Raw genomic sequence first — 72,089 nt, forward strand, 5'->3', positions numbered from 1 at the left:
GAAAATCTATTTCTGGAAATAATACGTCAATATGTATTAAATTTATTTATTATATTTCTCGTTGTTTGATGGACGCGCGTTGCTGTTGCAAAAACATAATAACATATTTATTTTCAATATTTTTTACATTTTTCTTAAAAGTTTATTAATAAATAATATAAGAGACCAATATCTTGACACAGACGAAGGAAATAATTATAATCAAATTTTAGAACCTAGGTTAAGGATTTATTTGGTAATGTGGAAATCTAGGCATTTACAAGGCTTTTAAACAGTCATTGGCTCATGACTGATGACAGAGTACTCTAGCGATCGACAATATAATAAGAAATAACGGTCAATTGCATAAATAATAAGGAATATTTATTTATACTTAACTCGAATTTTAACCTGGCTCTGTCCGGAATCGAGTTGAAATTTATATTCAATGTTTATATAAAAAAAAAGCGATGTACTGATTTTGCAATTTTGTAAACTTCGTTATTTGGTTAGTTTTTAAATTTCTCGTAGCTACAATTTACCGTTAGTAGGTTTTATTTTATACCAAATGTTTCTGAAAAAAAATTAAGTGAAATCTTCAATGTTGTAGGTTGCGTCCAAATTGTGGGTCGTCCATAGCTACATTTAACTTGCCGTTAGGGAGCATATTTTTTTTATCAACGAAGGCCAAGATAAGTTTGAGTTTGAAATAGCTCAGCAGATACAGTTAATGATATTTTAAATATTGCTTCTAAATTTTACGTCGCAATAACTTTGTAATGAGTTGATGAATTTGATTTTATACCAAAGAAGGCTTACTGTTTTTTTTATATTTTTTTAAATAAAAATAAATATTTGCTTTCTTATGATTTACCCAAATATTTCATTTTGAGCGCCATTTTCAACGAGTTGTAAATATCTCACTATTAGAAAATGGGAATCAAGATGGGGTAGAGTGGGATTCGAACCACAGACCCTTGATCTGTGAGTCCGATACACTAGCCACAGGACCATAACCCGACTCAACTTTGTTGCCCGCATTTTATTTATTTATTTAAACGCCTTGTAGGCTTTTACATGTTTTACATATATTTATATATAAAGAACAGACATATATTTTACACAAAAGTTGCAAAAAATTGAAAATGAAGTAATAATAAAAGGAAAAATAAATATATAAAAACTAATCTTACATAAAGTACATACATATATTCCAGTAGAGAGAACAAAAGTTATGGATGTTAAAGTGTAAAATCGCATATTAAATCTTAAATTAATAGTTTAAATTGTATATCTTAATTTCGCGTCACTGCGGTTTACCGTTTAAAAGAAGCTTGCGATCACTAATTAATGCTGCTTAGTACAAAAGTAGAAAATAGCATAGTTGAAAATAGAATTTTAAAAGAAGAGTCTAAATTTTCATCATTATGTCATACCATTGGGGAGAAGGTCATGATCGCCGAGCAACATCAGGTATTGTTCAAGTGTAAAATAGCATACCTTAAATTAAAATGGAGTTTCCAAAAATTGTTTGTCTTAATTTCGTATCGCTACGTCATACTGTTGGGTAGATAGATGGTCGCGATCACAAAGCAACTTTGAGTAGTGTTCAAGTGTAAAATAGCATGTTTAATCTTGAAATAGCATTTTAAACTATGTCTTAATTTTGCATCACTAAGGTTTACCGTTATGGAAAAGGTTATGACCACCAAGTGGTCATGTTGAAAATAGCATAGTTGACGAACAATAGCATTTTAAAGGAGGCGCCCAAATTTTCCATAGGTACGTTATGACGTATAGTATCCTATTGGGGAGAAATTCACGATCACCGGGCAACGCCACGTAAGGTTCAGGTTGAAAATATATATTTAAGAACTAAAATTCATTTACAAGAAATTCAAATAGATCAAGTCAAAGAAGGAATCGTGTGTTAGAAATACCACATTGTAAAACGAGGCTTGCACAGAGACATGCATATTTTATAGGCCCAAATTTTTTTAATTCTTCTTCAAAATTTTCCTTCTTTTAAAAAACATGCACTATCCTGGATTCAAACTAAATATTTAAACTCTTTTGTTTATGATATATTTTGTTGCCCTTAATAATAAGGAATATTTTTGTGTTTTTTTTTAATTACTATAAAAAAAATACCATATAATCTTTCACATAATATTTTATTTTTTCTTTCTTATGTTACACAAAAATATTATAACTGTCCATTATTTATTATAGAAGCGAAAATTCATTAACATTTTCTTGTATACCCACGAACAGGCCATGCCTTTGTGGAATTTTTTTGTTTACTATTTTTCTATGAATATGTATTTCATTGATATGTAATTTTGCTTTATTTTTTAATGCTCTGTTTTATTATTATGTTGATTGTAAAAAAACTAAAAATTAAAAAAAAAACATATTAGTTAATGCAGAAATGTCACTAAAATGGTGTGACTAAATTTTGCGTCACAACGGCTAACCGTTAGGTAAATTCTCAAGATTACCAAAAAAACGCTATATAAATAGTATTATCGACATAAAAAATAGATTTTACTGACGCGTTTCAATTTAACTTGACTATTTCTTGCTGTTAAATACATCGTCAAATTTAAAAGGGTAACGTCGGAAAAAAAAAGTTTTATTGCAAGGCATCCTAAGCCCCAGTTAGCAAGAGGGGTTACTGTCTCGGCGGTGGCGTCTGGTGGCAACCGGCCGTAAAACAGAAACACAACAACAAATCTCCTAGTCCCGCATGAAAACTGAGGACTAAGAGAGCTGATCCCAAGTAAATGGGACATTCGTCCAGAAAAAAATAGTATTACGATGATTGTGAAACAGAAAAGTCTTGTTGGTCAATGTGGGACGAGAAATTTTCTGAAACTTTATGGAAACAACGCGTAGAGGTATAATTATTATTTTTTATTTTTTTTTACAATAAACATAAGAGGTAAAACAGAGTATTAAAAAAAATAAAGCATAATTACATAGCAATGAAATACATATTAATAGTAAAAATAGTAAACAAAAAAATCCCACAAAGGCATGGCCTGTTCGTGGGTATACAAGAAATTTCTAATGAATTTTTGTTTCTATAATAAATAATGGATAGCTATAATATTTTTGTGTAACATAAGAAAGAGAAAATAAAATATTCTTTAAAAGATTATATGGTATTTTTATAGTAATGAAAAAAGGAACTAAAAAATGTTTTAAAAAAACGTAAAAATATTCCTTATTATTAAAGGGTAACAAAATATATTATAGAAAAAAACAGTTCATATCTTAAGTTTGAATGCAGGATAATGCATGTTTTTTAAAAGAGGGAAAATTTTGAAAGTTTGGAATCAATGAAATATTATCAGTAAAAAAGGAATTAAAAATTTTTGGACCTATAAAATATGCATGTCTCTGTGCGAGCCCCGTTTTACAATGTGGTATTTTTAACACACGATTCCTTCTTTGCTTGATCTATTTGAATTACTTATTATTATAATTATACTCTATTAGATAGATAAGATATGTAAATTCATGTAAAACATATGATTGAATGGATTTAATGGATTTAACGGATTTAACCACAAGGAATAAATAAATAAAATAATTGAAGTTACTTATAATTTTTGGTTTATTACACACAAAAATACAGAGATTAAACAAACAATACTTTAAAGTGAATTTGAATACTGGTAAAGACAAAGAAGGGCGAGTGACGTGTTACGTCCATTGGTCACTGCAGCCATAGACAACAACACATCTTTGTCTCTCTCTCTCTCTGGTCCCCACAAATGTAATAATTTGATAAGGAATATGAAAACATTAATTTATCGTTCTGCTTCATTTTAGTTATTCATCGAGAATCTATATCTTATTTTACACGCAGGAAGACTTAATTTGGTATAAAGAACGATTATTTTACCCAGTTAATACAATAATGTATGACCTGAAATCAATATAAAGGTGAAGTAAATATTAAGTAAACAATCCAGACCCCAGTTACATAACATGTCTCTGACTACACTCACTGACCCTAAAGAACCTTATAAACTTTACTTACAATTCACAGTATGTTCATACTGGAAACTAGAAAGCGTATGCACACTTACGTTTATATTTTTATATAAAAACTACAAAAAAATTTCATTTAAATTGAAATTTTTAAAAATTACATTTGAAGTAAATTTATTTAAGTTTGAAGATTTTTCTTTAACATTAAAATTTAATTGTTTTATGTTATTTGTTTTTCTAGTTTAGCTCGTTCTACTGAATTTAATGTTGTAAAAACAACAACATTTTGAGTTTGTCTAAATTTTTGTAGACAAGGACTGGATTCAACTCCTTGGGGAACTGTTTATATTAACATATTACAACAGATATGAAGAACATTTAAGAGAAGGTAATATAGTATGTAGGTGAAATAATTCAATTAGATGAATCTCACCCGCATACTTAAAGGTTTCAGCTCTTTAACCTCACAAACATCAACAGATGAAAGAATTGAAAGAATATAGATATTCAAATATGGGCAGAATGGTGAATGTTACACAGTGTGTAAAGTGGCCACTTAAACCAGCCATTTACATGTCATAAGCCCTGTAGATGCCTAGACTTCTATATTAACTTCTCTTAAATGTTATGAATCTCTGTTGTAATATGTTAATTGTAAAAATAGTTAATTAAATAATTATTTTATACGTAAAATTTAAAATGTTGACTGTTACTTAAACAAAGCAGCAATATAGGTAGAAAGGTGAATGATAATCATAAGTTTTCCAAAATTCAGTAAGACTAAACAAAAATCTTATTGAAAAGAACCTCTGGAGTATTATGTTTTTTGTATATAAGTGATTTTTTTTAGAACCAGATATTGGGGTTCATTTAACTTTTTGTTATTATCTTCTCTGCAAGATGTGTTTTTAACTAGGTTTAACGTTAAAGATATTATTGTGCGACTTGTATTATGCTAACACATGCATATTTGTATTTTCTGTATGTTTTATTCTCAAAGAAGTTTCAAAGTCCATTGAAATCTTCAATAACTTTTGCTTTATGTGTGCGTAACAATATTTTCATATATAAATCATTAAGTATGCCGACTAACACAAACAAAATGTGTATGTTTACTTGATTGAGCGACAGGCAGTAACACGGAGGGTTATTAAATATTCGAAAGCACTTTGCTTGGTTACGCTTAATATGCAATCTAGAATAAATAAGAAAATAAAATAAAAACACTTTGCATTTATTTATTTAATAATTTATTAGTTTCGGAGCTAGTCGGCCTTGTGGTGTAATATTTAGCGCGTTTGCCTACCATGAAAGAGGTCTCGGGTTCGATTCTCGACATTCTCGATATGAAATATAAAAGGGTGTTTTTACACAAGAAAACTACATAGTCCCTGGTACCTGAAGTGTAAGACTTATCAACTAACTTTTATGTCACAAAAATGATCAGGAATCGCTGCAATTGGTGTAGCAATGCACTGCCCTATGAACCATTAGGTGCGGAAAGGGAGTGATGATGATGGGTTTTGGAGCTATACAACTCTTCAATAAATTTATCAACTTGATAAGCGAAATTGTACAGCTCCGAAACCCGTTAGTAATTAAGTCTATTATAAGTGGAGGAAAGGTGTTTTTATTTTAATGATATACTGATCGAACACAGAGTTGGTGCCCTTAATTCACATTTTTTCTTTATATATATATATATATAATTCCTATGTTCGTGTGATCTCACCGAACTCCTCTTAAACGACTTAACCGATTTACGTGCGGTTTTCAGAGAAATATAGATCTTTGCGCTGTGCGTGTTCGTATACATTAAAATCTTCAATCTAATATGTAAAAAAAAAGTTAGTAGCATTAACGTTTTATTCATCGATCTACCAGGGTTGCATTCGAGAAGAATGCATTTACAAAAAAATTTAAATTTTTATTTTTTTTTGATTTAAAAATTATTTTTTTTATGTTTACAAACAGCATTTGTTTTTTGTGGATCTTAATCAGATGCTTTCATAAAATTCCTCGTTATTTCTACTCATTTATTTCTTTTTACTGGATTTTTGTTAATACTAAAATAATATTAAATAAAAAATCGTCTTCCTACATAAGTACACCCTTCTGTTGGTGAGAAGACCGGAGTTTAATGTTTGCAAAAAGAATGCCATATTTGAAAAAAATATTCATTTTATGTTTTGGAATTCAACCATAAACAAGTACCTAGGTACCTACTTACCAATGAAAAGTCTTATTCCAAGCTAATAGCAGGCAAGCTAACGTTCGGGTAGGATAACGTCTGTCGGGTCCGCTAGTTGTAAAATATAAACTTGATGGATGAAAACTTTTTTTTTTTTAAATATGATTTACTTAACACCTTTAACGCAGAGTCGGCCTCGTGGTGTAATGGTCAGTGGTGCGTTTTCTTACCATGCAAGAGGTCTCGGGCTCGATTCCCGACATGGTTGATATGAAATATTTATTTAAAAGGGTGTTTTCACACTTACACAAATATTTCATGGACTGGTACCTGAAGCGTAAGACTGATCACATTACCTTCATGTAACAAAATTGATCGAGATATGCTGCAATTGGTGCAACAATCCAGTGCCTTATGCACCATTATGTGCGTAAAGGGAATGATAATGATAATGATTACCGCAGGGTTAACTAATTGAGATATTGAAATAAAAGCTTCAAATGATTTCTTATTTGTAATGACAAGAAAGTAAAAAAATTCACGTTATTTATTTATATATTTATTTATGGGAAAGCCATCGCCAAAAACAAAATACCGCTGAAAAGCAAAATATAATCGATCTAGCTGAGCGTTTATATTCTGAATTAATAAATACAGATAACAGTACGTCAAAACGATCAAATTCAATTATTATTGTGATTTTTGGCTCGTCGAGTCGTGATACGGGATTAATGATGATCATTAGCTGTCGGCGAGTATTCCCAGGGCCGTCGGAGAGAGGGAAGAAGAATACCACTTGCGTAACGTCACTTCCCCCGAACTCACTTTTGGATAAAGTGCGTTTATCGATGCCTCAGCTAAATCTGTGTGCGTAGAGGTCGGGCGGCGTAGTGGTGTGCGTGGGGAGTAACCTTTAGGTTCTGACACGGAGACGTACCAGTATGCGGTACGCGGTATGTGGCGGGACCGATGGAGCCTGAGGACTGTATAAATAGCAAAGATGACACCGGACGGTATCACAAGTTCAGTAGTTCTCCCAGTGTTAACGTCCTGAGTAACGAGTAACGAGTAACCAGTGATTACGACCTAAAATACAAAATGAAATTCATCGTAAGTTCCCCTGTTTCTTCAAACCGACGTCGACGCCGCATTTCTTTTAAGGGCGGTGGTTTTGCAGAAACCAGATATTAGTTTGTGTTATTTTACCGAAAATAAAGTGCGTCATTATCAATAATTCGTTAAACTCATTTCGTTTTCAATTCCTGAAAAACTGAAAGTGATAGTGTATCCTGAAAAAGAGTCAAATGATGTGTTGTAAAAGTTGACTGTGGATCTTACATATTTTTAGCGGAAATTAAATTATATCTTTCATTACCAAAAAAACACATTTTTTGGTTACTCCTTTATCTCATATAAAACCCTGTTACAATTATAGTAAATGTTCGTTAATACAATTTGTTCTTAAAAATATGTATAAAACAATGGTTTGTGCAAACGGGTTCACATAGGTAAGACGACCCTTTCAAAAATCACACACATTTTGGTACCCATTTTTTTTATAGGTACTATGTTTTGCCGTGGTAGCTGTGACTTGCGCTGCTCCCCAAGGATCTTCGACAGAACCCATCCCCATCCTGAAACAGGAACAAGAAATCAACCCTGATGGATCTTACAAGTGGAGGTAAGAAGCACTCAATGCCAAAAATAATGTAAAGTGTTATTTAAAATTAATTTATAAGTCATTATTGTTTATTTTACTCGTACATTAGATTTTATATCAACAGAAGTGGATTTCAAATTTCGTGTTTTATAATATTAAGACGATTTTTAATTTTAATTTTTAATTTATTTAGAAAATCAACAGCAATACAAAAAAATAAATACAACATTAAAAAAAAAAGATAAAATAAATCCAAATCAGTTTTCCACATACATACAATTATAAAAATCGAGTTCGGTCAATTTTTGTGTGTGAGGATGCGGGGGTAAGTGAGTGGAGTGTGGTTTTGGTAGGTATGTGAATATGTGTGTAAGTGTATATGGGTGTGAGGATGGGTTTATGGACAGGGTAAGTGTGTGTTTGATATGAGTGAATAGAATCAGCTTAAATTAAAAATGTTAAAATATTATTTGTTTTATTATTAAACAGAAAAGGTAAAATTTATTAGACGGAAATATAGATACGTAATTAACTTCATATACACATTTTTCTTCTAAAAAACATTAAATCAATTTGTAAATACTGATTTCAATGTTAAAAGTTCTACGAATAATGAGAATTTGAAAAACGAAAAATTTCAATGCCTACACATTTAAACGCTGAAAATTCACCTTAAAGTCGTGCCCTACAGGAAAATTTCAAGATGAAAAAATACAGTAAAATTGTGTTGTGAGAATATAAAAACAAAACTGGTGGATATTTTCTACACGAATTTATGAAACGGTTATTTAAATGACTGTTTTCATAGGTAAAAAATTGAATTCGAAAAATTACTGTTTCAGTCGATTTAGCATTCGAGAGTAAAAATTTCTTTGTTTAGTTTTCGTCATTTTCTATTTAAAGCTTTTGATAAAATAGTTCTATGACATATTTTGTTACGTTTTGCTGGTAATCATTTTTTACTCCACAATGTGCAAGAATGCCCAATAATTACGATGGGGAAACGTATTTTTTCTGTTCTAATCGTTAATCGAACATATTCTTATGTTGTGCTCTAATTGTACATATTAACATATTATTTATAGACTGTTTAGCAAATATGTTTGAGCCTTAAGTTCAAATAATGTTTTTTTTCATTATAAACGTTTTTTAATGAAGGTACTTCTTTGCTTGTAGTTTTTACATGATTATGCAAATTATTTCGCATTTCCAATGTTAGACTAAAAAAACTATAAATAAATATCGTTTTGGGGTAGTAATGTATAAAGGTTCATAAAATTCATATTTACCTGAAAAACTCTGAAAAAAATATTACAAATATTCAGAAAACATGTTATTGTTTTCTTTTTTCCAAATTAAAGATAAAGTCGTCGTTATATAAGAGTCCCTACGCTAGCGTATTTTTTACACTGCAGTCACTATGAGAACGTAGACATTTTTACCTGTCGGGCAGTTTACTCAAAGATAGTTAAAATAAGTTTTTAAAAGTCTTCAACAATGTTTGATTATGTCCGAATGCTTGCAGACTGGCTGGATTTCCTCCCTAGGGAGTTGTTCATATTTAAATGTTTTCCCTCTCTGTTGAAATAAATTTAAATATAAAAGTCTTGTTTTAAAAAAACAACATTGAAACAATGCATCAGTGCTTTTGACATCATCATCATCATTCCATGTCCGCTTCCTAGTTAGAGCACATGGAATCTACAGAGATCCTTCAAGTATCTCTGTTCGCTGCCAGCTCCTGTCCATCCTTCTCAGTCAGGTTTGCGTCCTGTAGTTCTGAAACGAACTGCTGACGAACAGTCAACAGTAGACGTCCAGGGCGTCGATAACCCGATGCCTTGTAAAGTAGGCAAGCAGAGTTAAGGCTCTCAAGAGGCATCCGCGGCACATGGCCAAGCCAACGGTATTGCCTCCGCTTGATGACAATTGTCACCGGAGTTTGTTGCACCGGTTCTCTTTTTACTTAATTTCTTTCAAGGTCAAACCACCGTACATTCAAGACTCTTCCGAAACATCTATTCTCGAAATTCAGAATTTTGTTGTTTTGGACCATAGTGAGGAGCTACGATTTGCACCCGTAGAGGAGATTGGGTGTTATGCGGGCGTTATATAGGTGGCATTTGGTTTTCACTTAGCAAATATCCGATCTCCAAACAGCCTTCATACAGCTGAATGTGGCACCTGCTGTTCCTACCCCCTCTCCGAGTTATTTTTAAAAGCTGCCATTTTTGTAACATACAAGTATACTCCCAGGTATTTTTGACCCTTCTGATGACTGGGTTCGACAGAGTCGGGGGATTTTGGACATCAAGGCATGAATGTTACACAGTAAATGGGTTTTTGCTATATTGATTTTCAAATACATGCCTCTGGAGTACCTATTTAGGCTCCCCACAGTGGCCTGAAGACTCCTGTCGTCAATTATAACCGCATCATCGGCATCGGTCGCAGAGTTTTTGGGAGGAAGAGATTGATATTACTCGATCTAATTAAAGTCATAGTTTTTAATTGCTTGAATTTTCGGGAATCAATAATAACTTTAAGCTCAATTAAATATCATGGCATAACATTTTCTGGGTCGTAATAGTCTTACATTAACTTTGCGATTTGTAGATACACACATAAAATAAATTACAAGTATATGCAAATGCAAGTCTATTTATCGTGATTTGACATTTCTGACCTACCTTGTGATACATCAATCGTAACATTAAATAATATAATACGCTTTTTTAGAAAAACAACAATAAATTGTTCTCTCATTCATTCAGCATGGGTCGGTTCAATGTCAGATTAGTCTGCGATGTGTTAATTTGATTTCTGAGATTTACTATGTTCACTTAGTAATTAAATAAATTAAAGAGTCACGACGTTATGCTAATGTGTGGTCAAAAGAAACAAATGTTAAAATATGCGTAGCTTAAAGTTTACAAAATAAAAAATCTGCCAAAACAAGGTCATTAAAAGAAAAATCCCTTCACAACAAGGACCTCAAATAAATTAAATTCCTTTAATTTAACAAATTACAACAGGGATGGAGAATACCTTAAATAAGGGAATATGGAAGTCAAGGCATTTACAGGGCTTATGACCTGTCATTGGCTGGTTTAAGTGGCCACTTTACACACTGTGTAACATTCACCATTTTGCCTATGTTTGAATATCCTTCAATTTAACTACCGCGAAACCATCCGATTTTGCCCTGGATGGATATTTTGCCCAAACAGTCTTATCTATGATCAACCTTTAAAAAAACATATTTCCATTTGACTTCGGTAAATTTGGTACCAAATCCAGGACAAAATTGGACGGTTTTGCGGTATTTAATTTATATTTAGTATTTCCTATGTGTTATCTTGTAGGCGTAAACATAAAAAAATGAAACTTTTTGAAATAAATTACTATTAATAAAAAAAAAACTATCAATTCCCCTCAATAAAAATAAGTTTTATGTACTGAAGAAAAATTATGTTTATTAAAAAAATAAATACTTCTACCTTAGCTCAACAAATTAAAATTATAAGACATTACGCGGAAGTAATATATTTCATTTTAATAACTCGCTAATTACAATACAATACAAACGTATTCTCTACAATTGACATAAAAACCTTCCCATAAGTTTTCAAGGTACGGGTATAAGTGTTGACTTTTGTTTATATTTTTTAAAATGTCCATGTGATTACAAAGGTACCTACTTAATATTTGACCATATTTGATTGGTTCAAAAGTATAAGTACATTTAATTATAGGTCAAAGTTTTGTAACTGTACGTTTGTGTATAAGTACTACTATGAAATATCTACATAATATGCATTGATTGCATTCACATTTTACGGCAGCCGAAGATCATTATTATCTCGCCAAGAATCAAAGTCTATTCATTAATGAAACACCGCTGTCAAGACAAACATTAGTGAAATTTCAGTCATACCGCTGGCTGTGCTGACCCGCAGACAACATGAGTCCGATTACTTATTCTGAAATATGACTGCTGTGAAGTCGTGACGGTTTAGATTTAGATCTAATTATGTAAGAGACTTCGTTTGTTTCCGGTTTGCTTCGTCGGGCGATCTTTGAAATGCAAACGTAATGTTGATGATGCATCTCCCCATATAGAATATTTCGCAAGTTCTTTTCGACGTACTGTTAGTTGAAAGGCTACACTGCGGAATTTGAACACGATTCGTATACCTTGGTTATGTGTGTAATAATGCAAGTTCATCACACAGAGCTTTCTTTTTTGTACGAATGCCAACTTACAGGCATTGAGTTAAATAATACAATTTTGAATACTTAAAAACAAAAATATTTTTGTTCTTATAGTTAAGCGAAAGAAATCTGTTTTGGAATCGTAAATCACTGTGCTAGAACGGTTCGTGACGCAACCACGAGATTACAACTGAATTCGAATAGAGAGTCCAATAATAACAGGCTCTTAATTATTACAAACGTATCATTGTCAAATATAAATATGTGCGGACATTACTATCAATCAGCCGAACACGTCCTGTGGCAGTGTGTGCTATTGGGTGACGCCAGAAATGAGATGCTGTGGACTATATGGCCAACAGTACGAATTTTGCACTTTTCCGTCGGTTGGTCCAGACCTGGACGTCCCGTTGGGAGCTCCTCGGGTGCGCGGCCGCTTAAGTGGTCAATCTGCATATATTGTACTTTGGAGGACAGGCAACTGTTTTTGTGGGATGCAGATATCGTCGGGATCCGAGTTCATTTATTCATTTATTTATTTGATCATTGTAGTCTCCATTACTTTAAAGTAAGTACTTTAAAGTAAGCCTTTAAAGGCTGTTTAATCTATTACATAATGCAGACTGTAAATATAAGTTAGAAGTTAATAAATAGAAAGCAGGTAGCTGCTAAGCTACCGATATGTACAGAAAAATAGATTCACATTAACCGCGGTATTCAACAAGCGAATTGCCCTATTGATGGGCAAGTTCTGACTTGCATTAATCCAGCTTTTGGGTGTGTAAAACAGTGCATGAAATTTTGCTCTAGTATAATTATTGAGATCATACAAACTAATATCTTTCAGTTTACTCCAATTCACAAAAAGAGCAGCAAATCAGCTATTGAAAATTACAGACTGGTATTTTCAGCTCCAGCAAAAGTTTTTTAGATAATTTTACACTTCCATATCTATAATCAAGTCAATAATATCATATCGGATTACCAACACGGATTTAGACGAATTAGATATCTTGCAACAAATCTCTTAAATTTGTTTAATACAATGTTCGAATCGCAGTAGTATTATTAATATCGCGCATCTAGAGTTTCAAAGTACTAATCCAAGGATCTTACTAGATTTATCTACAATACTATTAATTTGGGGCTTAAACATGAAATTCGCTTGATAAATAATACCAAGATCTTTAATTTGGTAATTACGTGGTAAAACTACATTATTCATGTTGTAAGAAAATAGAGATGTTTCTTTAGAGCGAGTATACGAGATAATGCAGCATTTTGGTATGCTAAAAGGTAATTAGTTAAATGCACCACAATGCCATAAATTACTCAAATAACTTTAGAGGCAAAATGAGCCCTCAGCACTTTTAATAGATTTGGAAATCTTGACATCGTCAGCAAAGAAAAAGTAGTCGGAGTTTTTGATCGAGTCACCGATATCATTTATAAATAGAAGGAAAAGAAGAAGGCCCAGGTTGGATCCTTGGGGAATTCCAGAATTTGTGTTATATTCACAAAATATGTGGTTATCTACTCACGGGGAGGACCTTCAGGTTTTCTTTTTCTGTTCGCTTAGGGAGATCTTGTTTATTCTAGATCCTTATTTTATTGTAAATATTCCTTTTTTCATTTTACTCCTTGTTATGTGCATGTATCTAGTTTCATCGTTTTTTTTTATGAACATCAAATGTATTTTTGCACAATGATTTTTTATTTTTTAAAATTTATAATTCTTTATTTTGGCTTTTTATAAATGACACAAATACACCATCAAATAAATATAAAAGAAAACCCCTCAATAGGTATGGCTTGTGTGTGCATATACGTACGAGAATATTTAAAATAAAAAACATTAAAGGCCAAACATATTTTGAATATTTGTTAATGAAAATGATAAGTTGATAAAAAAAATGGGGTTAGACATTAAAAAAATAAGCTGTTCGTCTCCATATATGTTTTTTCTACCCATAATTTAAAAAAAGAACTCTTTTGTAACAAATTCAAATAATTCATCTCTATCGTATTTTCATTATTGAATAGTTTTAGAGCCATGAAAAATGAATATTAATTTCTAGTTAACTATTCAGTTTTTAGCTAAATATATATTTATAAATTTAGGAAATAAACGTTGGGTCATAAGTAAATATTTTAGTTCTATTGGCTACATATTTATCTTAGCTCCAAAAGTTCAGATCCTGGAACAGTCTGTTGTAGGGAATTATTCAATAGTCATTATCATTAGCAAATGAGGTCAGGTGAGCTAATACTTTTTATAAATTCAAATTAAACACTCTCCTTGTCCTGAATTTTGCGATTTCAAAATTAAAAACACTTCATGAAGTAATATTTACTATTATTTTACATTAAGCTACTTTTTGCACCAAAAACGAATTACTATTAATAATAATTTAAAAATCTGCTCTATTATTCCAACTGCCCCGTTATCCGTGGTAAGAATCGTAGCAGGTTATCTGTTCATATTGTTATAATATATATGTAATTACTTTTACTACAAATAACTAGAATAACCGCCAATGAAATGTATTACTTCGATCATTCAAATGAGCAATAAAAAGGGCTTTGGTTCTTATTCGAGGAAAGCGTGTCAAACAAAAGCACTGTCAAAAATTAGTTCTCATTGAAACAAAAATTGGAACACAAATGTAACAAAATATGTGTTTCGATTCTGGAACAGTAACGCATCTCTCTGTCTGACCTACTGAGCAAAATGGCCTTTAATTCGATGGATTTTGATGAGTAAGCTTTTATTTCTTTTTGCCCTGAAGTTATTCTTGCCTCACCTGACCTTACATTGTTTTTTTTTAGTTTACAACATTTGTGTAGCTTTATTATTTTTTAACTTTGAGGGGATCTGAGGGGTGGGGACGACGTGTTGACCTCGGTCCATAGATCCTCTTTCCCCCTTAATCAAAGGGTTTGTATTCCTTGGAAATAATTTAGTTATCTTTCCCCTTTTCGCAACTGAGAGTCCCCCACAACAGCTGCGTGTGGATAGTGGATTTTTTAATCTTCTCAATGCCAAAAAGAGATGTTTTGTTAATGCTCTATAAAAAAACCTTACACGGAGGAAAGTTTAAGGGTGAATGCAATTTAAACTATCATATTATTTGGCTATCGCCGACATGCTAGAAAATTTAGCTTTCCCGGCTTTGTCTAACATACCACATGTAGTTTTTTCACACTTCATTGAGATTTTTATGTCATTTTGGTAGTTTATTATATTTTTGGTACCCTTTGTATTACAATTGTGTAGTTGTGATAATTTTTTTACCAATTCTAGTAATACGTTAATTCAATCTCTCATTCTTTTGAAGTATCATTAATCCCGTTATTCCGGAAACATCGACTCTTTTTTGAGACAGCTAATAAAATCGACGACACTTGTATTAAACATCTCCAATTAATCACGTTTTTAAATAAATAAATAAAACATTCTTGTGTAGCAAAACGGACTTTTTATCTAATCCCCGTTAAATTTACTTGTAGGGATATTGGCTTATGTGGAGTCAATTAAATTCAAATTTATTTTCGTACACACACAATGATGATTCAACAGGTTGTTTGACTTTTGATTCTCAGTTACGAGACTGGCAATGGAATAGCTGCAGAGGAGCAAGGATATCTGAAGAATGCTGGAGACCCTGAGAAGGAAGCTCAAGTCGCTCAAGGACAATACCAGTACACTGATCCTGAAGGAAACGTAAGACTTTATATTTCACTTATTATTTCCAAATGCTTTTTTTAAAATCTAGATATTACAATTAAGACAAACTTTTTATAAAATATTTTTTTGTTCTGGTAGAGAAATAAACAATACATAAACAAATATTAATATTTATAGCATTCACTTTGTGGTCAAACATTTAACTAAATGTTATTAAATATTTGCTTTTAACCACTTATCGACTTTTCTATGTCTGCTGATTTTTTTAGAAAGTTTTTACTCATCTAACTTATCCTTAGCCACTATGGAAATTATGTGCTATCCATTATCACCATGGATAGCACATAATTCCCATGCATGCGAAAAACTCACTTAATATATTTTAAAAACTGAAGTATTGGAATTTATAGCGAAACTGCCATGCGTCGGGAGAATTATTATACGGTTTGGAAAATTGGCCAGAAAATTCATTAACAGAGAATGCTCTACCGTGTTATACAATAATGGTTTGAAATTTCGACTTTAATTTAAGAACACATTTTGATTTTGATCCAATGATTTTGTTTAGTGGTTTTTTTATTTTTTATTAGATTACCAAACTAAGCCTATATTTTTTTTTGTGTATTTTGTATCGTATTATCTGTTGTCTTGATTGAGGTGTTGGCTTTCTAGTAACTGGAACCGATCACAATACTCTATCTTTGGTTGATTTCGGAGAACTAGTGACGTTGTTTAAAGTAGTTCATTTGTTTCAAAATATATTTTTTTTTTAAATATTTTCGAAAAACTTTTTGTACAATTTATTGATATTTTTTATTTTATCTTATTTTGTTTCCACGCATATTCAATACGTATACATAAGTTTTAAAAAACACAATTAGATCAACACAAAAAAAAAACCCACAAAGGTATGGCCTCTGGATGAGTATACGAGTACATTTTATTAAAATTTTTATAAAGGATACCGGAAGAATACGATAGTAATACAAAAAATAAGTGCTGATATTATAACATAATTAGATGCTCTATTTTTTACCACGCGTAAGAAAATATTCTTGTATGCAATTTCCTATTGCACTGAACTTCCTCATTTTTCTCTCAGATTCTGCGCGCATAGAAAAATACTAAGTGAAAATCAGAAAAGGTTTACAAAAATATTTTTGCAATGGTGGAGTCTTACATGAATAACTATTTTCTTTAAAAGATTTATGCTTTTTTGTTTAGGATTCGCGAGTTTGAATGCCTCAGAACCAATGAAAGGCTTACATAAACTATACAATGCAAAGTATTAATAAAGAATAATAGAATAAAAAAATGTCGCAAGAGTTCCCATGTACATTTTAGAATGAAAATATTTACTATCGCGAATTTAGTCACAAACATTCTACATATTTTTGTTTTAAATTCTTAACGTCGTCAATCTTTCGACAGAATTTCCTAATGATATATTACCGAGACATTTTTTGGAATTTAATTATAATAAATGGCACGCTCACGTGTGAGGTTTTTATAACAAAAGTACAAGATTGCATATTGGAAGTTGGGAAACGTGTTCTGCCTCTGACGAAATACTCCTGAGGTATTTTCAATTTGAAGTTCAATAGGTCATGCCACGAAACAAACGTAACAATTAGTTGTTAAGATGTAAGTTATACTCTATGTACTACGCTGTGGTAGCGGCGAAGGCTTTTGTGGGAGATAAAAGCTTAACCTAAATTAATTTTACAATGGCGTTAATTATTGTTGGTAATACTTACCTGATGACATTTAAATAAACTTTTTACTTGTTTATTTACTGCCCTGCACACGCATAATAAATGGGTCATGCAGCAAGCATATAAATGAAATTATTAATTCTACCTACACACCTTGCATTACACAATTTAATGCTTTTTTTTAGATCTCATCTCTTATTCTAACCTCTCTCTTATTAAACCATTAGAAACTGTTCAAAAATTTATATTAAAAATAATGCTTCACAAAAATTGCACTTTTCCCTCTTTCCAATTGTTCCAAGAAGCTAAACTTTTAGACCTGAGACAAATTTATTGTTTTTAATGTTTAAAATATATATTTAAAAACCAAAATTTATTTACAAGCCATTCAAATAGATCAAGTCAAAGAAGGAATCGTATGTTAGAAATACCACATTGTAAAACGAGGCTCGCAAAGAGACATGCATATTTTATTGGCCCAAATTTTTTTAATTCTTTTGTTACTGATAATATTTCATTGATTCCATACTTTCAAAATTTTCCTTATTTTGAAAAACATGAAGTATCTTGGATTTAAACTAGAGATATAAACTATTTTTTTCTAAGATATGTTTTGTTGCCCTTTAATAATAAGGAATATTTTTGTGTTTTTTTTTTTTTTTAATATTTTCTTTTTTAATTACTGTATAAAAAAAAAAACATGTAATCTTTAACAGAATATTTTTTTTTTCCTTCTGTTGTTAAACAAAAATATTATATCTGTCTATTATTTATTATAGGAGCAAAAATTCATTAATATTTTCTTGTATCCACGAACAAGAACACATGTTCTCCTATTTATTTTTCAAATAGGTTCTCGGATTTCATTTTCTACTACCTAAACTCTTTTCTATTTACTTTTTTTTTAATTGTCTTTTTTTTATTACAATTCATTTCTTAGATTACTGATACAAAAATCATCTCAGAAAATTAAACAAATCGTAAGAATGTATGCATAAATATCGGTAGATGGCAGTAGAGAGCGTGTATTTATCAATATTTCTTTATCTCAAACAATTTCAAATTAAACATTGAAATGCTTATTTTGGAGGCAGGACGTTAAGAAAAAACAAAAAAAGGCGTAGATATTACGTGATTTGGAAATGAAGATCCTTTAGAATGATCTGTTATTACTGAAAATCATTCCACTTAAAACAATGTATTAAAATTAATTGGTAATTTTTGTTCAAGTCTTGGGTAATAATTGTTTTTACTTAACAATATAATAATATTCTCGTACTTATCTGAAGAGTCCTTGCATCAGAAAATATTCACTCTTTAATTATATACCTACATAATCGTTAGTTTGACCTAAAATAAATCCATTAGAACTTCATTCATTATCTCCCAACGAAAACAAAACAAAACTCTGTATTGATAGTTTAAAAAAAAATTCCATGGTTTTTTCTGCATATTTTCTTTAAACTGCATTGTTTTTGCTTACGAAATCAATATTAATTTCATCAGTCATAAAATTGTTCGTATGCTTTAATATCGGCATTTTTAATGAATAAAAGAATGGAATAGAAATACTTCATATTATGTTAAATAGATTACTTAATCTATTTAACATAATATGAACTTATTAATTACTTAATTGGTGGACTATTTCAGTGTCCGACAAAAAAATACGAACCAAATTACTATAATAGCACCGAATCGTTATATCTTCGAATAAAAAAAAAAAAGTAATCGTCTTGTGGTCCCGTGGTTAGAGTCGTAGACTTACGGATCAAAAGTCCGAGGATCACATCCCACCATACCGCAACTCGATTCCCGTTTTCTTAAAGTGAGTTATTTGTTAGCCTTGTGGTGTAGTGGTCAGAAGGTTTGACTACCATGGAAGAGGTCTTGAGTTCGATTACCGGCATGGCTGATATTAAATATATATTTAAAAATGTATTTTTACATAGTAGTAATGATGATGACGATGGTGAGTTATTTACAACTCGTTAAAAATGGCCACTAAAATTCAAATATTCGGGTATATTTAAAAAACCAATTTTTTTTTGAGCAAGAAAAAAAAATAACTTGAAAATTGGCATAACATTAAATAATGTAATTTTCACAATTTATTAGTTGTCAAAAAAATGTACGTTAAATTTAATATGTCAGAAGCAGGAAGTACGGGTACAAACCTAAAAATATATAAAAGTAGAAGTCCCTTAATTTTTATTAAATATAAATATAATATAATCAAATAATTAGTAGGCAGATATTTTTTGCCACTTTAAGACATCATAACAGCGAAACTAAGATTTTTGTTTATTTTGTTTTGTGTTTCAGGTCATTCGTGTGACTTACATCGCCGATGAAAACGGTTTCCAGCCCCAAGGGGACCACCTTCCGACCCCACCCCCGATCCCCGAAGCCATCCAGCGAGCACTCGCCTATCTGGCCACGGCACCCCCGCAACCAGAAGACCAGCAATGAACTCGTTCCGACCAGCCAACCAGCAATCAAATCATAAATAATAATTAAAACCCCTTCGAATGACCTGAACATCGACTTTACACCTAAAATTACGTTCCCATTTCATCATACGAAAGAAAAACGCAAGATACGTGTATTTGATTTACTAGACACAAAATACAAATAGAAAACTTTTCTTAAGTATTTTAATGTGCGACATTAAAACAAACTAGTTGACCAATATTCAATGGGTCATTCCTTGTAAATGGAAACACAAAAATACTCTAAAAGTTGCATTTCAACGAATGTACAGAACTGATTTTGTAAGCTTTTTTATATATGTTTTGTATTTGTGAATATTGTACATTTTACTATGTATATGAGTGTATATTTTGTATATCTATAAATCTCTTTTTAAATCTACAAACATACAATTAAAAGATGTTTGTATAAAACTGTGAAATATATGTATTTACAACAAAAGTAAAATTTATTTTGTTTTTTCTTACCCATGAAGATTTATTTTCTGTACAAATGTCAAAATATCGTTTTTCATACTATTGCCATATAAATCAGCCAAATAAGGATAGCATAATTTTTTTGCGGCCTCCGTGGTGTAGTAGTCAAGACGCTTGACTCACATGCAGAAAGTTCCGGGTTCGATTCCCGGTGAGAACACAAAAAAATAAATGTGATTTTTCTCAAGCCTGGGTGTTCTGTGTTGTAATTCACCACTGTAATTGGGCCTCATGACCTGTTGTGGTACAAAAAAATAATTTTAATTAATTAATTAGCTATTTATGAACCGACAATAAATTATTTGTTTAGAAATAACTGCGACACCATTTTGCTTGATGTTCTGAAAATATATTTTTAAAGTTGGTATTAATACCGATGTTACCGATATTATTACTAAAATTCATTTTTTTGGTAAACTGCAGTAAATTTTGCGTAACAATTGAATAACATATTTTATACCGGTGTTGAATCATAAACAGGTAGAAAAATATATCTTAATAATAAAAATAATATCTTCATACGAGTACATACCAATGATTAGATATTACGTTATTTCAAAAACAATTATATTAAAAGTATAATTAACAGTATTTCTTAGAATTTTCCGTGATTTCATAAACACAGTCGTTCATCAAATGTGAAGGCCAATAGTGAGCAGTACCTAATCAGTAGTATACCTTCCAATCAGAAAAATACCATAGAACTCGGTGGCATCCTTGCATCGTTCAAAAAGTCCTATAATATTATGAAATTATTTAAACATAAAGTATAAAAGCACGACAAAAATCCTGATAAATCGCTTTGAGGCGGTTCGACATTTTATGCTGCATATTAAAAATATTTTATTTTTTTTTGTAGTTGTAAATTATTTGTTTTTGTTATGTGCAAGGTTTTATCGAATACATTTATCTTTAGATTATATTCCGTTGACTTCAACATTTTTCACCGTAGATAACAATAATAAAAATAAAGCAGAATCAGAATAAACAAAATAACTCTAGAAATATTACATCAACAAATAATAAAAAATAAAAAATCGTAAAAGTTGGACACAAAAAAACAAAAGGAGCTAAATTCCACCATTAAATAACTAAGCCTGCTTGATCGTCCCTGTAATTAGTCGCAGCAATCCGATTACTTTGCATTCAAGCTCCCATCTCGGCTTGTCAAACATTAGACAGTTTATAAAAAGATGTTCCACAGTCTGCTCAGTGATGCCATCACATGGACAGCAACTATCGTCTCGCAGCCCAAAGCGATGCCAATATTCCTTCATGCATCCATGTCCCGAGAGAGCCTGAGTTAATTCATATTATATTAGAAATATTAACGATAAAAAAATTCAGTGAATTTTTAATGAAACAAACATTTAATGTATTATAATTTTTATGGGCCTCAGTAAGGTGTGACGATTCGCATCCGTAGAGAAGAGAAATGCTCACCAGGCGTAATATAGGTGGCATTTGGTTTTTACTGAGTAAATATCTAATCTTCAGACGGCCTTCATACTATTAAATGCACTGCCTGCTTTTCCTAGCTGCACTTCCAGCTTACTTTGAAAGCTGCCAGTTTTCGTAACATATACTCTCAGGGCTGCGATTACAATCGGAAGTTAAGGACATCATGCCTTCACCATGAAGGTATAGTTAAAGATAAATTCCCCCAGGTGATCACGAAGATCCACTTTCGAGCCTTTATCGTCAAGTTTTGAGGTAGGTACATGTACAGAAAGTTAAAATACCCTACGGTATACATATATACGCATTAAAAGTTATAAAAATTATGTTTCACCAAGTAATTTTCGTTTTAATTACGTTTAAACTATTTTTTCTACTATTCTGAGATTGCCACTGTTTTTTTCAAAAGCCTATTTAAAATACCAATGAAAAGTATATACATTTTGAAGGACAAATTGATTCTAACAAAACTGTCAGTAATTAAAGCGAACGGCTAGACGCCACCATATTAACATTGAACAGTATCAAGCCGCTTGGTTTTAAAACTTGGAGTAATTAGAGCACAAGCGTAAGACCACGTTCTCTTTGATATTTGTAATTATTATGCCAGTCGAAAAAAATAAAAAAATAATTATATTTTAGCACGTATCGATATATCAATAAAGCGAGCTTTGTAATACGTATGTAAACAGAAATGGACGGAAAGCTAACCATGCCGACTTAGAAACTGTCAAATGTCGCATAAAATTATCAAATTATTATATGCCTGTTGGAAGGGCTACTGCTGAGCTGAACAACATCGCTCTGGATGTTGATCTGTTCCATGTATCCGAAGGAGTTTTCCGGATCGGGATTCTCTTACAACCTTAATATGAGTCTCTTTTATGTATTCTTTTCTTTTTATAATATGCTTAATTTCTGATTTAGGTAATTTTGAATCGTTTTGAAGTGGCTGTTTTTTATCACAGAAGCCTATTTGAAATGCGAAAGAGAAATACTCAAGCGTTGAACGCGGAGTAAAGTTTCGGTGGCACATAAGCATGTCAGTGTAATTAGTATCCTAGCGAAATCGGTATAAATAAAAAGTCGGTTACAGGTTATATACCTTAGAGTAATTACACACCACCGGCTAGAGTCGCCCATACGGAGAAAAACCATTCGATGATTATTTACTACAAAGTTAGGTCCAGATTATAGCAACACAGCCGGCCGTCAGTACTCGTGTCGAGAATTTGCAAGCGCAAACCAAACCTGTCCGTTGGACGTTTGTTGTTAAACTAAAAACACCAAACCTAATTTTAAAACGCCTTTGTTATATGCAATAGAGCAAAAGAGCTTCTCTAGTAAATTTGTTACTCTGAGTTATATTTACCAACATTAGTCAAGATGTAATTTATTTTAGACAGACTAATTTGCCCTTAGTGTAAAAGCAACATTTAAATTTGCTTTCATGCAGTAGGAAAATATTTTTTTTTTTACATTTATAAAGTAATAAAGGTCTATGGAATGCTGCCTCGTAAAAAAAATATTTTTTTGCTTATTATTAGTAGCATAAAAATACTTTTAAATTTGTAATTTTGAATTCCCACAAAAACTGTGATTCTATTGGCCACGCCCCTAATACGTAACGATTCTTATTTATTTGTTCCCGGCCGTTGAAATTTGTGAACAACAATATCACGAATCTTAACATCACAACAACCAAGGCCAAACACTTCGCGTTTTTCTACGAACGTATTTTTATTAAATTTTATTTTTACATTTATGAAAACATTTTTCCACTTTATCCATATTGATTTTGAAAATACAATTAATTAATTTTGGTCCATTTAATATATTTTTATCGGTATTCGTAGTATGTGATATTTCCCTATTGTAATAAATTTGTTCTCCGTGTTCCTACATATATTAAAATAAAGAATGTGTAGGCTGAATTTTCATAATTTTTGTTCAGTTTGTTTACAGTAAAATACCATATTGTTTTCATTCGTTGTTTTATAATCGAATGTACGTACAATCCGTGGGAATATCGAAGATCAACTTGAACGATTAAAGCATTAGGTCATTCATGATATTACAGATTATGATGAAACTTTGTCCGCTTTTGTGTCTGAGAATTGCCGATTGTCAGCGGTGTTGGTTACGATGTCAAATTCACATTGAAATTGTTGACGAAATAATACTATTTTAGTCAATGAATGCGATACATTATAAATAATCTAACACGGCATGTCTCATGCGTTCAGAACTGAAATCTCTTTTATTGTAAAAAACTATGGATTGCATTCAACTTTAATGCAGATATAAAGATACTAATCTTTCATATTCCATTGTTGAATTTACTAACTCCAGCCTTTCTATATGTCCAATGAATGTCATTTGTCATTTTTGTTAAATTAAAAAAAACGTACCTATTGTTTTTAAAATAAATATTATTTACTTAAAAACAAGTTGTACAACTCCCCCTATCCTTAGGGAGATATCAAAATGACATATAATTCAATTAGAGATGTAGGACAAGCGCCGTGGCGCAGTTGGTTAGACGGCCAACTGTGAAATTGGCGTCGCGGGTTCGATTCCCGCCAGTTGCAAGAAAAAATCCAAGAAAGTTTTTTTCTCAATTGGTCAGGGTGTTATGGTGTATTTTTAATTACCTCCTTCCAAATCCCTTTTATTCCACCAGCTGACAAGCCTCAAAATAGAGGCTTAGCGGGTTATTCCTTTAAAAAAAGGGACATTTTTGAGCAGGAATATGAAATTCTAGAAATTTACAGAGCTTATAACCTGTTATTGGCTAGTTAAAATTATCGATGTACAAACTGCAACATTCAGCATTTTGCATGTGTTTGAGAATCCACGTATACAAATTTGCAATAATTTTACAAATAGTAGGATTTATTTTATAAATAAAAGCCGAGTGATACTTTAATTCATGAATTCGAAATATTCAGTGACCGGTTTTATCTTAAGAGAAAAATAATTTACTCTCAAATAATTTTGTATTCTTTATCCTTACCTCTATTTTGTATAAATACATTGAATTTCTTAACAAAGATACCAGTCTCGAAGATGTCGCGAAAGCGATGAAACAGATCACTGGATATTCCCAATTTGTGGATTAAAGTATCACTTGTCTTTTATTTCTAAAATAATCCTCCGTGGTGTAGTGGTCAAGACGCTTGACTCACACACGGAAGGTTCCGGGTTCGATTCCCGGTGAAAACACAAAAATAAAATGTGGTTTTTCTCAAGCCTGGGTGTTCTGTGATGTAATTCACCACTGCAAATGGGCCTCCCGGACTGTCGTGATGCAAAAATAATATACAAACAAATTTCAATGAACTTCCAGCAAGAATTTTCACTTACAAAATTGTAGGATATATTCTTTAATTTATTCTTCGAAATAAAGTAGTATAACAATTGTATGTTTTTATTATTTAATGTTATTAAAACCGTTGAATTTATTTTATCATGAAATTGCGCTACATAAGTTGTCTATAGTAATATTAAATTATAATTCTTGCCAGAGGTGCCCTCTGTGTATATTATCTGAAAGTTTAATGCTTAATTGTTGGTATCTAAATATTGCCAATTATCTAAAAGAAACAAGTTTGTACTGACCGACCGAAACGAAATTTTAAGCCGGAACCGAAACTTATATAACTAACTTAGAAGTCACTTCAAACCGCCCGAAATTAAGTTCATTAATGAATTATTTTTTTTTAATATTAATAATTTTAAAATAACTGTAAAATAAAATACGCAATGAAATACGGAGGGCATAAATTTAATTGGTAAATTTGTTATTTCGCAAGCGCTTTTGGTACGCTTTAGAAACTTTAACTTATCTTTAGCATATATAAAAAATTAGGGCCCGTATGTTTGTTGCCACAAATCTCAGAAAGTAATCAATAGATCAATTATTTTTATTACAGATAATTGCATTTTAGCAGATAAGTGTTTCTATATACTTTTTATTCGGATGTTCTCATGGAAACGGAACATTCTTTGTGTTTTAAATTGACTCATAATTGTCATCATTAACAAGTGTTCAATGACAGTTTTACACAATGCTGGTATTTTATTAATTTAGCCAAAATTACGAAACTTCATTTTCTCCACAATCAATACATATAAAAATTTAGGTTCCCTATGTTTGTGGCCGCAAATTTCGAAAAGTAATCGATGGATTGACTTAATTTTTATGTAAAAAAATTGCATTTTCTTATATTCTACACCATAGTTACAGCAAATTAAGATATTAAACTCAGCAATGTTTTTTTTCAGTAAATGTATAGTTGCTAGACTATTTTTATTTACTCCCCTAACAATGAATATCAACAATGTTTGATTATGTCCAAATGCTTGCAGACTGGCTGGATTTCCTCCCTAGGGAGTTGTTCATATTTAAATCTATTTCAACAGAGAGGGAAAAATTTTCAGAAGGGGATATGGAAGTCTAGGCATTTACAGGGCTTATGACCTGTCATTGGCTGGTTTAAGTGGCCACTTTACACACTGTGTAACATTCACCATTCTGCCCATGTTTGAACATCCACATTTCCTCAAATCTTCCATCAAAGCTACAGCGAAGCGTGGCCGGGTTTAGCTAGTTAACTATGAAGGAATTAAAAAAACATAATTATGAAAAATCTTAGATCTACTAACTATAGTCAACAAATAACAAAATCATTCTTGTTTTTGTTTTTTATTTTAGACAATGGTAATATAATAACAAATCAATTGAATGGACAAAAATACAATAACTCTAATTGTACAATGTTTGAGTATGTCCAAATGCTTGCAGAATGGCTGGAGCCTTTCTAGGGAGTTATTTATAATTAAATTTATTGCAACAGAGAGGGAAAATATTTTTGAGAAGGGAATATGGATCTGATCGACTGAGGTCTGTGGGGCCGACTAAACGAGACCCGGAGGGCCGATTACATCAGGCCCGAAGTGCCGAATATTCTAGCATGTTGCTTGCTAGTCATTATTATATCGTATTTAAATTTATTTCAACAGAGAGGCAAAACATTTTTGAGAAGGGAATATGGAAGACTATGCATTTACAGGGCTGATGACCTGTCATTGGCTGGTTTAAGTGGCCACTTTACACACTGTAACATTCACCATTCTGCCCATGTTTGAACATCATGAATGTTACAGTGTGTTAAGTGGCTGCTTAAACCAGCCAATGACAGGTCATAAACCCTGTAAATGCCTAGACTTCCATATTCCCTTCGCAAAAATGTTTTCCCTCTCTATTGCAATAAGTTTAAATACCTCTAATTGTGCTAATTTTAGTTGAGTACAGACGAACGTATTCCGGCACGCAGGTTTCGGGAAACCGAAACTGAGACAGTAGCTCGTTTTTTTGGCTAAAACTGGCCAAAACCGGTAGGTTTATTGCCATATGTGGATATTTCTTCCAAAAAACGAATATATTAAAAATAATAAGTATCAAACGAAGAAGATAAAAACTAAAATGACAGATCGAATATATAGAGAAAAAAAATGCTAGTCTTTCACAGTAATGAGTTAAGAAAAGTGAACGGAATTAGGATAAATTATTCAAGTGTGCCTTTAAAAAATACGTTACTTGGACAATTTTTACTGTGGATGGAAGATAAGTCAAGCTTCCTATACTGTCAACGAATAAGTTAAGTAGAAACAGATAATGGATATTAAAATAATGTGCTTGGAGTATGAAAATAAAGAGACAAGCATGTCAGTGAGTATTTATACAGGATGTTTGGTAGAGAGTAGAACAAAAACATTTGATCGGTATATAAATATGAAGGCCATTTTTAACAAATCTGCCGTAGTGGCCCGTTCCCAAGTGATACAAATTTATTATTACGATTATTCAATTTCTTTGTTGTAAAATTTTCCCTTATTTTGGATTTGTACCTTTAATAAAAAAATCAACTCTAAATAAATGTTTCTGTATTGAGTATCCTGACGAAGAGATGTTTACGCATCGAAACCGGAAGACTTAATAAGTAGGTAAGTGATTGTTTTACTATATTTACCAACATAAGTTATTTTTATTTCCGACAGAAATTTTTCTCCAAACTAGGCCTTAACCATGCAAATAATAATGGAATTTATTTGCCTGTGAAGTATTGGCTTTAATCAAAGTCTAGATTTCAAGACTTTGTATTGGAAGTAGCATACACATTAAATAAGTTGTTTAATTTGTATCACTTGATCAGTTTTGTTTTTTTTTAAGGTGACGCAAAGTTTATGTTTATGCTTTTTGTACATTGAGATATAATATAAAGAGATGACACTCCATACATATCCGAGTTAAAAAGTTCTCCCAAAACAAAGGGAATGACCAGCGGAGGCAGCAAGTGTCGCACGTCATAATCACGTCGACTTTGGCAAGCAAAACACGTAGGACAGTATAAAGCACTGACTGTTTACATCGGTCTATTGTAAGTTATATTTAGTATACCGTTCTTCCTTCTCCATACGCGTCACTTTTGTTTATCGTTTCATTATACGCTGAACTAACTGAGCAGGACAGAGACAGGAGATAGTTTACTACTGGTAACATAATAATAAAACGTTTTTTAAAATTAAAATAGCTATTTTAAACAAGTATTGATTAATATAAAAACATTACTTATTGGTAAAGGTTATACCATGCTTACATATAGGCATTTTAGTAATTATGAGTAGACAAAAGTTCAAAAGTAGCCGGCGAACCCTCGCAAAAGACTAAAGTTCATATAATCAAACATATGCTAATTGGCCGCAGGTTTAGTTACCATATTTCGAACGCTCATGCTTACTCGAGTTAAATACCTCAATGTTATAATAATGGTACAACACAAGTAGGCAATTATGTTTTGCGGGTTTCATCAACAAGACTTGGATTTTACAGTAAAGGCATAAGAAAAAATCTGTGAAAACGATACCAAAAATATTAAATAATCGTATTCATACATTGGGTCACATTTGGGAACGGGTCACTAAAGCAAATTTGTTCCAAATGGCCCCATAACAATTATTTTTTCCCTTCTTTACCAAACAACCTGTATATATATATATATATATATATATATATGTGTAAGAAGAGATATATAAACATACATGTATATATTTTTAGGCATCGACGAGTATTATTGTCTTTTATCTAATATGTATCTTTGTTGAATTACCTCATAAAATGAAATATTTTTAAGTGGAGAGATAAGAATATCAAATTTTACAGAATCTGAGGGGAAATTTCGTCAAATTTCGATAAATCAATAAAGTCATTTTATTATTTATCAAGGCGCCCTCGTTGGAGGGACTCGTCAGAACAGTTATTGCAATACACGAAGGTGCTGGATATGAGATAACTGTACCTAAAAGAAGCACTTAAACACTTCGGGGCTGCTATTCCAAACGCTCTCGCGGCCGTAGAAAAAGCTTTTATCTCGCGTGTTTACATACAAAATATCTGGGCTTTTTAACCAGTGTAAATCTCGAAGATGTATTGAGATGTAAAAGTATTTTTTTACTCCGGTAAAAAACCTTGCTGCTGCATTGAAAACAGATTGAATTTATTAGTTTGATATTTTGGAAGATTTGTGTATATTCCATTACTATCATCTAGACGCGAGACGACAAAAGCATTTACAAGAGCTTTAGTTGCATCTATAGGAATATTTTTCTACACGGATTTGATCTGTCGGAAATAGAAAAAATCAGCACTTACCGTTTTATTGACCTGAAAATTAAGAGAAAGATCTGAATCTAAATGAACATCCAGTAGTTACACATTTATACTAGGGGTAAGAGCACAACCTGTGATTGAAATTGGAGATCGGTGTAAAAGGTGTTGCCGCTGTCAATAGAAGCTCAGTTTTAGATGGATTGAGTTTGAGTCTGTTTGATGACATCCAGTTATTGACGGTTTAGATGCATTGAGACACGCGATTTATTTTATCTTTAGGAGAGCAGTAAAAAATATACTCGGATGTTTGTATTTGTTCCAACTCGACACAAGACCTTTGGGCCCCGGAAATTGGGACTTTTCAAAAAAAATGTAATAAACTGTTTATAAGTAAATTAAAACATTATAATCAATCGACACATTATGGTAAAACGGTACATTTTCAAAAACTAGAAAAGCTGGATTCAGATTAATGCTTTTCAAAACAATAAAACTGTCGATTTTCTTTTTTTTCATAATGATCGTATTTTCAGCATGCATTGTTTATTATTTTTATCCATTAATATCGAAAACATAAGTGTGCATTAGAAAAGCTTTTACTTCTTCTGGTTGCATCTTTTCACACAAATTGTGTACATATTTGTAAAGTGTTGTGCCACAGCTCAGCTTATATATTAACTTGTTATTACCTAAAAACGCGAATTAGTAGTCAAATTACACCAATACTTTTCGAAAAACTCTGACCTTTTGTAGAAATGACAAAAACCATTATAGAGTATATTTACGTAACATATAGAACTTGTCATAAAATTAAGTGGACAGTCTTTTTTTTAGGAATTCACTTGGCGTTTGTTTTATTTGTGTGAATTTATTTACGCCCGTAGGGCTTTTACATATACATATCACTATAAATAACAATATGACAATACATATTACCATAAATAAACAAAACAAACCATCACGCCGTAGGGGTAGGCAGGGAGGATAGAACGCCATATCACTCTATCTTTGCATATGGACCTCGCTTCCTCTACATTCATACTTCATTTCATGCACGCACGCCGATTATTCCCTATTCTTGACATGTCCATCTTCAAGTATTTGATGGATTTAATCGTGCCATGTCTTTCTCGGTCTTCCTCGTTTTCTGCATCCATCAACATTCCCATCGTAGATCCTTTTAGCAGTTTTTTTGCTGTTAATTCGCTCCACATGTCCAAACCAACGCAGCACCCCTTTCTTGATTCTGTCGATAATGCATGTCTCAGCCTTACACACTTCACGGATCTCGACATTTGTGCACCTATCATACATCGTTTAACCACACATTCGCCTGAGGGATCTCATTTCTACAATATTTAACCTACTTTCATCATCATTTTTCCAATTCCATACTTCACTCCGATACATTAGAGTTGGCACTAGAACTCCATTGAGAACTGCTATTTTAGCCTCCTGCGATAAACATAAATAACACTCTTATAAATATACATATTAAAACTATAAATAACAAATTTGAAAAATGTTTTTTTGTATAAATTCTTAATGTTGTAAAAAGTATAATCGAGAAAAACCAAATAATGAAAAAAAAACTTAGTTTTTATACAAAATAAAAGATACGAATAAACGCAAATACGGTACATTTGCATGAAATGTCAAATCCTTTTCAAATAAGAAAGTTCAGTGCTACGAGAAATCATATAAAAAAAAAATTTTTACGCGCAGTAAAAATAAAAGTATTTAATTGTACGGTGAAGTTTTTCTAAAATGCATTAAAAAAATTACAAAAATGGTTTTAATAAAAACGAACTAGTTTGAACCGCGTCACAAGTTCTTGTGCATCGACCCATTAATTATAGCTATGTTATGTGTTGTTACAGATTTCCAGTTTCTAGGTGGACATTTCTTTCAACGCTAAGTGTATTTTGACGCTACGAGGCTCCACTTTTAAATGTCAACAAATCTCACCGACGACAACTTGTGACTTCGCCAACGGACTAATTTCAAAATCACAAAAAATTAAATAATATTCGCTGATAAAACAATTCATTGAAAGTATTTTTAAAAATCTTTGCCTTAGTTTGATAGTCTATCAACAAATTTAAAAAAAAACACTAAACCTCCTCATTGTTTGAGTTAAAGTAAATGAGTCGATATCTGATAGTGACTCGACTCAACACGGACTTTCTAGCAAGTCTTCATGATTATTCCGACTTTTAACATGTCCATCGTAAAAATTTGTTGGATTTGGTCAAGCCATGTTTTCTCCATCTATCAACATTCGAATCATAAATCACTTTGGCCGTCCTTTCGCCGTCTATTCGCTCTACATGTCCAATCTAACGCAGACCGCTTTTCTCGATTTTGTCGATGATGTTTATTTCAGCTTTACACAATGTATGGATCTGGACAACTATGCAGATATCGCACATAGTTTTACTACACATTCACCTAAGAAATTGCATTTTGACAGCATTGAGCCTACTTTTTTCATCCCTGTTTTTCCAAGTTCATACTTCGCTTACATTCATCAAGGTCGGTACCAGGACTTCATTGTGAACTGCTATTGTTTTGATTACTTTTGATTTTATTAAATATGTTTTTGATTTCTAGATAGAAGAGTCTCGACTTAACATGGAATTTTCTAACAAGTTAGGGCATAAAAAAATATAATTTTGTTACGATTAAATTATGTATTGTGTGCATTAAATAAATAAGTAAATAAATAATGAGTTTAAAAAAAATTTACATTCTTTGTCTTCATAGCTTAATGTGGATTTTTTTATAATTTTCGAAGATTTCTGGTTATTTGTGTGATGATTTTTTTAAAAAATAGGTTGTACGGGGATTTTTTCTGCAGCCTGTAATCCGAATCTATTATTTATTATCAAGATTTTAACTATGCGAATCTTTAGGTCACAGACATTAAAATTGCATCAATTCAGAAATAATGTCGCAAGCTTCTTCATATTCTGTTTTCTTTCATATAAATAGCCTGAGATGTCTTATCTCAGCACAGTATTCCGACATTCAACTTGAGCAAAACATACCACCAAAATGGAAAAAGCAGTAAGTATCAGTTTGGATCGATTGAATAGTGAAATAGTGCATCGGTATTACGTGAATGATACTGTATTAAAAAACAAACAAACACAAACAAACCATCACGCCGTTTCCCCGTAAGGGTAGGCAGAGAGGATAGAACGCCACAACACTCTATCTTTGCATACAGATCTCGCTTCCTCTACATTCATACAGTCTTTGACTGTATTAAATATAAACAATATTACGAGTATGTCATTACGAAAGTGAACGTGTTTAAAGATTCCCGCTTACATAGAAGTTCAGTAGTTTTTACTTATTTGTTAAAGTATTATGAAACTATTCCGAATTTCAACAAAATATATAAAATAAAACTTCACAAGACCTCTTTGGTAAGTTCTGCTTATTGGTCGGTTGGCTTTTCGTAAACCGGAAATCTATCACAAAACTATCATTGGTTGATTTCGAACGAGTGACGTCGTTCAAAGTAGTTCAATTCTATATTCTCATTTTTACCGGACAAAAGAAAAAAAAATACACACACTTTTCCGTAGCACTGAACTTCATCACTGAACGCTCTGAACCGAAATGCATGACCGTTCTAATGAGATGAGTTCATTTCCTAATAATAAAAGAAAATATTGTGGATTTCGTGTAAATAACGATATTATTAATTTATTTGATTGTAAAAAAAAAGGTTTCTTATATTTAGTGCGACACTTTTAACAAAAAACTCTTTAAACAAAAATCATAATTAGTGATATTATCAAAAATATTTATTATCAGTTTGTATGAAGCGAAGTGTCGTAGCGTATAAAAATTTAAAATCCCCAAATTAATTACCTACTATTGGAAATAAAAGATTCAAAATACCATCCTTATACTGAGTTAAATGTTTACTTTGTAATTTATATGAAAATAACAATTCACAGTGAAACATGAGAAATATATAAATATATTTTGTTTTCAGTTTACTTTCCGCGGTGCGATAATTCTCATATCCTACCCCCCCTTCGAGGGTGCCATAATTTGAAAAATAGTTTTGATTTAAGTATGACGTTTAATAGAATTTGTTAGTTTGCACTGGGTAAAGTGTACTTCTGGAGTTTCGACATTATTTAAAGTTTATTACATATGTAGGTCGCGGTGAAATTTTTCAAATTTATTTATCAGAAAATTTACTTTTGTTCAGTTGAATAAAAAGAAGAATATTGTTTGTTACGTGAAAATGCAGAAACGTATTTGTATTTCCAGTTGATCTTCTTGGTTTTGTGCGCCATGAGTTTGGCCGAGGAACCCGTGGCCATCCTCCGCCAGGACTCCGTAGTCAATCCTGACAGCTACCAGTGGAGCTACGAAACGGCCAACGGCATCTCCGCCTCCGAGTCGGGGGCGCTGAAAAATGCCGGCAACCCCGAGCTGGAGGCCATCGCCGCTCAGGGCCAGTTCCAATACACGGCTCCCGATGGCCAGGTCATCCAACTGTCTTACGACGCAGACGAGAACGGATTCAGGCCTCAAGGAGCCCACCTGCCTACGCCCCCTCCCATCCCCGCCGATATTCAGAAGGCGCTGGACTACATCGCGAGTTTACCACCACAACCGAAACAATAATGACCGGACTAAATTTTAAAATTTACACTAAACAACTAGTACCTTTGTACAAAAATATTACTCTTGTAAATAAATAGTATTAATAAAATTATACACTTTAATACGTATGAACTTTTATTATCACTTTTAATTTTCGTCAAGGAATGTCAAGAGTTTTATTACCCGACGAAAAGCCGAGCCGATTTTAGATTGCCAAAAAGAACTTTTTTTCAATGAGATATATATATATATATTATCCAACTATATATATATTTATATATATATATTTAGTTGGATAATTTATATAGCGCCATTTTTGTGAAAATCACCTCAAGGGCGCTGTACAATTAATAAATATCCCAGAACGTCTTGCAGCTATAGAACGCATGGACGGTTGGGATTCTAGTTCCTCGTTTTCAATTAAGATCAATTAAAAATTATAACAGATAGGAGCTAGACTACAGGACATCTTGCAGCTACAGAGCGCATAGACAGTTAGAAATTTAGCCCTCATTAACACATTTTAAAAATTGACAAATAAATTAAGTGTATAAATGATATTAAAAAATAATAATAATATGAGTTATTACTCATATTATTATTATTTTTTAAAAGGAGTAAGATTACAACACCTCTTGCAGCTACTAAGCGTATAGACGATTGGATTTCTATACCCCATTTACAAAATTAAGATATTTTAAAGTTGATATATGAAAGCTAGATAACCAATCATCGTGCAGCTACAAAGCGCATGGACGAGTGGTATTCTAGCAAAGTTAAAATTATAACAATCATATTACAAAAAAATAGAGCATAGTAGTAAATTTATCAAGTGTTCATACCAAGAAGTAAGCAATAAAAAACTAAATAAATAAAACACTGTTTCAACTTCATGGTTAACAAAGGGAGATAGTTGTCCGAAGAGAAGCTTTTGTAGACAGTAGGTAGATACCGTTGCCATGTGGCCCACTGGCTACTTGATAATTCCTAGAAACGCACGTGTGTAGTTACTGGGGGATTATGCCTATTGTTTCAACGACTTGGTGTCCATTTTGGTCCGTAATATTTCGTTTTATGAGACGCAACATTCCTGTTCAATTAACCTTTTTACATGAATATTACACAAACGCGTATATGAGCGGTTTGATTTATTATTTTGTATGTTATTAGAAGGCAGATATTTGAAATATTATGTATTTATCACTAAACGTCAGTTCACTTTTAGTAGCACTGTTGTAATTTATTAATTATGGGTGTAGTGTTCCAAATAGCAAAATTAAGGTACTTTCGCGTCAAAAGCTGATGCATTCTTAAACGGTTTTAATGATTCACATAAAATTTAATAATGTAAAGGTTACAGGCGCACTATTTTTTTTAAGTTTCCATTGTTCACTATTTGTCACATATTTTGTTAATAATAAAGTATAAAACAATGCTATTAATTAAATAGTCTTCTTTTTTTTACTGTTTGCCTAAAACATGACTACACTACTACACACTTATGACTTATAAACATTAACTCATTGTTTTTTAACATATAACAACTTATTTTCAAATTTATTATTAGATTATAAGCTACGGTTGGAGAGGAACTATATTTCACGCCCAGCCCGTACAGTGGCTGAGCTCACATAATAGATTTTATGCTTTTGCTGACAACGACAATGACACTGATGTCAAATTATTATCAGTGGTGGTATTTTGGATCTTCTCTACCCTCTAGAGAGTGATTAGTTTGAAGATTATTTTTTTTGACGCGATGATACTTTGCCTCATATAATTGCCACACTGATGGTTAAACGTCAAATGGTGTACAAAACTGATCCAAAAACAGAAATAAAACGTATACGGTTTGGTCAATTCAACCTAATTAAGTGTTTTGGGTAATGCTTCTTTAAAATTATTTTTATTATTATTTTTTTTTATTTGGTCTTATTTATTTTTTTGTAAATATGCCCAATGGGCCTTTTTAAGGACAAATTTATACATAGAAAATTATTATGAAGGAAATTAGAAAGACACAATTGTATATAGTAGACTTGGTGGAAGTGGAAGCGGGAGAGATGTGTTTATAATTGAATGTGATCCAGTGCTCGTATGAAAGAAGACAACTTGTTATCAAAAAAATCAAGAATGGTATGTTTGTTGGCAGACCTAAGAATTCTGGGCATTGGGGAATGAAAACCATAATTAGTTCTATGGTTATCGCCGATACCGACCCGACAACTTATCGGTATGAAAGAGTAAGTTTTGTCTGAGGTTTCTAGTTAGGATATTTAAATTTATTGAGTCTTAAAATAGTACAAACATAAAACATGAATGTTCTAATATTCACTCATATCTAATTATCATTAAACTATGTACTCATTTTAAACTTAAGGTCGCAAAGATGTTTTAAATGAATATCATCGTGTTTTATTTTTACGTGTTCATATTTTTTGACGTTTCATCATCAGTGTGGCCATAAATGAAGCAAATATTAGTCGGATGGAAAAAATCAATATCCCCAAACTAACCACTATCTAGAGGATAGAGAAGATTCATAATTGCACCCCAGGGCTGGCCGCCGAAACTACAACCAAAGCGTAGATAAGCTACATAACAGTTTCAAGGAGGTTTTCTTCTTCGTTTAAAGACTACAAAAAAGATAATTTCTCCCCAAAACTATCATCCCTCTACATATACTTTATTATCCTGCCGACACGCCGATCAAACAGGTCCTAGTCGTACGCAACAAATCAATTCCTGTTGTATAAAAAAATCGAAGTACATAATATATAAAAGGTTATTTATATAATATAGATAGATTTCTACTAAACAGGGAGAGATGAGCGGTGTCAAAGTCTTGAAAAACGTCGGCATTTGATCATTAATTAGGCAAACAAAGAATGCTTGGTTAAGATCTTATTTTCTAAAACGACAATTGCAAATGGAAAAATCAATCACAAGTCTTGCCAGGTGACTCCTCGTATAATAGTGCCCTTTCCCCTTTTGACAAATAGAGGATTAATATCTTTTGTTCAGCAAGATTTTCTGAAACCAGAGGCGAAACGGGATATGAACTTGAATGAGAGCTGAATGTTTTACTTTGGAGATTCTATAGGTGTTTCACTTGTGGGACACGATAGGAGAACGTGTATTAGGTTAGTGTATTATATAATTTATAACTATATGCAAAATAAATATATTACGTAATATCTTTTTTTGGATGCCTGACCGGTGTTTTACAATCTGTACTAAGTTTACGTACTAAGTTTAAATTTTCAGACAGAAATCTGTAAATAATTTTATTAGTGCTAGAAAAATGGGAATTAAGTTATGCAAGAGTGCGATTTACACCAAAGATCTTTGATCCGTGAGTCCACATCACTACACAAGACCACCACCCGTTTCATAATATTATCATGCATATTTATCATCGGCCTTATATCCAGAATGCGTAGGTTAGTAAATTTATCCCACAACTTCGAATTCTCTGGGATAGATCTTCCCGCTTTTCGCAAAAAAAATTGCCATTAACACAGTATGCGATGAAGATGGATTGATATGGTTTAACTCAATTTTTTTTTTAGTTATTTATGTTCTTGAATATATTGTATACCATAATTTTATTGCCCTCGTTTGTCTTTACTACATTGTTATATGTTTTTTTTTGTTCAGTTTCTTGTTTATATGTTTCTTCATATAATTGTTGTTATTGGCTAAGGCCATATATATAATAAATTAATTAATATAATATGGAGTCAAAAATGTATGTGTTTTGTATTCCTATACAATTATTTATAGTACCCAAATAAACTATTTTACAAGCGTTGTTATTACATTAATACAATTCATTTAGATTGCTCAGAACAATAAAAAAAATGTGACGCTGATATTAATAGGTGCCCAAAATCCTAACCAATAGAGGCCCGAAGAGCTGATTGCCTGAGGTCCGTAGGTACGATTAAACGAGAGCCGGAGGGCCGATTACATCAGGCCTGAAGTGCCGAATATTCTAGCATGTTGCTTGCTAGTCAATATTATATCGTATTTAAATTTATTTCAACAGAGAGGGAAAACATTTTTGAGAAGAGAATATGGAAGTATAGGCATTAACAGGGCTTATGACCTGTCATTGGCTGGTTTAAGTGGCCACTTTACACACTGTGTTCCATATTCCCTTTTCAAATATGTTTTCCCTCTCCTTTGAAATAAATTGAAATATTAATAACTCCCCAGGGAGGAAATCCAGCCAGTCTGCAAGCATTTGAACATACTCAAACATTGTTGAATTAACTATCTGGTAAAAGTAAAAGTATAAACATTGGAAAATTGATTTCAGGCGTTGCCTAGCAGGTGGTTTGGTTCAGCCGGATGAATCTCACCCATGTGATAAAGGTTTCAGCTCTTTTACTTCACAAAAGTCAACAGATGGAAGAGTTGAGGAAATGTGGATGTTCAAAAATGGGCAGAATGGTGAATGTTACACAGTGTGTTAAGTGGCCCCTTAAACCATAATCCCTGTAAATGCTTCATATTCCCTTCTCAAAAATGTTTTTCCTCTCTGTTGAAATAAATTTAAATATGAAAAACTCCCTAAGGAGGAAATCCAGCCAGTCTGCAAGCATTTGGACATACTCAAACATTGTTGAATATTATTTCGATTGGAACCGCACAAATTGTGTGACTTTAAACATCATATTGCTATCTCCGCTCCCAAGTTAGAGTATATGGTATCCACAAAGAGCCTCTTGACATCTTGGTCGGTTGCCAGCTCTTGTGCATCCTTCCAAGTTCAATTTGCGTCCCGTAGGTTTAATATTAACTGCTTACGAACATTCAGCAGTGGACGTCAAAAACCTGATGCCCTGGGAGGCATCCGCATTCCCTAACAAGTTTATCGAGCCCACTTAGTAACTGTTGTAAACGTTAGTTGCAAGGTCCATTCTCTTATTTCTTCATTCCTTACAAAATCAAACCACCCCACTACCGAAATTATTCCAAGACACTTATTCTAAAAACTCTTTTTTTTGTTTTGGGCCAGAATTCGCGTCCGTAGAAGAGAATAGCAGCTAGTGTTATGAATTTGATTACAGCAAGTTAAAATGGTTGAACGTTTCCGTGATTCTTTTAACTCTCGTCACTTATCAATAATAACTTTTATTTGATCAATAAGTTCTTACCTTGAATATGTCCGGAGTTGATGATTCACATAAGGCATAATATTTTTTTTTTCAAATATCATTATGGAAGTAAAAGGTGTCACGAATAACAGTAAATGCATTATCGATAGCCTTCCATTTAAATAATTGTAAACAAAAACAACTCTTAATTAACAAGTACTAATAGTTTATATATTTATATAATCGAAATATTTATATTTATATATATGTATACATTCTTTAATGTTGACTTCATTCTTACTCGTAGCGTAATTAAGGAAATCATAAAGGTACCATTTAGGTATTTTTTTAAATATTGAACATGTCATAATATTTTTTCGTAATTAAAATATAAATGTTCATCTCCGTAATTTCATGTTTTGTAGATTGTAAAAGTTTTATTTTTGATGATGTAATATTTATAAAATATAACAATTTATTAGTGGTTATTTTTTTTGTTCACGTTATTCTAAGTAAAACACCTATCTCAATTAGTATGTCAGAACATTTTAAAACGGGTATCATTTTAAAATGGGATAAGCGTCTATAAATATATTTGCCATGGGAAAACGTGTACCCATGAACTGATACTGTATTTTTGTTATACTGAGCTAATTTTAGAAGTGATTCAAATTATTTTGAGTCCACTTTAAATGGACACTGCTATTCCTAAATAAATTATGTAATACTCATAAAAAAGTTGATATTCAAAACATAAACTTCCTTCATTTAAAATAATTTTATTTTTAAAAGTTAAATCATTTAAAGGGGCAAATGGTTTTCTCTATAACTTGTTACATGTTCCAGTTTTTTTTAACTTTTCTTCCTTTTAAGTAATCCCCTATTTTCTGTTCAATTTTTTAAAAACTGTAACTGTTATTATTATTTTGCTTCTTATGGGTACATAACATACAATCCGTCTTACTTTTTGGTATTCAATTTTATTTTAGAACAGACTTACATATAGGTGCATTGCAAGCTGTTTTTACAAATTAATACTTATATTTATTATATTAGAATGTTTTTACTTTCTCTATTAAAATTTTCAGTTTCTTATTTCCATTTTCTCCTGAAAATTTGGATTTGTATGTTTCAGGAGAGAGTCGGAAAAAAAGGAGCCTCCGGATTCTTGCAGTTCAACCATGGCAAAATACTGCCGGTAAAATTGAAGTGGTTTCACTTGCTAAGATTTTCTAAAAAGATTTCTGAAGCAGAACACTTATACCACGAGCTTTTTGTGGAAAGCTAAGTATTGCACGCAATGCTCTGCCTGTGTTCTGGAATAAAATATTGATTATTATTCATTATATGTATATTACAAGTAATATTTAGCATTGTGTTATACTGTCTTAGACGAAGACGACCAAGGAAGACGTGGCATGATCAGATAAACCAAAATCTTAAGTCTGGTCATGTCAAAAGCAGACAGAACCGAAGGGCATGTATGACAAGATGTATGAATGTGGAAGAGGCTAGGAGTGTATGCCAGGATAGACGTGTGTGGCGGTCCATTCTCTCTGCCTACCCCTACGGGGAAATGGCGTGATGGTAGTAGTAGTAGTAGTAGTAGTAGTAGTAGTAGTGTTATACTGTCTTAATTCGTCTATTAAACATTATTTATTATATTTGATAAAACCCCTCTAAACCTACAATACGAAGAAACCCTATAGTGTCCCCCGGCACTCTCGCCATAAAAATACTGTCAGTTCCGCAATTATAAACCCGCGAGATTGTCATCGACGAGCTTTCGGGACGACGCGACATGAAGGTGAGGCAACTCGGATTAAAGCTCTCCTAAAGCTGTGGTGTTCCAGGAGAGCGGTGGTGTTCCAGGAGAGTGGTGCTGTCATCTAGCAGCCATCATATGGCGGTAGATGGCGTCATTAAAACGTTATCTGAATGTTAGTTACTATTTTTATTTAAACACTTACCGATTTTTTTTTTACCGGTTTCGAGACAAACCCGTCGCTTTGTCAGGACACTCACTACACCAGCATGCAAATAAAATGCCAGACGTAGGCGTGTTTGTATTTCCTTCAACTCTGCATGTATTTATTGTATTTTTTCTTAAATACTTATATTACGGTGATGATAAAGGTAAAATTGTATTATAGTATTTGCATGTTGGTTTAGTGAGTGTTTTGGACAAAAAACGGGCACGTCTCGAAGCCAGTAGACATAAAAAGTCAGTAAGTGGTTAACTATAAATAATTGCTAACATTAATTAAAATGTTTGACTACAAAGTTAATGCTTTGTACATAAATAAAACGTTGTCTGCCCGAATCAACGAAGCTAGTTTTTTATAGAGCGTTGACTGTGAACAGAACGTTAATTATCGGTGCCACCATTTGCAAGACGGCCGTCATGGCGGTGAACATGTTTGCCTATCAAATTCAGACTAGTGAAATTGACAAAATGATTTGTTTTCTAAAAAATCAAGGAGTTTTATTTTTATAACTTAAACGGAAAATCTGCCTTTTACAACAATTTAAACAACTAACATATTTGACTTAATATTGTATTTTTTTTTTTTTAATATAAATTTTCTTTTACCTATTAATAAATAAATTTTTTTCTTATTAATAAAAAAATTAGACCTCAAAATAATACAAGATTTATAAAAAAAAAAAACCTAAACAGTATAAAACATATTCAGTAGAAAGTTTAAGCAATTTAACAATAGATGTAAAAAAAAAATTAATAATAAAATATTTTAAAGTAATATAACCAGAAAATATGTTTGGTACTGTAAGTAAGTACTGTTTCATACAGCTGGGCGAAGTGAACAAAAAAAAATATATATTATGAAATGTGTACATAAATAAATGTTATTATCATTCACCATCTTTGAAAAAAATCAAAAGGTTTATTCTATAGGAACAATACCCTACACTAAATATATTTGATACGTGGGAATAACCATTGCCGAGTTCATGAAGTCTGTTTAATACGGCATTACAAGTATACACTGTCCGTGAATTGTTGCTACAAATGGTGGCACCTCTGTCTAGTCATTTATATTATTTGAAGATCAAAGACTGTAAAAAAGGACTGTTGAATTAAAATTTGCGGAAAAATACCGGGACAATATTTGACTTATCAGATCTTTCTATAATGATACTGTTGAAATTAAAGGAGTCCAACTGAAATATGATTAAAATCCCAAAGTTCTGATAGAATGATTATTTATAAAATTAGGTTGTGGAGACATGATAATAAATAATATCGTCGATTACTTTTTTAATCCGAATAAAAATATATCATAGTTAAATTGACCTCAAGAGAGAAAAAGAAAAAAAATTCTTCAACAAAAAAAAACAAAGGATGTATAACTGCTAAGGACTTGGAGTATAGTGAAACTAAGGAACGCATATACTTGAATGATAAACTTACTCCTGCAAATAAACATCTGCTCTGACTCACCAAATCCACAAAAGCTTATGGTTCATATGGATTAGAAACGGAAATATACTTGTGAAAAAAAATAATGATACCCCCGTTCTAAAAAGCCGAGATGATAATGATATTCCACCACAATAATAAAATGGAACCATTTACTAATTATCAGATACGTCTTGTACTTCACCCAGACTTCAAGTTGGATTACAAAAAATTATTTTTTCTCTGTGAATTTTGCATTTTACCGAATTCAGTTAAAATACCAGGCAATAGTTTTTATAGATAATCAACCAAAAAAATCGTTCTCTTATATCTACCAAAGTATTTTATGGATACAAAATATTTCAAACATTTTTCACATGATTATATCATATTCTTTTTTAACACAGAAATCACCAATAATATTAATGTAACTACAAAAACATTTCACTGCTCAAAAGCCGTTCATATAAATTTTACTACAATTTTAAAAAAAACACAACCCTCACTGCACATCGTCCACCGCCTCTGAGAGTAAAGTCTTCATAAACAATTTACAAAAAAATATTAGAGATACTGTTTTATGAGAAACATTAATTTTTAATTTGTTCTATTGAGCTTATTTTTTGTTTCTTACGTCAGAATATTTAAAGTGTGTATTTTTAAAGTGCATGTGCCATAACGTAAAACTGATAAAATCATTTATACCGCACGGGCTATGTCTATGTTGATATTTTTCCTTTTTATTTTATTATGTTTTATGTTTTGTTTGTATGCTATGAAATGTAAGAAAGAATTTACAATATATTTTTATTTACAATAAGTTCAAAATGTTAATTACTGGCAAATTAAATAAATAATAAAAAATGTTTATTTGCTACAAGAACCATATATTCTCATATTGTTTTCTATTTCAAAATATTTCATGAAATGGTATTTTTACTACGTAATTGATTTCTACATTATTTCTACTGAAAAATATGTCAAATCGCGGGCGCTTATAACAGCCCAAATTTTAAACGGTTGACAACACCGCTTTCTTTAAGTTTAATTCTCTGGACACCGTTAAGACGGGCATCACGGCATATTACGGCCGCTAGATAATGACACCGCTTTCAAACCATAGCTAAAGGCATTTGCAATACGTGAGCAGGTCCACCGCTGCGCCTTGTAGCTACCATTTTAAAACTTCTTTGTTAAATGAAATGAATTTTTGTTTTTCTAAATAATTATCAAAAAAAAGACAAAACCAAATAAAAAAGTTCCTTAAATTCAACATAAAAATACTACAACGTTATTTATTTATTTTATTTATTCGAAAATTTCACAGCTATAACATAAAAATAAGGTAGAAATATATTAACAATACTAGAGCCAATAAAAAAAATGATGTTAATCTAATAATACATAATACATAAGAAAAGAGTTTACAAAATTGTATGTATGCGACGTTTGTATTTATATATGTGTACATGAATGTATGTGAATAAATGTGTGAGAGTGCGTACAAAAAAAACATTTTAACAGTGAATTTTGATTAAAAAGGGAACTTATTAAAAGGTTTAAATAAAAAGAAAATAAACTTAAAATAAAATATAAAATAATTTGTACCTACTTTCAAAATTTTATTAAAAAATATTTTTCTTTATGATGTTTTTATTGTATTTTTAAAAGGTTAATTAAGTTTAAAACCTTATTTCGAATGAAGTATTTTAATTTAAAATTTAATTCGTACGTATTGAATAAATAATGTGCAATGCGTTCCATGTAATATAAAAACCTAGAACTATGTACTCGTAAATGTAAATCGTATTTTGCAGTTAGCGAAGGAGATATAACTCTTACCTGTTTCCATTGTTATGTTAATTCAATCAGAAGTATTAAGTTTTAAGTTTTATTATGAAATAGAAATTGAATTATAATTAATAACGCTTAACCAGTCTTAAAACAAATTATGTAGACATTGCATAATATTACGATAACCGCATAATTTATTTTTTGTGGTATTTGTTGTGAGGTGCATAAAATGTGTTGAAGGCCGATAAAAACAACTATGCTAGGGATAAAATACATGTTATATTTGTAAGTATTTACTAGTGTTTTTTTTTTAATATACAGATAAAAAAAACTTAAGTACGTTACCTGTTAAATGGTTAGATACTTCTTGAAATGAGATACTCTTTAAATAAGTTTATTTTTAAAAACGACTTTATCGTCAACACACACCTGTACGTGTCAAAAATATGTTTATTTTCCTAATATAGTATATATATATATTTTTTTTAATCATTCGTTATTCCAAACAAGCACCCAATGATGCATAGGGGACTGCATTGATTCTACAAACGATTCTACAATTCTTCAAACAATCCCTTTTTTTTTAAAATAATAAATCTTACGCTTCCCGCGCTAGATCAGAGGTTATAAAATAATTACAGTGTAAAAAGCTTTCCTAATAGTAAATTTTTCATGTCAACCATCTCAGGAGTCAATCCCTAGTCCACGTGCACGCGTAGACAAACGCGTTGCTTACTAACGCACTAGGCGGACATGTGTATTTGAGTTTTTAAAATAAACATTAAACAATAATCATCTACAAAATCATCATCATAAAACCCTTATCCGCGCATAATGGTTCATAGGGCACTGCATTGGTAAAGTACATGGAATGTAACTCGATCCTGTGTTATAGAAAGGAAAGGTGATCAGTTTCACGCTTCGGGATTATTTTATTTTTTTAAAGCAATAACCCGCTAAGCCTCTATTTTGAGGCTTGTCAGCAGGTGGGATAGGGGGAATATGGAAGGAGGTAATGAAAAATACACCGCATCACCCAATATCTTTCTAGGATTTTTTCTTGCAACTGGCGGGAATCGGGCCCGAGGCGCCAGTTTCACAGTTGGCCGTCTTACCAACTGCGCCACGGCGCCTGTCAACTATTCCAGGGGCAGTCAAATATTGCAGTGTAAAACGACCTTAAACAAATATTTCACGTTCACAAACCCAGGAGCAGAAGCCAGGACCTCAAGCTTAGTAAGCGAGAGCACCAACCACTACACTGAGAGGTGGACTTTTCTCCACTCGATTTCTTTTTTCAGAATTTTTACCTGAGAGTAGGCATCAAGTCAAAAACACTCGTACAGGATTCTGGTTCTCTTTTACACTCAGAACTGTATTCTTCATCCGCCTGGACAGAGACATATAGTTTTACAAACGTAAAATAAATAAACTACAAAATAGACGAATGATTTATGCTTTAAGCAATAAAAACATTTCTAGTGAATTTATGGAATATTCTAACACTTTAATTAAATTTCTTGGTTAAGATTATTGTCATGTTAATAGACTCGCAATGTTATTACATTACTTTTTATTAACATCAGCTGAGTATAGGTAAAAAAATCATAAAACAAAAATATCAACAAATTCAACTTATTTTAAACTTTATGTTTTTCAGAAAAATAACTTCAATATTTCCTTTAATTTTCTAAATACAACTAAGTACAACTCGCTTCTTGTCTTAAAATCGTCAATTTTTCGATTTGCATATTAATTTTTACTAACAAAATATTGCGCAACTTTTTATGACATCTTTCCAACCTACTTTTAAAAGCAAATTTGCACATTTCGTTATTAATCACTCCTATTCATCGCTTTTACAAAATTCACCAGTCGGATACGAAATGAAAATATCTGAATGACACAATATTTAAAAGAAAATCAACATTAACGATTTTAGTATCCAAAACCCATAAATATATTTTTTTTAAATATTTATTGAAATTAAACAATTATTTTCACTGTAATACAAAAAAAAAACATTACACACAGAACTGTATTCTTCATCTTCCCGGACACAAAATGTATAAAGGTATGTGCTCATTTTTTCTCATTTTTTACGTATCCATCGATACTTATAATTAAGTTATGTTTGGCATTCTCAAATGCCACGTAGCGGATTCAATGACTCACTTGTAGCGTTATCAAATAATTGTACGCACAAATATTTTACCTCAATTATAAGTCATTCGTCCATGTCCGGGTGTATAAAGAATACATTTCGGCGCCTGAAATAGAACCAAAACACTTGACGAATGTTTACGACTCGATGGCTACTCCCAGGTAAAAGTCAGAGACTTTCTGGCACCTCATTAAACATGTTTAAACTTTAAAGTTAATATTAACAAATTACAACAGGAATGGAGAATACCTAAAATAAGAGAATTTGGAAGTCTGGGCATTTACAGGGCTAATGACCTGTCATTGGGTGATTCAACTTGATTTAAATTGTCTTTAAACATTTGGACAAACTCAAAAATCGGTTAAATGTTAATGTTGTTAAGTTCCAGTCAGTCTCACCTTAGAAAGCCCAAAATCAACACCACTTTTTGTTCGACGATTGTGTAAATCCGTATTGTACTGTTTACTTTTCAAAACAAACCATCACGCCGATTCCCCGTTAGGGTAGGCAGAGAGGATAGAACGCCACATCACTGTATCTTTCCATACATATCTCGCTTTCTCTACATTCATACATCTTCTCATGGTCGCGCGCCGATTATTCCGACTTTTGGCATGTCCATCTTCAAGTATTTGTTGAATTTGGTCATGCCATGTCCTTCTCGGTCTTCCTCTATTTTTGCATCCATCATAAGTAGCATTGTAAATGTTCTTAGCCCTTCTTTCGCTGTCCATTCGTTCTACGTGTCCAAACCAGCGCAGAGCTCTTTTCTTGATTTTGTCGATAATGCTTTTCTCAGCCTTACATAATGTACGGATCTGTTGTCTTCTCGATTTGTGCAACTTTTTATTTTTCAATAATAGTACTGCAATTTGCACATTTAAATATTATGAAACACTGTTGGCTCCATAATTTGGGACCCTTCTGAATCAAACTATATCCTTGAAATAGAAGATTCAAAATGGATTTTTTCGATACTTATATCTTTAAAAAAATAATAATTTAGCAAATAACATGTGTTTCCACATGTGCGACACTGCGACAGTGACTAGTGACTACCCAAAATCTACGAAAGCTGCCCTTCGGATATTTTTATCTGTTATGTTATCCATAGTGTTGAAACGGTGCTTTATCTGTTTAGTTTTTTATTGTTTACTTTTTAGCATGACATTTTACAAATTTACTATTATGCTCAATGTTTATTTATGTAAATTTGTTGTATAATTATTGGTATAAATTTAAGTGGCTAGAATTTCACTCGTCCACGAACTTTGTAGCTGCAAGACGATGAGTAATCCAGCTTTAAAAGGTTAATGTTATCAAATATTAAATTTCCAAATTTAGTAGATGGGGTGTAGAATTCCAACAGTCCCATGCGCTCAGTACCTGCAAGACTTGTAATCTAACTTTTATTTTTATTAATTTGTTTTTTATTTATTTTTTTAAAATATCACTTAATCTTTAACTTCATTGTAAAATAAAAATAATAAATTTGTTATTAGGGGCTAGATTTTTTATTGTTCATGCGCTCTTTACCTGGGCTGGTATTCCGAACGCGTTTACAGCGCGCTATAATGCGTATTTAGTACGTAAAAACGCGCTATACCGCGCTATAATTTCGTTTAGAATACCAGCCCTGAAAGACGTGCTGTTATCTAGCTCCTATATATAAAAATTGGAGATGAGGAACTATAATCCCAACCGTCCTTGCGCTCGGTAGCTGCAAGACGTGCTAGGATATTTATTTATTGTACAGCGCCCTTGAAGTGATTTTCACAAAAACGGCGCTATATAAATTATCCAAATATATATTTATATATTTAATAATTATCTATTCTTGTATCCATCATTATTTCTAGCAGGGATGCTGGATTACAATACCCTCGAATCTCGTCGTCCACTTTATGTTGGGAAACATTCCTGTAAGCTGATTTCTGGGAGTATATACAATCCAAATATTATACTGAAAGAGATCAGTTTGTATGTTCCCAATAATAGTACTAGAGCGAGATCTTATGCACTGTTTTACACACCCAGAAGCCGTATTCACCCACTAATAGGGCAATTCCATAGAAAGCAGCTATCTGCTTTCTATTCCCAAATTTCTAACTTAAATTTACAGTCTGCATCACGTGAGCCCGCAAATTAATGCAGACTACAACTGTCAAATAAATAAATATACCCAGGAAGTACGAGTAATTTGTTTTTTAACGTACTTTTAGGGTATTGAACTGAACTCTCTTTTCAACATCCAGGATATTAAATTTTTTGAACACAATTACACTTTTTTTTAAATATGTGAGTTGCATTATTCTTTCACCTTGCTTGTAATGTACAAGGTTTATATTTACTTCAAAGGGATAGTTATTTATTTGAAAAAAAATCAATGAAAAACTTTGTTAAGTTATTTAGTTAATATATTAAGTGTAAAGATCGGGTGGGAGGTTTCGGATGTGGCCTGTTTCAGGAGCTTCTCCGCATTTGCTCTAGTGACGAGAAATCCACAGAAAACTCGTCAGGAGAAGGCGGACTGTTGTAATTCGTCAACACATCTTCCGATCCACTTGAGTGTTTGGCATTTGGTGTCCTGCTATCATTGATACCTTTTATTGCCTTTACTATATCTATCGTGTATAATGTTACCTCTCTTGACAAGTCCTTTTGACTAATTACTACATCACACCTTAAGCCACTCTCATTGTCGTGTTCTGTGAAAAAGCTTGTTTTTTTAATTCTGTACTGTTTCCAAGAAACAGGACAATAGATCAAATCAAGTGAAGATTGGAATTCTAGTTTACTTAAGACGAAATAACTTAATTTTTTATTTTAAATGAAGATCTTAAAAGGTGGTTAAATGCATTACTTAAGATGAAGCAACAAATCGAATTTGCTTAAAAATGTTTTTTAGGAGATAAGTAAAGTCAAAAAGAACTGGGGGAGACAACCCTATCAGACAATATTGGAAAAATGCTGAATGTTACACGATTTGTAAAGTGATCCTTTAAATAAGCCATTGTACGAACATATTCTTAATTTTGAACAATATGAGTTTGAAAAACAAATGACTAGAACATTATTAAACTTTCTACAAAATGTAACATGTAAAAATCCAGCTATATTTAATATGCAGCTAAATTCTTATTGGTTGAATTATATAATATATATATTTTTCTTATTTCTATTAAAAATAAAATATGCATAAAATATGCATAAAATGGCATAATACTGTAATAATCCAATATATAATAGCAAAGAAATTTCAGGTTTCTAGGCCCCAAAATATTTAATTTTTAACCCAAACATTGCGAAACCATGACCCGGATACAATTGAATAAATTTGTAAAAAAAATATTACTGGATTAGTAGAGAGAAATCGGAAAATTGACTGAAAAACATTCTTAAATAATAAATGGTTTTATTAAATTTTGTAAATCTGTATAATAAATTAACCACTGTTTATTTTTGCATAAAAATGTCTGCCTTAAATAAGTTGTACGTAGTTAGGCAAACTAGACATAATCCAGAAAAATGTATTACCTATGTGTGTGTGTAGTAGATAAAAAAAATTGTAATTTTCTATGAATAAACCATGATTATTATTATTATTAGTGTAATTATAATACGAGTATGATGGACCAAGTAAATGGAGGCTAGTGCCAAACGAGCTCTTGACGTCACCGCGACCCGTGTGGATCTATTGAGACTGGTCCCCGTAATTCAGATAATGATGCTGCTTCTTTTGTGATTTAAATCATCACATATTTTTTTAGGTGTTTCTTCATTTTTTTTCACACCTTTGTTAAGAAGTTTTAGAAATGTTTGATCTGCAGTACCCTGTAAGTATTCTTGTGATTACAATCACTTGATTTTTGCTAAGTTTCATTAGGTCGAAAGCAAATTTTGAAAACCAACTTTTTTAATAAAACAAAAGTATGAAAGGTCTTGTCACTGTAAGCAAAAGTTAGAATTAAAATCGATAAACAATAAGGTTTAGAATGATTTCTCGTCGTTAAAAACATACAAATATAGATTGAGTTTTTCTACTAACATTTCTTGGTGGAACTGTATTTTAATTATAATAATAAAAATACATATTTAGTTTTATTCCACTTTTTTGTATAATTTCCGCCAGACCAGTCTGACGATGTCGGTCTCGACGAATCACTGCTTAAAATTATAAAAGTGAAATAAAACTATATACGTATTTAAATTTTTAAAATTAACAAACAAATATGTTAGAATAATGACGCTTTTTGCATGTCGCGTCATATTTAAATGTCAAAAGTGACCCGTACATACAATTTTAAGGATATAAATCTTTTTTGAGACTAAGCAATCTTACGTTTTAATGTTGGTGATGTTATCAAACAGTTTCTCTAAAATCTCAGATATAGCGATGAGCAAACAATAAAATATTTTATACGTATTGTACAGGTACGACATCATCAGATCTAAAAATATATTTTATTAGATGGAAGGAACAAATGAATAATTAACACGTTACGAACAATTTAAAGTCCTCCACATAATCAATGCAAAATGATATTTGACCACCCGATATTTCTTGATCAGGATGACATTCTACCGAGTCATTTTATCTACTAAGAAACACAAAATAACTTATTCTACGAATCTTAACGACATTGCTGAAGGTACCCTTTTTTATAGTGACTTTTTTCACCAGGCATATTCGAGCTTTTTGTGTGTGAATAAATAAGTAGAATAAAATTAAGACTACAAGACTGCCAAAAATGATGCCTTTTATTTAATTGTCCCTTGGATTTTGTAACATGAATGTCTTTGAAACCTTTTTAAATTGACGAACTTTTAATTTCATCAACAATATTAATTTGTTCAAAACTTTACAAAAAAACATCATATTGGCATGCCTAAATGCCTGTGGACAAAGCCTAGAGAGTAATCAATATTGACACACCTATCAACAAAGAAAGAGAGCATTATATATTTCAACTCATTTACAGGCATTTTACCTGTCATTGACTGAGATAAGTTTGATTACTTTACTCTTCATAAATTAGTTGGAAAATATTTTTAAACGTTGCCTATTAAGTGAAATAATTCAGTCAATTGTCAGTCTTATCTATTCGTATATCAATAAAAATTACAGCTTTTTTTCTTAGCAAAATATAACAGATGTAAAAATTCATAAATACGTTATGTTGCAGAATACAATTGGAACCAATTTAAGCTGGAAATATATACATATTTACCCATATTAGATAATAATTCTCTTTCGGTTTTTGTGACTCACTGTACTTTTCCTTTTAAACTCAGAGTCAATAGTTTGTTAAATCTGCAAAGGTATTTAGTATGCAAAGACGCGAGACGCGACATCAACTTTACACAAACGTAATTATGTATGTTGGTAATACTTCCAGTTTGGCCGAAGACGCTGTTATTAGTCGGGAAGGAATGTTATCAGCGCCACGGCAATGATCTCACCGTCGATTTGAGGATTCTCCGCCATTTTTTGTTTTGTTTGCATTTTATATAATCAAGCATTGATACTCGAAAGTATTAGTTAACAATTACCGATGGAACGATCAGCAGTGATGTTTAAATCGTTAGTGAGTACACATTCTCGTAATACTTTCATATTATTTGTACATAATCGTGACATTGCATTAACATGACATTGTATTTACATTTACACATACATAAGTGCATCAAATATGTAATATAATAGAAATACAATTATGATTTATTTATTTATTAATTTTTATTTATACTCACATATTTACATATTTATTACAGCAATTTGAAATTAGTAAATAGTAAAAGTGTATTTACATATTTTTTGGTTTTTGCTGGTGATACAACTAGATATAACATCCCCGTTTTAAGGCAGTAAATATATATTTTTTTAGAATTTGTTATTTTAATCATAAATATTATCCAAATCTTGTTTAATAGTCTTCGCATTTTTCAAATTGATATTTGAAGGGAAATTTAATCAATTCAAAATGATAAATAAAATAAATTATTAACCGTTATAAATTTGAATAAGGTTGTATGGTTATAAATTAGGCAAAGGTTAATTTATATAATATCATAATTCAGACTTAAAGTTAAGACACATTTGTTCATCATTTAAAAATGAGATTATTTATGTTTTTCTTTAAATATATATTCCATTCATGTGATGTCACTAAACTTCTAAACGGCATAACCGATTCACTTGCGGTTTTCAGCGAAATGTAGATCTTTGCACTACGCGTGTTCGTAAATATTAAAATTTTCAATCGAATTTGTAAAAAAAAAAGTTAGAAGCAATAATCTTTTTTTCATCAACCTACCAGGGTTGCAATCAACGAGAGTGAAAATACAAAAACAATAGAAGAATGCTGTTTTTTATGTTTTAAAAAGTTTGTTTTTGAATTTTTATGAACAATATTCGCTTTTAATAAATCCCAATCAGATTCTTTCCTTACATTCCTTATATAATTTCTTAGCATTTATTTCTTTTTACTAGATTTTTGGAAAAACAAAAATATTATTAACTGACATTCAACAATTTTTTGAAAATCGCATTAATGAATAAAATGTACCCCTGTTGGTAAAAAGGGCTGAGTTTGATATTTGCAAAACGAATTCTGTATGTTAAAAATGAATTATTTTATGTTTTTGAATTCAACCATACACAAGTACCTACTTAAATTTAATATTTAAATATGAATTATTTTTAGTTTCGCAATACAATCATTAACAAGTACATAGGTATCTGCTTATCAATGAAAAGCCTTATACCAAGGCAAACCAACGTTCGGTCAGGACATCGTTTGTCGGGTCCACAAGTACAATAAATTATCAGAGCACACAGAGGAATATGCTTATGTGTACCCTACTTCTAGATTTCGAAATTGATAATAAATATACCAGTAATACCTAAATCCTAAATCATCACCTGTTAAACGAGAAATCAACTTACGCTCTTCTACATCGGACAGCAATTTCTCTGACTCCCCCCGACCAATACGATTAAAAATGTAGCCTACGCCTCCTTCAGCCTGGCAGTTCACCAAATAATACGCTCGAACTTTGTTACTCACGTTACGGAAGATTGTGTCAATAGTTTTTTATCGAATAAATTTTAATAAAATGTAAACATGTCTATTCATCCTCATATTTGTATTTACCGATAATATTTATTTATTTATTCATATAAAAATACACATTACAAAAAAAAAACGTATCCCTAACTCTTAATGGCCAAGAGCCCTATGTCATATTGTCACAAGCTTTTACCATGGCTTCCCTCACGTAGAATTAGGGAGAAATTAGTTGGTTAATTTATTTTATTTATTTGTTTAATTATTATCATATTTCACGCATAAAATTATTAATGTATTTTTGTTTTTATTTATTTTTTATTTAAATCTTAAAGTAGGGCACACATATCATACATATTGTTATGTGTGTTCTAATAATAACATTGCAAATATATTTAATTTATAAATTGTTTATCACATATGTCTTGACCATTATTTTAAATTTTGACATGTTTTTTTCTTCATAAATATTTTTTTACATTTCGTAATACTTTTTAATTGCTTTAAATAAAATTGAATTTTGTGACTTTGCCTTTTTCCTAAATGGAAGTCTAATTTTGTTCTTTTCTCTAGTATTTTGATCGTGTTCATGCTGGTTTCGATCAATTTTTTTCCAAAATTCTGTTTTTTTATTAGAGCTTATAATTTTATGAACAAATATCATTGTATTGTAAAATATTCTTTGTTTAAATGTTAATAATTTCATTTCATTTACCATCGACTTTACCCTCGTGTATCTGTTTTTTTTTTCAAAATGATTCTAAAGGCTTTATTTTGTAATACAGTTAGTTTATCTATGTTTTCTTTGTTTGATAAAAATAAAATGCTACTACAGTAGTTAACGTGTGGTTCAATAATTGCTTTGTAAATAGTTTTGCAAGAGTCCTTATCAATAAATCTTCTGATCCTTCCCAAAATTGATATTTTTTTTCAATCTTGTTTATTACCATCTTAGCGTTTTGGTAAAATGTATGTTTTGAATCCAACATTACACCTAAATATTTAGTTTCAGTGTATACAGGGTTGCTTTTACTATTCAACTAGGGTTATTTACCCCGTTCTAAGCGAGTCTAAAAATATATAAAAAACAGTCATCAATACATAAAAACAATAAATTAAGGTACGAATTGTAAATAAATCACTATTAGAAAATCTGAATCAAGTTATGTAGACAGGGTTCAAACCATGGACCTTTTACTAACAATCTCCGTCCCATCTCAACACAGGACCTTTAGTCCCATAGAGTTGGGACTTATGTCTCAAATAATGTAAAATAAAATTATGTATGTAAATAAATAAATAAATAAACAAATAATAACCGCGGGACCACAACCCGGTTTGTGTCACGAAATTTAAACGGTGTAATTTTGAATGCTGCATTCTTTTCAAATTACTAATCATGCATATTTTGATTTTTGAACACAGTAGTCTTTTAATTATTTTTTAACAAATATATAAAAAAAGTGCATTAGAAAATAGATATTAACTTATGGTGGTGCGGGTTTTAAACCTCGGACACTTATAAAGCAATTTGAAATTTTACGGCAGGATCACAATCTAGTTCAAACACGTATATTTTATATCAAAAGTATTGAAACCGTACAATAACACTACCGCATATCAAAGTTATCTAAACCCTTACTTATTTGTTTTGAATCATGTGGTTTTATAAACCCCATCAAATCTTATCTTATCTTATCTTAATTTTAATGAAAACATCTATTTCATTAGAAACACCAAAATATATAGGGAAAACAAAATATATCAATTACTAAATGTATCAATAATCAATCAATCATTATACAACTTTTATTTATTTATACATATCATATTTACATTTTTTGTTCAAAACTTTGCATAGCTAATAAATAAACGTAGATATTTTATTTTATTTTCCACTTTATACACATATACAATTTAAATAAAAAGGCGGGTATATTGCCTTAAGGCAATTTTTTTCCACCTACCCATATATATATACATGCATATATCTATGCGCATACACATACATACATTTAAATATTACCTTTAATTATATATTTTTACAACCTGGCTATTTTAAAAACAAACTAGTAATTTTAAACGATTTTCTTTACTATTTTTTAACGGATCCTTCTATTTTTATTTCTCCACCAATTCATCGGATTTCTTTTACTATCTGCTATCGTTTCCAAATTGAATGCATAAAATAAGTATAATTACATTTTTCATAATTTAAAAAAATCTTTTATGACTGTCTGTCAAAATTAAATTTTATGATTACATGAAACATATACTACTTAAACAAAACAATTCATTTTAAATCACCTTCGAGACCTCGTAGAGTAGATCCCTGCAGAATGTTTGTACGAGGTTTTCCTGTAATTTAAATGATTTAATGCCAAAAACACGTACGAAGTTTGCTCAGAGGAATGTCTCTGTTGTGGCCCTTTTTTTGTTGGTATATTGCGTTTGGGTACTTTCATTATATTACTGTGCTTTGTTTTATTTTTTTTATACAAAACTGAATTGACCAGATCAATTAATTACATATTTTGCCTCAAACTTGCCGTGGATCGAACACGAGAACTCAGGAGTTCCAGGCAAACGCGCCAATCAAAACTTCGCGGTGGACCAATATCCTTTAAGGGATTTCTACCATTTAGTTGCCATCGAGTTGTAAACACTCGTCTAGGGTTTTCATTTTATCTACGTACATAACTGTTTTATTTACTCTGCCCAAATGAGGGGGAAAATACTGGGTTTAAGTTTAATAAAATATATGCATATAATGAATAAAATATGTTTAGTTAGATTTGATGAGTGTAAATACTTTGATATTATTCTAGAAGTATGAAATAATATTTCATTTTGAAATGCAAACTTTTAAACTGACATAATTTTGCCTATGGTAATTTGTATTCGTATTATTTTTCACCATAATAGGCCGAGAGGTCTAATTACAGTGTAAATACAGAACACCCAGGTTTAAAAACAAAATCATTTAATTTATCCTATCTCACCGGAACCCTCTATATGTGAGTTGAGAGTCTTAGCCTTTATCCCTCGGGATATCTTGATAGGCAAAGGGGTATGGGGTAAGCGCATAGGGTTTTTGAAAGACCTCCTTGAACCCACTTTCGTATGTTTGGATACCCCTGCTGTATATAAATAAGTAATTACATTTAGGTACTCATAAGTAAACATGATGGGTCATATTATGGCAACTATCTATATTTATTGATGTTTTGTTATATTTTCTTACTAAGAATTTTCATTTTAAATTTCTAGTCACCATAATTTAACTCATCATCATTTTTGCGCACAATGGAGCACAGAGCACTGCATTTGTACATTTAAAGCGTATTTTTATCATTTTTGTAACATAAAGATTATATGATCAGTCCTAATCTTCAGCTGCCAGTCAAAAAACTACGATATATTTAAGTGTTGAAATATCTTCTTGAGTAAATGATTCATGTCAATCATGCTGGGAATCGAACCCGAGACCTCTTGCATGGTAGGCAAACGCGCTGTTCATTTTGATTACGAGGTGGGCAATTATCAATATATTTCTAAGTTTTACACAAATACGAACAAACACTACTTAATTAAAGTCATCGTGCATCTGAACGGTCGTGAAAATAAAAAATATAATATTTTATAAAATTCAGTTTTAAAATATATAAAAATATAAAATGAAGTAATATTAAAAATTCATTATTTATTTTTTTATTTCAGGTATGGCTAATGATTATAAACATGGCCTTGGCTGCTCCAAGGCCATTGAGTGATAAACAAAATGAAAGCTCTAACACATTAGATTTGAGTTCGAACGAAAGCGCAAGCGGAATACTTTTAAATGAAAATGGGTACAGTGCGAAAACAGCAGTATTGTCTCAACAATCAAAACCAGCAAATAACTTCAAATTATCGCACCAAAATAATTCTTCGCAAGGTACATTAAATGAGAATACACCTATTACAAATGGCCCTTACCCATTTGCACCTGAAAAAACGCAAGTAAGTGATGCTTTGGTATCCTCTATATCTATTTTGAAAAAATTACATAGAGATACTGACTTTCAAATTAACCTGACCCCACTCAAATCCAATACAAGTTCTACAGTACATGTAATCAATCACATCAATGAAGATATAGGTAAAAAGTTGAAACAAGAAAATCATGAAACGAAAAAACACGTTGATGTCATTTTAAATAATACTTTTGATTCAATATTATCTAAACCATTGTCTCCGATGGCCGAAGCCGATAAAGATTATACCGTGAAAAAATCAAAACGGCTTCTCCCAAACAAAACCATTTCAAGTACTGAATCTTCTTACTATGGACAAAGTAAAATCACTCAATCAAATATTGATGCATCATTTAAATTTAATGATCTTGAAAGAAATATACCTTTAAATAGCGACACAATAAAACCCGTGTCGTCACAGTCAAGCAACGTGTTTGGTCAAACTTCTGAATTAATTAGTTCGGACAGTACCGAAGACCTATTAAGTTCTAGAAGAAAAGGCAAGGTCCTAGATAACGGATATCTTCAAACCGAAAGTGAGTCTGGTACTTTGGCAACGGGTCACGATTCACGGGTCGCGAGTCAAGGTCGGGAGAAAAGTCACAATTCACAAGTTAATCCGGCTCTTGGCTCTTACGATGCGTCCAGTAAACATGTACAAACGGACAATAATGAAAGTACTAATAGAGGTCATGAACAGCGACCGGTTCATGGTATTAACAATTATTCAAGCAAAGACAAGAATGCGGAGAAAAACGATTCAAATTTAAATATCAAATATCCAACAGACATTTCAAATAAAACGACGAATAGTTTTAAAGACGTTGCCGTAGTTAAACATTCATATTTACCGACAACTACAAGCCAACCAAGTTCAAAAGAAAGAATTTCGCTTACTGAAAATAAACATTCAACCAGTCTTCAACGCGAATTAGTTGCATTAAACGCGTTCAAAAAACTTTCGGAACTCGACGATATTTTTGGGAGCAATAATTATAACCAAATGCAACCAATAAATGGCCACGTAAATAATAATCGCGAAAATTTGCAACGTGTTGAAGATTCTCCAACAAGTGTTTTGGAAAGTAAAAGTGTAGACAACCTAAAGGTGTCAAATAATGCTAACAAAGATTTGGTTCATATAAAAAAAAACAATAAAGAAAACGATCAAATCGAGAGCACCTTGAAAAATATAACAAGTACAGGAAGTACATCAACCACAAATTTATCAATTGTTGAAAACGAAAGCCCATTTAATCGTGTTAATTCTCGTACAACTTTCAAGACAAATAATAATTCGGAAATTTCAAATAATTTCAAGAAATACTCGGAAGTTGATAAAGAAAATGAATTTAAAACTAAATCTTTAAGCGATAAAAACCCAAATAATTCACTTCTAAAAAGTCATTCAATTGATGAAACGGTCAAAAATTTCAATACTTTTGCTCCAAATGAAGGTTTAACGAGTTTTCAAACAAGGAAAGAAGACACCCCAAGCGCAACATCGAATAAAGAGAGTGAAAAAGTATCAAAAAATGTTATTTCAAACCAAACTCCACCTAAAATGATAGAAATCACTCCTGAAAACAGTATTTCTGGGTATCACAGTACACCTTCAAGAGCAAGTAATGATTTCATGGATACAAATTTCAAAAAACAGGAGAACGGCATTGATAAAATTGGTTCGAGCTATGGGAATTTTAATAACCAAGATAAAAATGTTCAACAAATCAAGACACAAACTGAATCGCAATATTCAAGTAAAGAAATCAACTCTTCTAGTACTCCATCTCGACATGGTGCAGTTACTAAAATAATAAAAATAAAAATCACCCCTCCAACAGAAGAAAATTTGGAGCTTCAAGAAGCAAATTATCTAAGTAGATCAGCAAAAAATCGTATTCTCTCGCAAAATGAATCAATAAACAAAACTGTTGAATTTCAACAAAGGGGAGAAAAAAAAGTAATAAAAATTGTATCAGCAAATACGGAAAATTATAATTATTCTCCAACTGAAGGTTTGTCAGAAAACAACAAACGAACGTCAACAAATTTAGATAAAAATATTGGTGGACAACAATCATATAACCTGAATAATAATCCACGAACCGAAGAAAAATACTTCTCAGACGTTAAACAAGGAACTTCTGAAAATAATGCAGTAACAAATATACATTATATTGACTCATCATTTGGTTCAACTACGCCAACAATTCAAACATATGGCGACATTAATCTTAATAGAGGACGAAATAATCGTCAAAGACAAAAACCACTTTTGGATCCTTCCAATAATAAAGAAAATAAACATATTTTACAATCTAAAGATGCTTACCACGCGTTGAAAGATATTTCTTTGGGGGATTCAAAAGATTTTAGCCGCATTTATAATAAAGAAATAGTTACTGAATCCATTTCAGAAAGGCATAGTCCAAATTATAGATCAAATTATAGAAATACTGTGGGATTGGAAAACGCAAAAACGGATACATATATTGATGATTCTACTCGTGGGTTTCAAAAGTACAGACCAACTAGATTTGAAACAATATCACCATTTATATCCGATTCGCGCACAAATAAAATATATAACGATAATTCCTTAACAACTAAATCTCAAGACTCCTTTCCCAGGTCACGAAACAAAGTTACATATTATTCTACACCCAGTACATTAGTAAGAGAAGAAAAGCGAATTGAAGATTATAAAGTGAATAACTTGGATGATAAAAACTACAACAAAAAAGCATTTGATCCTAAACAGCAATACAGAGGAAATACAAAGTATGTAAGAAACCCTTACAGCGAAGACTGGATTGACAAAGATGCTAACTATCCATCACAATTTTCTTACAAGTGAGTACTATTTATATTTGATTTTTAAAATCATCATACAAAAATAATAGCTGACACAATGTAAACATTTCAATAAAAAATATTTTTATTAAGCTATTATTTATTTTATACGCATTATAATAATTGTATCGAACTACTTCAAAACTTCTAAAGCCATTTGAACCAGCCCTGACAAGTCATAGGTTCTTTAAATGCTTAGACTTAAACATTTTCTTCTCTAAGGTTTCTTCATCTCTATTTTAATTTGTTTATTCAAAAGTCGTGTGTAATTGATTTTTTTCTATTAATTCTAAACAATACATTTTTTTAAAAATCTGACTTATACACCAAAGAAAGGTTGGCTTTCTTTTACTAAATTTTTAACAATGGATACTCAGTGAGGAACTTTAGCTCTACGGGTAATTTAAAAAAAGTCAAATATATTGTAATGAAAACAAACTACTTTGAACGACGTCAAAAGTGCGTATGAAAAGAGAGTTCTGAAAGTATTCAGATTTACGGTAAAACAACAGACCAATCGGCAGAATTGACAGAAGAAGCAGAATTGAGACGTCACACGCGAAGTAATTTCAGAAATACACCATTTTTAAAATTAATAACGTAAACATTTAATAAAAAAAATGGATTACTTAAATAGTTTTTTTTTTATTTTTTTAAAACCGCTGAACTTCCCCATTATTATAAATGATAACATAACATACTTTTACAGAGCTCTGATGTTCAATAATTCTCGCGTTTAATTATTCGTTTTAAATCTTACATGCGTTCTTGTTACCTTTTTTATTCTACTTGGTGGATTTCTACTTTCTACGAGATAGAAAAATTTTCAACCCACAAAAATAACAATAACTAATAAAATAAAGCATTTACAGTCAACAATAAGAAATAATATAATCCAAATCAAAATCTAATATATCTCATGACATGAATACGCTAAATAGACGGACTCGCTAAAGTAATGGCATCACTGCATAGCTTCTTTTACAAAATTAAAGATATTATACCAAGAAAGGAAAAAATTATGATGTACGAAGACTATGTCAAAAGTAAATTGAGTTACATGATTGTCTTCTGGGGAACTGGTAACAAGACAGACATAACAAGAATACAAAGACAACAAAATAAAATTCTTAAACTAACACACAACCTACCCTACCTGACCTCTACGACTGAACTGTACAAACAAACACCCAGTTTGACATAAACTACTTGACTAAAATTGAGACTTTAAAAATTGTGCACAAAATAACACTGGGAAACATACAAGACAACGACATAATATTAGTCAAAAATGCTGACATACACAAATATAACACCAGACAACAACAACACTATCATATTGAAAAAGCAAAGACAAACACAGGACAGTCAAAAATACTACATAATGGACTTAAACATTACAACGACTTACCTTACTACTTGAAAACTTTTACTGGAGACAAATTTAAAATCAATCTGAAAAAGCACATGATGACTGAATTAACTAGACTAGACGAGACATAAAATGACTAGACAATATAAAATTTCTAATGTAACCCAAATGGGTTTTTTAAAATTGTAAATAAATAAAAAAATATAAAAAAATGGCTGCGAGAAAATATGTGAGAAAAGGAACATTTCAGATGTTCCTTAAGCATTTTGCGGTTAATTATTCCATAGTTTTGCAGCCTGAACGTTAAACGAGTTTGTGAAAAAAGTATGATGACAAAGTAGCAAATAACAACATAGAAATAATAAAAGGAGAGATTGGGTCAGATTTACTTTGGACGAGATCGGAGAAAATTTTGAAGTTTTTTTAGAAAAAACTGAGTTAAATTTTATAAGAATTCTGAGCAATCCGGGATAACTAATTATAATTAGAAAATGCTAAGAAGATCAAACCGACATTTTAACGGTTGTAGAAATGGGATATTAGTTTTTAAAACTTCAGGACCTAGGTGGATTTAAAAAAACAGTGCTGCTATTTTTGTTTTCGATTTAAAATTATAAACAAACTTGATTTTTAGATTGTGAAACTGTTTTAAAATTGAATTGCACACATAATACATCTTTTACTTTACTTTACATGTGATTATAAATATTTTGTTTTAACAAATGCGCTTGTTTTTTCAACGTGTTTTTTTTTTCATTTTTTAGCTATAAAACTCCAAATGGAATCTCAGCTTACCAAAAAGGAACACTCAAAGAAATCAACGATCAGAAAGTTTTTGTGAGTATCCATAAAATATCATTTTTCAACCAACATTTTGAGTTGAGTTTTCAAGTAATGTCTGGTTTTCATCCCGTAGGGAGTTTTAAAATTAACATATCACAACAGAGATGGAGAACATTCTAGAGAAGTAAACATGTCTATGCAAAATGATAAATGTGACAAAATGAAAAGTGTATAAAGTATCTACTTAAACCAGCCACCGAAAGTTCATAAGTTTTATAAATGCCTATACTTCCAGGTTTTCTTGGCTAAAATATTTTCCATCTCTAATGTAACATGTTGATCGTAAATTGCACAATTTACTAAAAATGTACCTATTTTGTTTAAAATTGACCGCATCAACATTATTTTTAGACATTGATATAAAATAATATTATGATTTACTGACAATTTAATTATTATGTAATGGTTTCTGCCAACTTGAGAAATAAAGAAAATAATATCATTTACATATTTTCAGATAATTCAAGGGTCGTATAATTATACTTCTCCCGATGGAACACCTTTCCTAATGACGTATACAGCTGATGAATTTGGATTCCACCCCCGGGTATTTATTTTAAAATTTTGTTAACATAATAAATAATCTGATTAATCCTTTTTTTTCTATATTGAAATACATGAACGAATATACCACAAAATTATAATAAAAGTAAAATGTTTGGTGAAACATATACTAACTAATGCGGTTTGAATCCCTGTTTACCATCAATAGCGAGGTTCCAAACTAAAAGCTTTAAATGAAGTTTTACCGTTTTCCGATAGATATATTGCCATCAGAAGGATGTTTTGAAAAACTGTGGAATTTTCCTCAGAATTTATATATAAAAATTTATATTTATATTTGAAGCACTAACTTTGTGGTTATTTATTATTATAAAATAAATAAAACAACTTTGTTTTTAACCACTAATTTTTATTTTTCACAGACCAGTTTTAAAGCAAACAAGCTTCTTCGTCAAGGTTTACGTAACTAATGAATTGATTCCTTTTTTTTGTTTCTATCATGTTCACTAAATACTACACGTAGACCCAATAAATCGAGTGTTTTTTTTCTTACACGGATGGTAATTTGATATCATTATTTTCAAAGTAAGACAGGAGAGGACTAAAAGAAATATTGTTTATTTGGTTATGAATTATTGTTTTCTTATTTTCTTATTATGAATCGCTTTTTTAAATTATTGTTTTCTTATTTAAAAAAAGCAATTCATAATAAGAAAACAGTAATTAATAACCAAATAAACAATATTTCTTTTAGTCCTCTCCTGTCTTACTTCTAAAATAATGATATCAAATTACCACCCGTGTAAGGAAAAAAACACTTGATTTATTAGGTCCACGTGTAGGATTTAGTGAACATGATAGACATAAAAAAAGGAATCAATTAATTGATTCCTTTTAAGAAGCTTGTTTGCTTTGAAACCAGTCGGTAAAAAATAAAAATTAGTGGTTAAAAACAAAGTTGTTTTATTTATTTTATTAAAATAAATATTAATTTAAATTATTACTAAAGATAAACATGTATATTTTGTAATTACAGACTTATTATTTGTAACTTTTAAGAATTTTCTTCAAAAAATATATGAGAAACGATTGAACCATAAAAAAATGATGCATTACAATTCAGAGATAATTATTTATCTCATTCGCTGTTTTAATATAAATAAATCAACTATTTAATTGAAATACTCGAATTTATACAACCTTATGATTTTAGCAAATGGTGTTTCCGGTCCAGTCAAAGGCAGTAGTCGATAGTAGATCTGGTAAAGATGAGAATTTAAATAATAACTTGGATAAAATAACAGCGCAAAAAGACAATTATCAAAGTGAACGCACTCCAACAGACGTCTCCGACATTACAGAAATAATAAATACTTCAAGAAGAAGACAAAACATTCGATCTAGAACACAACAATCTTAAGCAACATTAATCAATGCGACGTATGATGTTGCAAGTCGCCGATCGGGTTGATGAAGAAACAGTTATAGAAATCAAAATAATGTTTATGAAGATAAACAAGTTCCGGAGAAGACGCAAAACCAGAAGCACATAATTTAAAAAAACTGATATAGACAATGGAATGTTAAATGTTTAACCCAAATGTGATATTAGCTTAGATGATAGTCAATAGGTAGTAATAATTGTTATATTCATCTCTCTAACATAATTCAATATACGAAAATCATTGAATATCACTTTTATTTTAAACCTTAAAACGATACAAGTTTAAAAACCAGTTAGTTGCTTTTATTTTCAATATTATGAACCAAATAATGTGTTCCATGTCCTTGATTGATAAATATTATTATTTTATTGCTATTTTTAAACGGACATATCTAGAGTTATATGTTCTATACTTATAATCTTATTGCTATTACGGATATTTATAACAGTTTTTTTTACCTGGAAACCTTATATTGTTTATAAAATTGGCACTACCATTGTGGAATGACATGATTTAATTAATTAAGTAAAACACTTTGTTATAAGATAATTTGCATTTATTTTGGAGCACTGTTTTAGAAATCATAAACCCTTCCGTCTCCTAATAAAGAGTGCAGGATATAAAGGATGAATGTCAAAATATTAAGTAACGTAAAAATAAAAAGGAACCTGCTTATTGTAAATAGTACCGCCTGTACTGTTTTATACCATATAATTGATATTAAATTATCGCTTTGTTTCCAGAATTTAACTGACATTAACCCATTATCCCCTACCTGCATTTTTTTTTGTTCAATTATTTTGGAAAGTGTTAAATTTTATTAAACAGAAATTTCGGTATGCGAACTGCTGTCAGATGCCATTGTAAGTTTAAAACACATAAAAATTGACATCCGTCCTTCGTATCTTGTACCCTTCAGACGTACTTTTATTTCAATAATTTCTCCATGCCTAAGTTTATGTTCTAGCTGATAACAAATATACAGATCGTTTTATGTACTTATGTATTTTTTACGCACTAGCGCCCCATACCTGTGTGTTTATGTACCTTTCAGTTAAGCTTTTTAAAAATAGGTGTTTACGCATTGCCTTTTGTGCCTAATTTTACCTTTATTATAAGAATAATGGCATTGCATAATAATAATGTTTTTTATAAATAATATCTTCTCAATTTGTTTACAAACAGATTATGTGTGAGCGTAAATTAAACCTTATTTTTAATTGGGAATGCCAAAGCGGTTACTGTACTAAATACGAGTAATGTTCTTAGTTTATAAAAATACATACTATTGAAAAAAAAAGCAAAAGTGTCGTGACAAACTTTAGAATCTAAAGCTCTGGAGACAGATTCTCTTGCTGCCATCTATCGTTTTTCAGACTAATTACATTCGTGTATTTGACAATACAAACAAAACGCATTACCAATAGGTACCTTTAATATTTGTTATTTTTAAGCGTGATTCAACTTTAAATTGAAATTAACATTTATTGTAATGAGTTAATTTGTAATGGAAAAAATCTAAATACTAATTAGTTTTTTTTGATGATATCTGACAAATTTAATATAGTCCGCTACTGACTATAAAAAGGTCCAATTTTCGCCCAATTTCCAACAACTCCGTCGTTAATTTTGAAACGATGAGTATTTTACTGGCTTCCAATGTTCCAAGAGTTGTTGTTTAGTCACCATAGATTTAGGCTTCAGGAAAATATTTGAATGCGGAAGTTTAGTGCTACGGGATATTTTTAAAAAAATGTTTTCTTACACGCAGTAAAAATTAAAGCATTTTACAGGATCTTGAGGGCGAAATAATAGGTTTTGGAAATAATGTGGTCGACAAACTTGTCACATAATTAATTGATGGTTTTACAAAAGAGCCTTTTTTTCACATTTTGCAAGCGTTGTTTGAGTAAAATTCGAGGGCTAATACAAAAAAGGGTAAATTAAATTACAATTACTATGGCGACTGCTTTTCTTAACATTTGGCTTGCCAACCGCCGGCTAACTGCAATAAATATCATGATAAATATAACAGTTTTGGAATATTTTTCATATTTACACCAGTAAAACTCAAGTATGTAATCGCAATCGCGCAGCAGGATTATACGTCGCGAAACGTAAATATTTTGACATTTAGTTTTAGATGTTCACGGATGTTCCATTGTGATTGCGAATACGATAAACAACTATGGTGAGAATTTGTTATCACGTCACTTATTAGCACGTCGATAGTAGTTATTTGTGATTGAGCTACTGGAGGCTGTTTGTGTAACACGACACAACATGCTTCAACTAGCAATCGTTTGTAAGCACATCGTTTGTGGGGCACTGCGTACGCTTCTACAATAGAATACCCGACAATGTCCTAATTATGACGGACAATAAATTCAAAATTTTCATAAAAAGCGTACTTCAAAAAAAGGCTTATTATGGACTTAATGAATACATGGAAGATAGCAGTATATGGAACTAATAGTATTATTTTATTTATGTTAGATTTGATTATTTTTGGAATGTGTAGTTATTTATGGAAAACTGACTATCTCTATATGTTGATTTTTTTATTTATTTATGTATTGACTATCAATAAGTATATAAATTATACCTATATTAAAGAAAAAAATAAAACTAAAAAAAACTAAAACTGGGAAGCTGCTTTCGAATGTAAGTATATAGACAAACCTATCAGATGTTTTTTTGTGTGTAAAAAGTTTGTTTTTGAATGTTTACAAACAACATTTGTGTTTTGTGGATCTCAATCAGATTCTTTCCTTAAATTCTTATTAATTTCTACCCATTTAATTCTTTTTAATGAATTATTGGTAATACTAAAATAATATTAAATTCAATACATTTTTAAAAATCGTATTCCTGCATAAGTACACCCTTTGTTGATGAGACGACCGGAGCTTGACGTTTGCAAAAAGAATGCCGTATTTGAAAAAATATTGACTGTATGTTTTGGAATTCAACCATAAACAAGTACCTACTTAAATTTAATCTTTTTTTTTTAATATAGACAATTTTTAGTTTTGGAAATTAATCACAAACAAGTATCTAGGTACCTACTTATCAATGAAAAGACGTTTCCAAGGCAAGCCGACGTTCGGGCAGGACAACGTCTGTCGGGTCAGCTAGTATTTTTATATAGATTCACCATGTTGCGATCATACTCATTGATTTATTATAAAAGTTAACAAAGTATTGCTGAAATATCCGTAACATTTTAACAAAACATGTAGATGGTAGTTTGATGTCACTTATAGATGACACAACAATAAATATGCTAATTGTGCCATCGTCGAAATGTGCACAAATCCAGGTTACAAATCATAATATGTTAATAGATCGAACAGGATGCCTCCGAAGGTCGGTGATGACTCTTCCTCAGCATTTCATCAAAAATAATAACTTATGTAAATTATCAAGACTCTCTATAAAGTCATTCGTGGACATAATATTAATAATCATCTACTTTTAGCGTGTAACAAGGCGTATTTATTTATGACTGTATAATCTCCTATGTAAATACTAGAAAGCAATAAAAATAAGTCATTCATATTTATCGATTATGTTTTAATGCATTTGCGCGCATCGGATTATGTTTGGTAATAAATCTGATATTTAATCGTTGCGTAGTCTTAATTATTGATTTTTAGTACATTTAAAAATAAAATAAAATATTTGACAAATGGCATAAAAAAATCGCGGTAAACTTACTGTTTACTTTCAATTTAGAACACTGTTTTAACAGGAAAAAATATAGTTTTTTTTAAAGTTTTTTTGCGAATAGACAATTAATTTGTATTATAATTCTTGGTTTCTTAATATTATTTGGAACGAGCGTGTCTAAAATTTTATTAAAAAATAATTATTCAAAGATGGCGCTCTTATCATTTTTTATTAAAATATGCCATTTTTTCGTTTATTTTCAATGAAAATTTTACAAAACTTGGTTTGCGGAAACTTTACACTTTAATAATTTCAACAAATACCATAACAATATAATTAAGGTCCTTTTCACAAAATGGTGTAGGTACAAAACAAAAAAACATTTATCATATTTTTTGTTTTGTACTCCATTTTGTTAAAAGAGAGGGAAAACGTTTTTAAGAAGGGAATATGGAAGTCTAGGCATTTACAGGGCTTATGACCTATCATTGGCTGGTTTGAGTGGCCACTTTACACACTGTGTAACATTTCACCATTCTGCCCATGTTTGAACATCCACATTTCCTCAACTCTTCCATCTGTTGACTTTTGTGAAGTAAAGGAGCTGAAACCTTTATGATGTTGGTGAGGTTCATCCGGCTGAAGCAAATCACCTACTAGGCAACGCCTGAAAACAATTCTCCAATTTTTATACTTCTTCTTTTACCAGGTAATTCAACAATGTTTGAGTATGTCCAAATGCTTACAGACTGGCTGAATTTTCTCCCTAGGGAGTTGTACATATTTAAATTTATTTCAACAGAGAGGGAAAACGTTTTTGAGAAGGGAATATGGAAGTCTAGTCATTTACAGGGCTTATGAGGAACAGATGGAAGAGTTGAGGAAATGTGGATGTTCAAACATGGGCAGAATGGTAAATTTTACACAGTGTGTAAAGTGGCAACTTAAACCAGCCAATGACAGGTCATAAGCCCTGTAAATGCCTAGACTTCCATATTCCCTTCTCAAAAACGTTTTCCCTCTCGAGACCTTAATTATATTGTAATGATATTTGTTACAATTAATTTAGTATAAAGTTTCCGCAAATTAAGTTTTCTAAAATTTCCATTGAAAATAAACGCAAAAATGGCATTTTTCAATTAAAAAAATTAAAAGCGCCATCTATGAATAATTAGGGACATATTTTCGATTAGAATCGCCTTAAGGAATTAAACTACCGACAAAATACCGATATTGTTATCTATGGATATTTAAAATTATTTATCTTATTTGACACATACAAAGTAACAATTTTTTCCAATCTACCGAAAAGTATTTGTTTGTGACTTATAATTTTTAATTGAATGAAGAAGCCCAGCCGGTTTATTGGTCACCCCAAAAACACATTTGCTACGTACTGGTCTGTTAGGAAGAGCTGGCGTGAACGGTACATTTACACATTGCGCTTGTGTAGTATCTGTGAATAACCCAATGGTATAATATCGCACGGCATACGCGTTATGAAAATAATCTGTCTCTAACGCACTCAGACGCGCTATGAGCATGACAGAGACAACTATTGCTATGTTTGTAGCTAATGATAAAATAATAAAATATACATAGGGTGCTAGTAAAAATATGGATCGTAAAATGTTTTCAGTATATGGGTATTAAGCTATGGATTAAAAACACTGGTTTATAGATATACTTTCTTATTTAATCTAGTCACAAATACATAGGGCGATTGTCTAATGTTTGTGCGTTCGCATAACTTACACAAACGCATTTTTTTTACGAGGGTTGTATATATAAAAAAAGCATCAGTAAAGAAATTGTCGTAAATTTATTTATATTCAAACAACTTTTTTATCGAAAATATTCTGTTTTTATTATAAAAATTATTATATTATATTATATGCAGAGTAAATAAAATGCATTGAAAAAGTTATATTGGAGAAAATATATAATTTTTTTAACTGTTTCATTATTTCATAATAAATTAATGTAAAATCTGTTATTGGTCTCTTTTACGCTATCCACACACGTGATCGATTTTCCCTCCGTTTTCAGCCAATAAGATTATATATATATATATATACACACCTATTAATAAATAATAAATCCCATTATTCAAACACTCAAACATTCTACAATCAAAATATAACTTGTGGTATGTATTTGAATTATTTTTATTGTAATAATAGAAAACAAAATATATTTTTCAAATTTGCTGGTGTAAAAATAAATGAGTATTTCATTTTCTTTTATTTTTATTTTTTATTTCATTTTCTTAACCCATTTTTTTTTTATGTATACAACTCTCTAATCCAACAAAGATTTTTTTTAAGATAGCACATTTAGTTAAAATTTAATATAATCTTTTTAAAATCACCATCCTGTAGGTTTATATGCATTTGTGTCAGTTTTGGAAACGCGCCAGCTCTTATGAATCGATATGCACAGAAACTATAAATTAGGTTAAGGTTTCATTGTGTGCACACGAAATATCAGAATGTGCCGACAGCCGCAAAACGGATGATTTGATTTATTTTCAATCCGTTTTATTTTTTTATTCACTAAGCCTTACGCAAGGCGACATATTTGACCATTCGATTCTTAAATGGAGTTAAATAGGACCTTGTTTTAAGAATATTAAGGTTAATGGTTTTACGTAGATGCGTCCTTAACCCTTTGACTGCAAAGCAGTTTTTCGAGAATCTAATCAGAAATGCTTTTATTTATATTAATTTTCGAAATCGTAAAGAATAAGTCGTCCACCAAACACATTATTGTTTTAAAATTAATAACTTATTTTAAAAAAAATAAATTCTTTTCATTTATCGCTAGTTCACGTACAATAGAAAGTAAGATAGACACTATCTGCCGAAATGTCGATCACCCATCACAATGCCATGCAGTGGTTGAAAACCCTTTTTTACTTGTAAATGAAAACAAAAATTTTCAAAAAAATGTTTCTAGCACTGCGAGGCGTATTATTTTGAACGTTATTTTTTAATCCACTTTAATATCTTCGTGTTTTGTCAATTATTGATTCAAACACTGAACGTTAATAAAAATCCTAGAACCTTAATTACAAATTCAACTTTACAAACGATAACGAAAGTTTCATAGCATTCTATTTTTCTTTTTTTGTAGTTTGTTTTTGTTACCAACGTAAGTATTTAAATAAAAATCGATTTGAATAACTTTGACCTATTTTTTCTTGTTTGTTTAGTAAAACTAATCTGGGGTTGCTTTATTTAAATCCATTAGCTGGAAGATTTTTCTAAATACCGTAGTTGTCAATAATATTATTGATTTTATGAGTTGATTTTTGCAAGTACAAAGAGTGATATGAAGTAACCCGTACAGGTGCTTTTTTGACATAGTATTTATTTATTTATATTTATATACGCCCAATGGGCACTTTTATGGACACATTTGTTCATAGGAAATTATTATAAAAAAATTAGAAAGACTCAATGCTTTATAGTAGACTTTGTGGGAATGGAAGCGGGAGAGAGGTGTTTATAATTGAATTCGACTCAGTGATCGTTTGAAAGAAGACAACTTGTTATCAAAGAAATCAAGACTGGTATGTTTAAACCTAAGAACTATGGGCATAAGGGAATGAAAATCATAGTTTGTTCTATGGATATCGGTA

General features: G+C 31.1%; 3 protein-coding genes across 3 annotated transcripts; all 3 read left to right on the forward strand.

Annotated features, from left to right (window-relative positions):
• The first annotated feature begins 7,037 nt into the window (after nt 1-7,037).
• On the forward strand, nt 7,038-20,390 carry LOC148285537 (endocuticle structural glycoprotein ABD-4-like). The gene is made up of 4 exons (XM_088243763.1): nt 7,038-7,282; nt 7,735-7,853; nt 15,651-15,771; nt 19,776-20,390. Exons 1-4 carry the CDS (start codon nt 7,271-7,273, stop codon nt 19,920-19,922), a joined length of 399 nt encoding a protein of 132 aa, XP_088099889.1. The 5' UTR covers nt 7,038-7,270; the 3' UTR covers nt 19,923-20,390.
• A 12,187-nt stretch (nt 20,391-32,577) lies between these two features.
• On the forward strand, nt 32,578-34,242 carry LOC148285538 (endocuticle structural glycoprotein SgAbd-8-like). Its single transcript, XM_088243612.1, has 2 exons — nt 32,578-32,618; nt 33,846-34,242. Exons 1-2 carry the CDS (start codon nt 32,607-32,609, stop codon nt 34,203-34,205), a joined length of 372 nt encoding a protein of 123 aa, XP_088099738.1. The 5' UTR covers nt 32,578-32,606; the 3' UTR covers nt 34,206-34,242.
• A 17,841-nt stretch (nt 34,243-52,083) lies between these two features.
• LOC148285539 (uncharacterized) lies at nt 52,084-65,770 on the forward strand. The gene is made up of 5 exons (XM_088243623.1): nt 52,084-52,256; nt 57,459-60,610; nt 62,747-62,819; nt 63,283-63,372; nt 64,543-65,770. Exons 1-5 carry the CDS (start codon nt 52,224-52,226, stop codon nt 64,747-64,749), a joined length of 3,555 nt encoding a protein of 1,184 aa, XP_088099749.1. The 5' UTR covers nt 52,084-52,223; the 3' UTR covers nt 64,750-65,770.
• The last annotated feature ends 6,319 nt before the right edge of the window (nt 65,771-72,089 follow it).

The sequence above is a fragment of the Micrasema longulum genome, unplaced genomic scaffold (assembly GCF_059751315.1).
Source record: "Micrasema longulum isolate JH-2025_06_02 unplaced genomic scaffold, ASM5975131v1 h1tg000024l, whole genome shotgun sequence".
NCBI classification, from domain to species: domain Eukaryota; kingdom Metazoa; phylum Arthropoda; class Insecta; order Trichoptera; family Brachycentridae; genus Micrasema; species Micrasema longulum.

Coding starts and splice junctions, on each gene's coding strand:
- LOC148285539 (XM_088243623.1), top strand. CDS start 52,224: ATGGAACGATCAGCAGTGATGTTTAAATCGTTA. Junction 52,257..57,458: donor CAGTGATGTTTAAATCGTTA/GTGAGTACACAT, acceptor TTTTTATTTCAG/GTATGGCTAATGATTATAAA. Junction 60,611..62,746: donor CCATCACAATTTTCTTACAA/GTGAGTACTATT, acceptor TTCATTTTTTAG/CTATAAAACTCCAAATGGAA.
- LOC148285537 (XM_088243763.1), top strand. Junction 7,854..15,650: donor GATGGATCTTACAAGTGGAG/GTAAGAAGCACT, acceptor TTTGATTCTCAG/TTACGAGACTGGCAATGGAA. Junction 15,772..19,775: donor ACACTGATCCTGAAGGAAAC/GTAAGACTTTAT, acceptor TTTGTGTTTCAG/GTCATTCGTGTGACTTACAT.